General features: G+C 45.5%; 1 long non-coding RNA gene across 1 annotated transcript; it reads left to right on the top strand.

The window, feature by feature from the left end:
• The first annotated feature begins 20766 nt into the window (after positions 1-20766).
• Positions 20767-62852, top strand: LOC116795552. The gene is made up of 4 exons (XR_004360075.1): positions 20767-20880; positions 28740-28822; positions 29327-29430; positions 62807-62852. It is a non-coding gene; the product is annotated as an uncharacterized LOC116795552 (long non-coding RNA).
• Positions 62853-71513: the final 8661 nt, after the last annotated feature.

The raw sequence follows: 71513 nt of genomic DNA, 5'->3' as shown, positions 1-71513 counted from the left end.
TATCAGTGTGCTTTTTTTCTTTCTTTTTAAATGGACTGAGATTATTGTGGCTGTTGTGGGAGTGTATTTTACTTTCCATCTAGTACCACCTTCATTAGACACCAGGACAAATGTCTCTACATGGGCATCAAGGAGAATTAATCATCCTGTTCACAGAGGTAGTGTTTTCAGGAGTCACTAATAGTGGTGAGCGTGGTGATTCTTCACCAGACTTTTTTTCCTTGAAAAATAATAAAAGCTGATCAAGAATAATAAAAAAATAAGATAAAGAACATTCTTCTGACCTGTAGTGCATGGTGCACATCTTGCTGGGCAGGCAGGCAGCTGGGGGCAGGGAGGAGGAGTTCAGGTTGGCTTCACCTGCCCACTCTGAGTGGGGCATTTTCACAGAATCACAGAATATCCTGAGTTGGGACCCCCAAGGCAAAGTCCAGCTCCTGCCCTGCACAGGACATCCCAGAAATCCCACCCTGTCCCTGAGAGCATTGCCTTGAGGATTCTTTGAGCTCTGGCAGCCTTGGGGCCGTGATCCCTGCCCTGGGGAGCCTGTTCAGTGCCAACCACCCTTGGGGGAAGGACCTTTTTCTAAACCTAAACCTCCACCTCCTCTGGAAATTTTCATACCCTTCCCCCTGGTCCTGTCTGGTCCCCAAAGAGAAGAGATCAGTGCCTGCCCTTCCACATCCCCTCATGGGGGAAGTGTTTTACCTGGTGTCACCCTCCTTGTCTGTCTGCCTGACCTTTTCTCAGAACCTCAGTGCTGGAGTTTGTTGTGCTTTCCAGGCAGCCAGTTCTGGTGCTTTGCTCACCTCAAATTCCACGGTTTGTTCTGATGCTGGCCCTCAATGTGCATTGCTGCAATTCAAACATCTTTATCCTTGCTTTACCCATGGCATATGTCGAGGATGATCTGCCTGTCTCCCTCTGAGGCTGCAATGCTCTAACACAAGGATATATCTTAATTTACCCTACAGCTTCTCTTCTTTAATCTAAATCCCAGCTCCTTTGTCTTTCCTCACAGTTTCCCTTTCTTAGGCTGGCATCTTTCCCAGGTGGCAGTGTCCCAGCAGGCAGGCTCTATGTGCCCCAAAGCCTTGCCCCACCCTGAGTTCCTCACTGTTGGCTCCACTTTGGTCCACAAGGGATGGCCACATGCTGGCTCTTTCCTATCTGATTGTGACTCTACACAGTTCCTCGTTGACCACAGCCTGCTTCTCCTGTGGAGCATTTCCCTCATTCACCTGGTCCAAGTGCTCCTTGTCTCCTGTTGGTGTCATCTCTGCTCCAGCTGATGTTGTCTCCAGACAGTTTTGCCCAGGTCAGGATGTGATCATAGTGGCCCAGGGCAAATCCTCACCCAGTGCATACAGATATGTTCTTCCACTGTGATGACACCACTGAAAGCTGCTTTCTGACTGTCTTCCACCTTGTGCACCTTAACAACGTCATCTAATCATAATTCTGTGTCTTGCTTAAAGCAATGTTATGTAAAATGATGCCAAAGGCCTTGCTCTGGTCATTGTATAGAACAGGGACCCTCTCTCCCTGCTACCTTGTCATAGAAAAAATATGAGATTGGCTTGATATTTGTTCCTGACAAATCCATGCTTCCTGTTCCTCACTGCCTTGTTATCTTTTCAGTGCTTAGAAAGTGTTTGTTTGATGATTTGTTGCAATATTTTTTCTGGGAATTGAAGTTAAGCTGACTGGCCTGTAATTCCCTGCTATGTTTGCTGTTCTCTGCTCTTGTGGGACTCATCACAGCTCCTGAGTTTTCACAGATAAGTGCTAACAGCCCTCAGATTGCCTCCACCACTTGGAAGTACCTGGCAGTGAATCTCAGCAGACCCAGCTGATTTGAAAACATGTCATTTATATAAATATCTTCCGGACTATTGCTTTCCCCTTGTAGTCTGAATTCTTCCCTTTTTGCTACAAGGAACAATTGAAATATCTATACAAATGAATCCATCATTTTTATTGGGAAGCATTACCCTCTGCAATGAGAGCTGGTAACAGCTCTGCTGAATGATGGAGGAGTTCTTCTCCTGGTCATGAACTTATTAATTTGACTTAATTTGAGGGGTTTTGGTGTTATTATTTAGATTCTTTAGAAGCTTCACAACAGCATGTAACTTGATATATTTTTTATTTTTTAATTCCTAGGTGCATTCCCTACTCATTTACACACTCCTTAGACTTTTGAATCAGTTTCTATGACTTGTATTGTTCTGACCTGCCTGTGGTCCAGCATCAGTAGATGCTTTTCTATAGTTTACTCAGTATATTAAATTTTTTAGGATTCAAAGGCAGGTCAGGGGGTGAGAGGACTTTATGCTGGAGTTGGTAGAAATTCCCTGTGCCTCAACATCTCTGCTGTGACCCAGGAGGCTCCAGCAACTGGATTGGGCATCCTGAGTTATCCCACCAGCCACAATGCCTGGTGGACAGGACCAGGGCAGCAAAGGTACTGCTGTTCCCAAATACCTTAACTTTCCATATCTTTAAAACAGACCAGAAGAATTTTCACGTTGGGATGACAAACCCTTTAAATTTACTTTTATCTTTGTGTTGTTTCACCGTCATTTTGTGACACCGAGTTAATGGGGAAGAACAGATTTAACTGATAATGGTGTACTATGACAACCTGTTAAGAAAATCACACTGATGTTTTTCTTCCCTGCATTGAGGATGGCTGGGATCTGGCTTCCTGAATGAAACATCAGGTCTTTCCCTGTGTTTCAAAGTGCTTCCCATCTAGTTTGCAATGAAATGGTTTGACAGTTTTCAAGTAGGCAACACTTTGATCTATGTGTCAAACTTCATTGGAACAAACAGATGTTTTGTTCTAGAGAACAGGTATTTGGTATCTGTTATCCCTGATATTTTTTACATAAAAAGCCAGAAGTGTTTTGATTCATACATTTCATCATGGTAAAACTTGTCAGTCACAGCAGAGTGTTACGAGTCACAATGGATTTGTCATAAACTGGGGAAAAAAACCCACCAAAGATGCACAACAGAATTGAAACTCAAATTTCTCAGTTCTGAAGTTAAATTCTTAATGGAAAAATTGACTGAAGATCACGTCATTCCATAATTTCTTACTGGTGATTGACAGAAAGGAACACTTTTCAAATAACTTCAGTTTCAAAGAAACTAAATTGTTTTAATGGAAGGAGATTTGGAAACAAAATCGAAACAAATAAAATGTTCTTGTCCCCGCTGTGAGATGCACAGGTGAACCCTACACTGGTGCTAAACGTTGGATTGTGTGGGAAAATCTCTTCCATTGAATCATTCAGTCTTCTTGCAGGAAGAGCTCCTTTTCCATATGTAGGAGCTTTGCTGGTGCTCTGAGCAACCTGGTCTACTGGAAGGTGGCCTGTCCATGGCAGGGGGGTGGAATGGGGTGTTGGAAGCCCCTTCCAACCCAAACCATTCTATGATAAAGGATGATAATCCAGTGGCTAATTAGTCCCATATCTGTGCATTCCTACAAGCCTGACTAAAAAGATGATCACCACAGACTAGTTCTTTACATTATTTTCAGTTCTCATCCTTTGCAGAAACCCCCTGGGCCCTAAAATGTCCCTGTCCCAGCCTGGCCCCCTGTGCCACGTGGTGTGTCTGGACCTTATCTGGGTGTTCCTTTCCAAAATATTTCAGTTGGAAAATGGTTGCTTGAAGATATTGTATGTTCCTGCATGTGCAGCACGCAGAGCTGATATTGATTTGACAGTTTAACTTTGCAGGGAAAAAAAGGCAGCATTTTGGGAATTGACGGGATTCGAATGACAGGTTTCGATATTTTTAGTTTGAAATAACATTTTAATTCAAAAGGCAGAAGAGGCAGAGGGAGGGGAAATCAGGATCCAAAACTGAAGAGAAATGTAGCAGTTGATGAGATTATTTTTCTTCCTTTTGGAAAGACATTGAATAATTTAACAAAGGAAAATAATAATTAAAAAAAGACTCTGTGGCCAATCTTACATAAAGTGCCTACCAAGAGTGAAAGAGCTGCAGCTGGGAAGAAAAGGCTTATTTCTGCAGTGTAAAACATTCCATCCCTTCCCTTTTCATCCAGCCTCAACCCAATCATAGGGAGTGTTTATTCTGAAAAATCCTCAAGGCAGAGTCAGAGCCCTGGTGACCTGGTGGCTGTAACTGAGCCCTGGAACAGCCACCTTCAGTCTGGACCTGACAGAGCTGCTGTGCTGCTGCTGGGATTGCAACCAGTGCAAAAGCCCTCAGCTTTGAAGGCTCAGCACGTAGTGAGGTGTTGTGGGTCTTGCATGGAAACAGAGATAGAGTGATGAGTGTGTGCACTGAGGGTTTGTCTCTCAAATCACTGCTAAAACCAGCACCAAGCTGCTGGACCTGTGCCCTGTTTTAAGTTATGCAGGGTTTGAAGGGTTTGGATCTTAGAACCAGCCCTGGTAGGTCTCTGCAGAGCCCACTTTAAGCTTGCAGGTTGGCTGGTTCTGTAAGCAAAGTAATAATGAATATAATTACATGTAGTTTCCAGCTCATTCACAGTCAGAAGCCAACTGGAATAATTAAAGAATCCTAATTTCCTTGGCATGACACTGTCCTGTTCAGGACTGGGCAAATAGCACAGAGCTTTCCATTCATATTCCAGTCAGCATCTTAACAGAATTCCTGTCCTGCTCTCTGCTCTCACCTTTGATGGACAGACCCCTCCTGTTAATACTGATGACCTTGGTGCCACGAGGCTTCCTCAGAGTGGGGCTGCTTTGTGCTCAACAGGGCAAAGGGAGCACATGGCAGCACCTCTCCTGTGTCACACATGACACCCTGGAGAGATGCCACCCTCAGTCACCAGAGGGATCTCCTGTTAGTGTGACCCTTCAGCCCAGGCTCTGCCTGCAATCTGCCCACAAGGAAGTGCCAACCCCCCAGCACACTGCTGATTTTGGGATGGGGGTGTTGGCTCAGGAATAGAGGGGTAGTGATGGCATCTAGGGGCAAATCCAGGGCAATTCCTGGGATCAGGGAGGAGAGGGGCTCATCTGGATCCTGTGTGGCAGCAGCACCAGGGTTTGAATCTGTGTGCTCTTTTTTGTACAGCAGGAGAAGTGTCTCCTCCTGGCTGGGGAGAGGAGAAGCCCCTGCAGCAGCACCAGGGCAGTCAGGGCACCTCCAGCCAGAGGCTGCAAGGGCAGAACTGCAGTTTGCTGAACACGCAGTGCTTGGGCATGTTTGATGTGTAGCTGGGGGACAGTGAAATGCTGGGAGGCAGATTTGCAGTTTATACCCTTTTTCACTGCCCTGCCTGTGTGTGTGATGAAGTTAAAATCCTCTTGGTCTTGAGAATATTACTGCAGGATTTTTGGTGACTGCTTGCCACCAGAAGAGCATCGTGTATCTAAATGGGGCTTTTTTTTTTTTTAGTGTCTCTGAATCTCTGAAGATGTTTAAGATCCCTGACTCTTACCTTTGAAAGTCTACTGTAAAGCCCCAAAACACGAAATAGATACACACATAAAGAGCTTGGCACTCAGGAGGACTCACCTCCAGCTCAGAAGCCTTACTCACGTTTGCAGCACTCATCCCAAAAAACTCGCTGTGTTGAGACTTAAAACCCAGGGAAGGGGAAGGCTTTGCTGGGGTTGCCTCTGCTGGGAGGTGGAGGGCACAGGGGGCTGCAGCAGGGCACGGGGTGATGTGAGCTGAGATTCCCAGGGCAGGTCCCATCCCGATGCCTTTGACTTGATGAAAGGAACTCGACTGACTTACAGTGGTGAGAGAGGAGTGGATACCCACAAAGAATAAAAAATACCTATCTCATCTATTTTGAGTTATAGTTTCACTGCTGCCACTACTTTTTAAAAAATTTATTATTATTTCTAAACTCAAAAAAAAATATAAAAAAGAGGAAAAATAAAGTCTGAAATCCATTAAAAGCTCTTTAATCTGTGGACATTTAAAATATCTCCTCATCTTGACGATGTTTGAATTCTCAGTGGTGAAGCTGAATTCTAATTTTGCTCCAGTAGCTTTGCTAGCCAGCTAGATCTTCCTGGCTCATATCACATGGAACCTTAAGAAAAAATAACTCAAATTTCACTTTAAACAATTTATCCTTTTTCAGATACCTAATTGCACAGCCTCCTTTAGATAGCCACGCAATGTGTATGTGTGTGAGTGTTACATCTCTGATCACAAACGGCACATCTGATCCCTGTGGAATGATCCATTGGGGAATGAGGGTAATTAGTCTCTAACAAATACAAATTTGGAACCGTCTGTGTAGATTTAAGCTTAGGGAGCAGGGCTGGGGAGGAGGTTTCAGCAACAGGAAGAGAGTGAGAAAGCAGAACTCAAGATACCAGGCTAATATTGCAATTAAATTAGTCAGCTTGAGGAAATTAAATCAAGGGAAATTGGAATGTGTCATATTTTTCAATCTGGATTTCTGGCTGTTATGAGATTTTGAAGAGAGACAGTGAAGAAAATAGAAGCTAATAACCTTTTTTTTTTTCCTGGTGACTCAGAGAAGAGGTAGATGAAGCCCTTTCTGATTTTGTGATAATTAATGTGACTCCCATGCTAAAGTGAAATGTAGTGATTAGTTATAAGTCATCTGAACTCTCGCAGCATTTCTCATTGTTTCAGCCTTTTTTTTCTCCTTAACCTTTTACTCTTGCAGGGGCCCATTCTGTCTAGAGGATCAATCTTTGCTGAAGAAACCTGATTGCAAACTTTTCTGGGCAGTCAGTGATTTTATGCTGGTTTTTCCTCTCATAGGCAGGTGAGGACTGGCACTGGCTATGGAGCAGGTCTGGGAGCTGCAGAAGTAGAGGCATCTGGACCTTCTGCTGTGTGTTATGAGAATGTTACCCTCTGGCAGGGCAGCAGGATCCCAGATCCCTGGATTTTGTGTTTCTGGGGACAGGTCAGAGAGCAGGTTGTTGTGTTTGAAAGGGGAGAGCCTGCCCTGTGCTCCCTGCCACCTCTGCCCACACCAACTCCAGGACCCCTTGAATGCCTCCAGCAGCCAATTCAGATCATTAATACAGTGCAAAAGCCTAGTTTGGGGCAGGACAGGTGAGTTAGATCAGCTGGTGGAGGGGGTAGGACTGCACAGGCACCCTGAGACAGAGGGTGGAGCAGAGCTGAGGTGTAAGTCCTTCCTGGAAGCTGTGAATGGTTTGACTGGGAACAATGGGACTGCAGCATGGACTGCAGCTTTTGTTTCTGGTTTTGAAGAGTTCAAGGCCAGGCTCTGGATGGGGCTCTGAGCAACCTGGGCTAATGGAAGGTGTCCCTGCTCATGGAAGGGGGACTGGAATGATATGAGCTTTAGGGTCCCTCCCAACCCAAACCATTCTAGGATTCTATGATTTACTGGAGAACAGTTTCAGAAATCTCCTACCTTCCTACATGTTCAAAAGATGGTTTTATTTCTCAGACATAAAGGAAAGAAAGAACTTCCCTGACTTTTAGGGGGTTTTGATCACCTTCCTTTGCTTGTGTTTCACCATTATTAATTTGGTTGTCCTCCAAGGTCTGCATTGGGAAAAGTAGCTAAACATGTGGTTAATTTAAAGTGCACAGTTGTGTATCGATAGTTATGAATAGGTACCTAAATGCACTCATGAACAATGACACTCTGAGTGCAGATTTAGCTAGTCCTGTAAAAAACCCCATGTAAGATGCTATGAGTGCATTTATAGCAGTGCCCACTAGGAGATGAATAGGGCACATGGTCCGAGTTGATGGAAAACAGACCCAGGAACCTTTCTTAGAGACTTCTGCTCTCAATTTCTAATTGAACTGAAGCTTATGCCAGCTTGTAATTAATTTGGGTACAGTTTTGGTATCCTGTCACAAGCCAGGAGGATCACAGCTACCCTAAGCTGGGCTCTGGAGTGCCAGGGAGTGGAGCACTCCATGAGCAGTGTCATTCCTCTCCCTGGGGCTGTGCTGGCCCCACGTCCCCAGCAGATTGAAATTCAGCAGCAAGAGCAAGTGAGGCCAAAGGCCTTTGCACCCAGGCAGATGAGTTACTGCTTCATTTTTCATGATTACTCAGGTAGACAGCACTGTGCTGAGGGTTAATATAGAAAATGGGACGTGTCCTCCTCCAGGGAGATTGAGGGAAGGTAAGTTTGTAGGGATAGACACAAACTCTGGAAAGCAAAAGGCAGGGAAAGCAGCAGACCTTCCTGTGGAACTTTTCTTTTGGAAAATACAGGCAGGAAGAAACTGGAATTATTATTTTTCAAACCTGCCAACTCGATCTCTTAGACTCTTTCACAGAAAAAGGCTGGTGTTCCAAAAATCTGTGCAAAATCTTTCCAAAACAAGCCATTATTTCTGCTTGCAGAAGAAGAAAATAAATGTTTGTGAGGTCTCTATGGTGGAAAGGAAGGGGCTTAGTTTGTATCCATGCTGGCCTAACAATTCTATGTTAATATATGCCATAAAGTTCCTTCTTTTTTTTTCTTTTCCTCCCTTCTATTTGCACTTTATTGCACCTCAAGCATTTATTTCAGGTTCCTGACAGACTCTGAGAGGTACCTCTGGTTATTTTGAACAAATAAATCATGTCTTGTCTGCAGGATCACCCCAGGGTGAGGAGCAAGCAGGGCACTATTTCCAAGTGGTGTGAGTCCCCAGGTGGAGCATGGCAGGGGGATGATGGATTCCTGCAGCCCTGGGGGGAGAGCACAGACCCCACACCACCAGCCAGGGCAAATGACCTGTCAAACCTGCTGCAGTCACCTGCTGGGAATGCAAACCACAGGGATGTGCAGAGGGAAGGCTGGGATGGTGGAGCTGGGATGGACAAATTTGGGTTTGGACGTTTTCTTCGGGTTCTAGGTAACATGTGGGAAGTTTTTGCTGCAATTTCTGAACTTGTGCAAGTTAATCTTGTTAATCTGGTCTTGTTTCTGCTGTTTTTTTAGTCTCTGATAACCAAATGTGGAGTTCAATTTAAATTTGGGAGCCCAGCAGGAATGATGCAGCACATGCCCCATCTCCCCACTTACAATCTAATTTCTTTGTGCGTGTTTGCAAGTAAAAATAGAAAAGTAAATAGATGTTGAAGCGAATCCTAGATATGATCTCTAATTAGATTAGGACCCAGAGTTATGGAATAATAAATTATCTAACTACCATGGTACAGCTTCTCAGTGCTTTTAAGACTGATTTTTGCCTAAGGCCCTGGGAAAGTGACTTCAACAAAACTTAAACAGATTAAGCCTGATTATTAAGCAAAGATAGTTCTTTTTGATGCCCCTTCCGGACACAAGAGCAACTCTTAATGGCCCTTTAAAAAAAAAAAATAAAAATGAGGGCCCATGTAACTTTGGCAGCTGAGTGGAGGGTGGTTCGTTTACCAGTGCCCAGAGCTGAAGCTAATAAGTCAAATGCTGACCTGGAGATGTGACAGTGAGATGATTTTTTACTTTCAGTCCTTCTAAATTAAAACACATGCCCTGGTGTTTCTAGTCCGAGGACTCCATTAATTCCTGTCGTTGTGTTGCGTTTTCAGCTCAGAAATGATTCTCAGCATCATCCATCTCCAGCCCGCTGATTTTATCAAGCTGAGCCAGGCAGGGTCCATCACTAACAGAGAAACTTTGTTTCCTCTCACCCATTTGTTGTGATAATCCGCAGCGCTTTTGCCTCCAACTGGTTGATCCCACAGTGCTCCCAGTGCTGCAGCCCTTTCCCCAGGCACAGGAAACAGCAGTGCCAGGGAAGGGCTCCTGGTTTGAAGTTGGACAGTTCAAACCCCCCAAAAATCACTCTGTGCATCACTTGCCCAGCTGGAGAATGCTGGCTGTGCTTCTGGTCACCCAGGCTGTGCTTGGAGGGGTTGGATGCTGCACATGAGAAAGGTTAAGTGCCTACCTGGATTTTTGGCTGAGTTTTGACCTAACTTCTAACAAACTCTTAGCTGCTGTTTTTTTAATTTATTTTCTTCCTTGGCTTTGGGTAATAAAAGTATGTGCCTGGCTCACAGGACTGTTAATAAGGACTAATTAGACAGTGCTTTTATGTAGTTTTGAGAGCTGGGGGGCTGTTATTTCTCACCTGCAGTGTAGTTAACAATCCATATACTTTTTACTCTTTGCTTCACAGCACACTGTGAGCAGTATATGGGAAAGAGTTGCTATCTGTCACACAGGAGCATTTGGAACCACTCTTATCAAATTAATCCAGATGGCTTGACAGTGCCACCGTGTAGGGCACCAGCCTCTTACCTCTGGACATGCAAGAACACTCTGTCTCATAAAAGCACGCGTTGCTCACCATCCATCTTCACTATGGAGCTCTTGCCTTTGCACTGTCCAAGGAAATCCTGCCTTGGAAGAGCCAAGGGATTCGCTATGTGCCAAGGCTGTGGAGAATCAGTTCCACAGAGGAATTTTTAGCAAAGCTCCAGCTGATGTGTCTGGAAGGCAGTGCCTTGCAGGGCCCTGCCCCGGGCACTGGGCTGCGGGCGGTGCTTGGCAGCTCCACGCAGCTCATCAACCACGTTTGCCATCAGCCATTAAAAGAGGGGAGCAATGAGCTAAGCTTGGAATAGCTTCTTCGTGGAAAATCAGGCTTCAGATAGGGCTTTAAATATGCAGCAGGTTGCTGGGTGCTGCAAATGGCTGTAAAGGCTGAGAGGCTGTTTCTGTTCTGCTGCCGATGCCCCCTGCAGAATCGGGCTGGTGCCTATGGCTGGAGTGGCACACAGACTGTAGCACCCGTGCAGCAGAGGGTACAGAGGGGAGGGGACTTTTCTGGTGAACAGGAGGATGTTTTCCAACCTGTAATATTTAAAGCAGAGCCCAGGAGAGAGTGTAACCTGTGGAAAATGCTCCTCTTGGTATCCATTATTTTATATTGGCAAAAGTGCGTTTTACCCACCTTAGCTTTGAAACTCTTTGGCCTTCTCTAGTGTCTCAGCAATTCTGTGTCACCTGGGGATTTGGCCCCCCTGGTGTTACACTCAGGGGGACCCTTGGTGTCTCAGCAGTGTGTTGTCCCCTGTGTTATGGTCACCACTGCTGGTCCCATCCACACACTGTACTCTGTCCTTTCCTGAGGGGTGCCAGGGCTGTGCCCTCACCCCATGTCCATTTGATCCCCCTAATGTTTTCTTTTAAAGGCTTTGATGAGGGTTTTGGAAAAGACCAAGTGTTTTACTTGGCCTGCTTTTGGTCATTATTTTATTGATGTTTTGCAGAAAACTAATTAGAGACTTAGCTGCTACTGATGGGAACTTTGCTGTTCTCTCCTGTCACATCATGTTCACTGTGGTGCTTCATCCCTAACTAGGTCCCAATCTAAGCCAGAGGGAATGTCCTTAAGTGCTTTATGTTCTGTATAAACAGCAGTTGTCCTCTCAGCCTGGTCAGTCTCCATGTCACGAGCATTTAATTTGGAGTAAGGTTTGGTGTTGAGGGGAGAGGTGCTGGTGGAGAGGAGCCATGGGGCTGCCCCAGGGGAAGGAGGGTGCTGGGTGGGCCATCAGGCCCTTCTCCCTTAGGAAATTGGGTTCACCCCTGGGCTCTGCTCACCATGGATGTCTATGAAACGTGGGGGATTTGGGTTTTATCCTGGTGGAGAAAAAAGGCAAGACTATTCCCTGACCCCACGGTGTGACCTGACCCGCTCCTGCCAGGATTTACAAGCTGGACTTTTCCCTGCCTCTCAGGAGCCCCTGTGGAAGGGTGATACTCTGTTGTGCTGGGTTTGGCTGGGGTAAAGTTAATTTTCTTCACAGTAGCTGGTATGGGCCATGTTTTGGGTTTGTACTGGAAACAACGTTGATTTTTTAGCTAATGCTGAGCAGAGTTCATACAAAACCAAGGCCTTTTCTGCTCCTCACTCCAAGCCACCACTGAGGAGGGTGCACAAGGAATTAGAGCAGGGACTCTGCTGCAATATCTGACCCCAGTTGGCCCAAGGGATATCCCAGATGATATGACATCAGGCGCAGTTTATAGAGCTGGGGAAGAAGAAGAGGGAAAGGGGGAACATTTGGAGTGATGGTGTTTTTCTTCCCAAGTCACTGTGACACGTGATGGGGCCCTGCAGTCCTGGGGATGGCTGAACACCCACCTGCCCATGGGAAGTGGAGAATGAATTCCTTGCTCTTGTGCACAGCTTTTGCTTTCCCTATTAAACTGTCTTTATCTCAACTTTTCCCCTTTTACCCTCCCAATTCTCTCCCCATCCCACTGGCAGAGCAGCAAGTGAGCTGCTGCTGGGCCTGGGGTTAAACCACAACAGCTGTTGAGTAATGATTTGCAGTGCCCCAAATGCTTGAAATGGAGAAAAATAAATGAACTTCACTGGGCAAATAATTCCCAAAGGCATTGGCATGGGCTGTAACAGGCAAAGACAATATGGAAGAGCAGGCTCCTGCTTTCTCATGGAGAAATCCAACATGGAAGAGCAGGGCAGTGCTCTCTCACTTGGTCTGTGGAGCAGCCTGGTCCAGGACCCCCTGCCCCTCTACTGCTGCTGCATGCACAGGGGAGGAAGAATTGCTTTTTCCATGAGCATTAAATGCTTTATTTTGTGACCTTCCTCTAATCAGATACTTTATCTCGACCATATATTAAAAGCAGAGCAATAAAAAAAGGATTTTAATAAACTTAACCTCTCTAAATTGTGTAATTGTCACTTTCCCAGGACATTAGGGAAGCTGTAAGAGGGGCGAAAAATATGTACAGAGCAGTTTTTGGTGCACTGATAATTTATTATCTAATAATCTCTTTTCTTCCAAGCTATTCCCAGTCTTCTCATTACTTGTGTGCAGCACAAAGCCTGGTTGCTAACAGCAGGTTGCTGTGCTACTGCAGAACCAGATCTGCTCCATGTCAGTGGTGAACACACTGGTGGCAGGAGGAGCAGGGACTTGGCTGGATCTGGACACAGCCAAGACCCGAGGCTGTTAAAGTTGTTAAATGAGTTGATTTTTCTCCTGATGCCTGAGCAATGCTGGTTTCAGCAGAGGGATGGCTGATGTTCCTGCCCAGACAAGCTGTGGCCCATGTTTCTCAGAGGTGCAAAGCTGTGGCAGGAGGTTCAGCACACGTCAAAGAAAGCTACCCTTGGGAAACCATAGGATCCCAGATTGGTTAGGGTTGGAAGGGTCCTTAAAGATCATCTTTTTCTAAACCCCTTGCCATGGGCAGGGACACCTTCCACTATCTCAGGTTGTTCCAAGTCCTGTCCAGCCTGGCCTTGGATATTTCCAGGATGAGACAGCCACAACTTCCCTGTACCAGAGCATCTCCACCCTCACAGGGAAGAAATTCTTCATTATATCCAACTAAATCTACTCTCAGGAGCCCAGGGGACATAGGCTGGTCACCCCTACTCTTGTGTTGGGATTCTCCTGTGTCCATATGTGCTGAGGCCTGGCCAGTGTGTGCTGGGATGGGCCCAGGCACAACTTCCTTCTTGTGCCTGTTCCTCACAGGATGGGTTTGGGGATCATGTGCAGCCTTGGAAGGAGAGGGAGACATTCACATACAGATCAGACAGTTTGATTTGCACCTCTTGTCAAAGAGGGCTTGTCAAAGCCTTGCAGGGTCACTGGAAAGGCAAAGCACAGCAGCAGCTCCCTGGGCTGGGTCCTGGTGTCCCAGGGCTGTGTCTGATGAGAGGTGGCACTGCCTGAACCTCTTTCAGTGTCATTCAGGCTGTATAACACACACAGTGTGGGTGTGACTGTCCTGCACAGAGGGCAAAGATCTGTGTAAGTCTGGTGTGTGTCTTTTAATTTATTCTGTTCCTTTCCTCAGCACTCCTAGCTGGGCATAACTAGGGTAGAATAACACAACAGAGCAGCTCCAGGTGCAGCTTAGTTTCTGTTCCTATCAGGGGGCAGAACCATCCTTGGCTGTGGTGGGCACACATATCCTTAGGCATGTGCTGAATAAAGGTGATTTCCATGAAGTTGAGATTTTGATACGAATCAGACCCTCTGCATCCCCTGTGTCTCCCAGGGAACCATCCCAGATGAGACCTCTGGTTTGACTCATCTGAACAATACTGATAGTTTGTCTTCACTGCCTTGAACATTGAGAGCACCAAGTACCTCCTTGGAAAGAGCACAGCCCTGCCAGCACGGGCTGTAAGCTCCTGTTTAGGTCAGACCAGAAGATCTGAGGCACTGCAGGATCTTGGAGGAGACAAAGCAGAAGTTTTCTTAACCCCTAGCTGGCATCTGGAGAGGGCTGGGATAAAAATGACCTTGGCCTTGGTTTTTACAGGGATGTGGATCTACCAAGTTGCCTGTCAAAATGTGGTTCTATTGAAAGGTTTGTGCTTCAGGAGTGACAAGGTGTGCTCTGGGAATCAGGGGTGTAGTTGGAAGCAGAGTTTCTCCTCTTGCCAGTTCCCCATATTTAACAGTGGAGAATTGCCTCCTTTTACAGTTTACCTTTGTGTGAGAATTTATGTGCGAGCTTTACCTGCCACGGGAGAGCTTCTCCCAGAGATAAATTCATACAGAAAGTCATCTCTGAATGAGGAGGTTATCAAACGAGTGATCATGAGTCAGATAACTGATGCCTGCTGCAATTTGCAATTACAGACCACGTTTAGGAGCACATGAGAGTATTCCCATTGTTGTGCTTTGGGCTGGGCAGATTGATGGATGTGATTGAAATGGTGTAGAGGATGATTACAATAAGGAGGTAGGAAATTAAATGAAAATGCTACTGGTTAGGAACCAAATGCAAATTTGCTTCTCTTCTCTAAAGCTCTGTGTGTGTTGATTTGCATCTGCATTGCCCAGGAAGGGCACAGTGCATGGGAAACACAAAAATCAACATGCTGAAGGCAGATAAATGTGATGTGACTGTGACTTATCGAGCAGAACCTCAGCTTTGGCTGCTGGGCAGGCAGGTATTACCTTAAGAGGGCAGAGCCAGATAGTCTTGCTTATCAAGGAGAAAAATAGGACAAACATAAAAAATAGCCAGAGCATGGGCTGGTGGTCGTGAACGAGGAGAGCTGAGCTCTCATCTCAGCCCTGCACGTGTTTGCTGAGTGCCTGCACCCCCTGGGATGGGGTCAGTCAGTCAGTGGTGCTGCTGGCAGTCTGGGAGTGCAAACTGCTGGGGTTTGTAAGCATTTTTTAGATAGAGTTATGACTTTAAATTCAGGGAAAGCCCTGCAAATTCACAATCAGGAACTTGGTGCGCGACAGCCAAGGAAAGGATTTGAACAGGGGGTTGCATTGTGGTCTGAAGGCAAAACTGGGTACTTGGAGGGGGTGGTGGGAGAGAAGGAGAGTTGTTATCAGAATGAGACTTCTGTCTATCAGCAGTGAAGTTCAAATCCAGATTGAAATTCAGCTGCAAGGGGAAAGGGCTTGGACCTTACTGCTGCCCCATCTGGCCACGGGAATTGCTGCCTCTGCCCCTGCACTGCCCTGCTCTCCATTATTGGGATTTTTAAATTATGATCAGTCTCACTATTCATGAAAGTGTGGTGTTTCTTCCCACCAACAAAAGAGATTCTGATAAAAGAAGTCAATAAGGCTAATGTTGTTTTCAGTCACTAAATCTGACTTAAAGCTGGCCTAGGAAAAAGAGAATTCATCTCTGAATACATTAGTAGATGACTGACAGGAAAGTATTGCAAATGATGTAGCTGGTGTATATTTTCAGTCACCTGTAAAGCTGGCTGAATATTTGAAAAAAGGTTTTTTGCAAGTGTATCCCAGTAATTGGCAGAAAAGAAAGAAATTAATATTATGCAACCATTTCCCCACAAATTGCTCCATTATGTACCTACAGCAGCAAGGGCTTCCTAAAGCAGGAGTGGATTCGACATTAAAATCTCCATCTCGGGCTCCCCAGGAGCTCTGCAAGGCATTTAAGCACAGGGCACTAGGGGCAGGTGGGCTGGAAGAGCCTCCCCATAGTTCCTTCCATGATGACAAGACCAGGGGGACGTCACCTGTGTGCACAGCAAGTCCCCGTGCCCCAGGAATTGGTCACTCACTGGGACCAACAGCTCTGTGGTCAGGGAAACTTGCCCTGACAAACCCAATTCCTACGTGCTGACAGCGAGGCTGGAACAGGGAGAGAAGTCTGGAAAAATCAATGAGAATGACAGTTAGAAAAGATAATAGATAATATTGGCAGATGGGAGAGCAATGGAGTAGGAAGAGGAGGAATAATCGATGAGGGAGTTCATAATGGAGTTGGTTGGTCTCCTGAGGGTGCCCAGTGCATCCCCAGCCTCTGTGCTGCATCAGCTCCTTGCCAGATGGACCCTTGCTGAGTTTAACATAGGCAAAAAATAAAGATTTCAAAGACCAGTGGCCCAGTAGGATTCAGAACACACTTAGAGTCTTTAGGTCAGATTTCCTTTGGCTCTAGACAGGATTTGACGTGCTGACTCAGTTTTCTGAATGAATGATGTTTCTCCCTCCCTTCAGCCCTCCTGCTTCGTGTGCACCTCCTTGGGCTTTTAAAAGCTTTGAGATTTCTTGAGGGGCCCAAAAGGAGCTGAGGGAAATAGGGCAGACTTTGTGTCCTGTCCTATGGAATAGGGCACACACAAACTCCAATTCCCACACACGTTTATTGTTGTTGGTTTCTCCTCTGAGCTGTGTCCCCTGGATCTGAAATGAAACTGGTGTAATTGGATGCATCACCATAGTGGCCAATGACAAACAGCATTTTTCTGAAAGCATTTTTCCCCCTGTTGCTGAGAGATTACATCTGATGTTATAAACCAGCATCGCTCCCAGTTGGTACCACCACTAATTTACCCTTCTGGAAAAGCTTCTTGTTATTGCAGTTTGTTCACTGCAGCCATCGAGGTGAAATTATTTCTTTCAAGCTAGGAAAAAAAAAAAACAGACAGAATTTTTGTCTTGTGTTGTCCAATATCTGAAAACCCTTGGAGAAAAATGAGAGATAGATCCAGACCATGAGGGCAAGAAAATTCATTATCATTTTTAAGATAAGAGAGAAGCAAGGGAAGCAGGATGTTGGTGGGGAACTGAGGGGTGTAGGCAGCCCAGGGCATGTTGACCATGTTCAGAATGGGTTTATGTCAGGAAACCTTGAATTATATAGTGCAAAGTGGCATTTGTGTAGGAATTTCCCTGACCATAGTGGAGATTTCAGAGGAAAGAAACCAAAGTTCATCAAAAATATCTCAGCGAGTTGGTGAATCTGCATTGGGATATTTTAGGAGAGGGCAGGTGTGATGTAACTGCATTTGACTGTCCTTAGTGTCACCTTCCTTTATCCAAAGAAAAGCTTTTCTCTCTCCCTACACACTCATGCTTATTTGCACTGCTCTTTTCCTCCCCTGGATACCTGGAATCAATATCAGGTGTTTGTAGGAATTATCCAGCCATGGCTACATATTGCTCAGAAATCTGTTCCTCCCCTAGGCACTGTTTTGGGGGTAACTACCCCAAACCAGTGAGGGTTGTCCTCTGCTACACACAGACCAAAGCTTGTGTCTGGTTTAAATCTTGGAGTCCTCCTGCAGGACAGGGGCAACAGGAGACCACCAACTATCTGAAAGTCAGATTAGGATCCAAACTGGAAAGCTACTTCTCTGGTTTAGCACTGCTGCCATCTCAAAGCCCTGTCTGCCTCCTGTGCCTCCCTCCAATTTGAGATACAGCCCTGTGGGGACTGATTTTCAATCTCAGCCTCCACCTGGACCTTTCCCCATGGCCCAGGGCATCCCACCCTGGCTTGGGGGCTAATAATTCCTCATGGTCCAGGGCATCCCATCCTGGCTTGGGGGCTAATAATCCCAGAGGCACCATCCTCATCAGGCTGGGTGGGAGGAGGAAGTTATATTTATTGGGGTTTTTATGCTTCTTTACAGGGAATGTGGGAATACCAAATGCCTGTGAGCCCTCCTGTCAGACTAGTCTTGTTAAAGTTTGAAGAATTGGCCAATTTCAATGTAATTTGACAGACTTCAAAAGGTAATAGATTTCTGAAAAGCTCTGCAAAAATAGCTGGGCAGGTGAAGGAGGCTGAGGGAAAACTTACAGCATGAATTTGCATCTTGGGGGTTGTAAAAATATCTGCTTGGGTGCTTTCCATAGGAAAGTAGGACCTGGTAATTCTCCTGGTTAGAAGGGAACTGAAGTGTGTGAGACTGTTTTTCAGCTCAAAGAAAGGGGGGAGCTGGGGGTTTGGATGTTCATGGTGTCCCATCCTTGAGGGCCTAGGGGACAATTGGAGGTAACCTAAATTAAAGTGGATATTTATAGGAAGAAGAATCAAGAAGGAACAAGACCATGTTCATTAGGACTTGAAGGAAATAATGGGAGTATCCAGTTCTAGAAGAAAATTAATAATCCACAGTTCTATAAAACTTTGTGTCCAAGGGCACAGTGATACCTTCATAGAAAGTTGGTGGATACCTCTATCACCTTCTTTTACAAGTGCAGAAGTGGAGACACAAGGGCAGGGGAAATCTGTGCCAGGACCAGACATGATCTCTGATTCTTCTGATTCACATTTCTGAGCCTCTCCTGGCACATTTCATTTTCTCGTGGTCAAGGAGAAGCCAGGGGAGAAGCAAATGAGAAAGATGTTGGTAGCTGTCATTTCTCATGAGAAACCCGAGTGGTATTGTCTATTTTTATAATAGGTGTTTTAGAAAGTCTGCCAGGATCGATTTCCAAACTGTAGAATCGGGGAATCCCTGCCATCTCTAGGTCAGGTGTTCCAAAGGTTAATAATTTCTATTAAAAACAACCCTTTGCTTCTTACAGAGTGTTTTGGGGTGGGGAACGGAGCCACAGCTCGGCTTTCCTTGGTTCTCTTTGCCTTGCTGACTGCTAAAGCCAAAATTTCTTCCAGAGCCTCTGCATACTGACAGCGTGGCTGCTATATTTAATATTGCTCCCAAACGTCCAGGCAGGCAGGTGCTGACCTTCACACCTGGCTAAATTAGTCTGCTCTGCACTCCCTGCTCCATCAGGAGGCCACGTGCAGAAGCCACACGGTGGGGCTGGCAGGAGCCTGCCCTCCCGGGGGAGTGTTTTGCAAGCTAAAAAAGAAAGTTTAAAACCATCGAGATGCCTCTCTGTCTGAGGAAGAAAATCTATCAGAGATTATGCTGAGCCTTGTTCCCAATCAGCCCGAGGCGACGGGGGAATTGTGCGCTCCTGTGATTTAATCAAGGCGGGCTCAGCGCGGTCCTGCCGCTGCTCGGGGGCCGGGATGCTGCTCCCTGTGCCGGGTACGGCAGCGGGAGCAGGGCCAGCGCATCCCCGAAGGCAGCAACGCGGGGCCTGGGTAGATAAACTGTCTGAAAAATGGTTACAGTCCGTACCCTGCTTAGCCTCTCCATCCACGGAGCGGCTGGCTAATAACAGACAGATCCTCGAATCGCTACTGAAGGTGGTGTGAGGGAGCTGCTGCACTCTGCTGACTTTCAATAATTGGTGAAGCACTGGCAATAGAGTTTGTGCGCTGCCGTGGAAGAGATCTATTAAGAGTCCCTTCCAAGCCTGTGCTGCTGGGAAGAACAGTTAATTGAAACTACAGTGCTTGTTTTAATTGTGTCTGTCTGTAAGTTTTTGCCGGAATTGCTCTGTCAGGGCTGCTTCCCCCTCTGCCAGCTCTGCTCCTCAGCTGGGTGATGCCACAGTGTCGGGGCTTTTTACAACAGGCGTGGATTTATTTTTGTGCAGTGCAGCAGGACTTCAGAGCTGCACAAAAAATAACCCCTCAGCCTCTTTGCTGCAGAGAGACAGGGATCTATCCCTGGAAGTGTTCAAGGCCGGGTTGGATCAGGTTTTGAGAATCCTGGTCTAATGGAAGTTGCCCCTGCCCATGGCAGGGGTGTGGAATGTGGTGATCTTTAAGGTCCCCTCCAGCCCAAACCACTCTGTGATTCCATGTTTGGCACTTCTGGCCTGGAGCTTTGTCTCCAGCCTGCAGAGCAAGTACCCTCTGAGCCAGCTTTTTTGTTGCCCTGGAGGAGAACAGCACCTTGGCATGGGTTTGGTGCTCAGTAATGCAGACCTGGGGCCCAGCTGAGGCCGTTCATCTCTGCAGCACTGAGATGCACCAGCACAGAGCCAGATGGAGGGTTGGGCACGGAGTGTCTTGTGTGGCAGGTTTGGATTTAGTTCGTGGCAATGGGGTGTGTGTGTGAGGGGGGAGAACTGCCACGATGGAGAAGGGCAGTGGTGGCAGCTCCAGTACTCCCACCAAGTGCTGGAAGCACTGTCAGTGCTGACACTGGAGCAGAAGAGACAGGGAAAGATGGGATAGTAGTGATTAAAGTGATCCCAGCACACTGGTGTGATAAGGAGCAGTGTTAGAAGAGATGCCCAAGCCAGAAGCCGGATTAGTGCGTGGCAAACCCGGGGGCAGCTGCAGCAATGCTGGAGCTGGGGAAGGGATAATCCTGCACAGGAACAGGCTGGTGGGAGGGAGCCAGGGCTCATCACCACAGGCTTTAGCCCAGTGCTGTGCCAGAGCTGTGCTGTTTGCCAGGCTGCTGTAGAATAAAAGAAAGCCCAAAAGAGCAGTTTCTGTTGAGAAATGCAGTTTGTGTCAGGGAGGTCGGACACCAGGCAGCTCTGTGGGCCCCATCAGTGGGGGCTGCTGCTCCAGGGCTGATCTGTGTGGGAGAGCTGAATGCTGAAATTTAATAACTGCAGAGGCAAAGTTAATGAGTGAAGTTTATCTGTGCTCTGTGTTAGTCTGAATCTCGTTGTTTGGCCATTTCTTCCTTCAACTAAATAGTTGGTTTGCCTTTCAGGAGGGTCTGGCTGCTGTTGTGCTCTGATAGTCACATCACCCACTCCTGGTACGAGGTGAATGTGGAGGTACCACGAGGGCTTTGAGAGAGAAAATTCACCATTTCATTGCTGAGAGGGAGGTGGGTTAAGCCGAGGGAGGTGCCAGCCTGGAGGGGTCAGGCAGTCACCTCCCCTTGGGAAACCACCCCAGGCTTTGCTCCTCATTTTTGGACTCATCCCTCCCCTCAGAGGAATGAAATGAGCATTCAGCACACTGAGTCCAGGCCAGCCCAGGGTGTGTTGGTGCTGTGCTGGCATGTGAAGGGGACTCAGCGTAAATTAAATTGGGTGTAAATTATCCTCATTTCAAAACCACTTTGCAGTGCCAAGAAAGCATAAACTGGTTTTAAGGCTACATGGGAACCAAGCTAGTTATTTTAAAAATCTGATCACCTTGAGCTTGGCACCCCTGGGAGGTTTCAAAAGTCTCCAGCAGAGTCTTGCTTTGTTTGCATGGATTATAAATGTAAATATATTTAGGCTATGAATGCAGAATGGGAAGAAAAGAAAAGATTAAAAGATATTATGCATTTCTGATTTTTAGATTCATGTTCTTCCTCATGAAAGTGTGAATGACATTTATTTGGCTGGCTGCATAATCCATGTTAACAAGACAATTAGTATGTGCTGAAAGTTATTATTTTCCTCGGCACGTCAAAGTCATGACTGTGCTGGATTTGGAATGGAGCCTTAATCCACTTCTTCTTTGTGGCAAAAGATAATATTGAATTTTTCTCTGAAGATCTTGGCAGCATGTAATTAATATTTTTTTCCCTGCCTTAAATAAAATGGAGCAAAACACAACAACCTAACAGAGGAAAAATTTAGTCAAAAACGAACCTTTCTTCTTTGGTCCTGGGCTGAGTGAATTCCGTGCTCCTGGGAGGCAGCAGTCAGACAGCCAGGGGTGGCTGCAGCTCTCTCCTTGTTCACAGAGCAGGGACAGGAGTAGCAGAGGCTCTGTGGATTTTTCAGGCACTGTAGGGGGAACTTCACTGGACTTTCTCACCTCTGTTGGCACTGACTCAAAAGCATTCAGGTGGCAGAATCTGGAGTTCAACGAAACTCACAATTCTGCTTTAAGTGGCTGTGTGTGACTTAAATTAGAGCACAAATCCTGTGGGCACTGCTCAGTTCTGTTCAGGCTAAGCCAGGTCTCCTGTCAGGTGCTGCAGGTTTCTTCTGCAGCAAGACTCCAGGTAGTTTACCAAGGCTGGTGTCTGTGTATAATTGAGAGGCTTATAAAAGAACATTTTAGAGCAGTTTATATCACTTTTCTTTTAACTTTTTCCGCCTTTCTCCCCCTTCCACAGGCTGTGGCTCTGTGAGCCACACACTGCTGAGCAGGGGTTCTGCTTCTCTGGCCCCAGCAGCTCGTGCTTGGCTTCAGAAAGTTTTGCAGCTGCAGCTGAATTTTGAGGCTTTTACATCAGAAAGACATGAAATGTTGAATTTCAGAGGTCCTTTGGTATCTGCATTCAGCCAACCTTGGAGGAACACAGCCCCTCTCTCCCGTGGCTGGGTGAGGTCTGAGCTGGAGGCAGGGGGAGAGGGCAGGGCTCAATGTCTGGGGTTCAAGATAGGGCTGGGGGCAATTATTTTAGAGGTGCTGTGAGCAGGAAGATGTGGGGTTGCTGAAGAGCATGTGGATGACTCCATCTTTCAAATTTCCTGTTCCTTTTTAGTATAGGACTTTGGGTCCTTGGTGGAAATGAAGCTTGTCTTGGCTGAGGAGTGGAGGCAGCTGAGGCTGGGAGGAGGCAAACTCAGGAAATGCAGAAATGCTCCATTTTAGCTTGTAGTCCATTATCTGTAGTCACTGACTCTGTGCTCTTCCTTCCCATGACACTGCCCAGAGTAAGAACAGGGTGGTGCCATGGAAGGAATCAAGACTGAGAAGTGAAGGAATTGCTTTATGAGCAATTGGGAGACACAATCAAAAGGGAGACAGAGCAAACAAAAACAGGGCAAGTGGTGCTAGGTCCATCTCTGGTGGAGCTGTGGGCCCCTCTCACATGCTGAGGGGGTATTTGGTACCCAAAGTGATGCTCATCCCTCTGGGAAATGAGGCTGCCAGTGGTGGGGCACAGCCAGGGAGGTGGGGACCATCCTCGTGGACTTGATTTCCAGCTCTGCAGTTGGTCTCCTCTGGGCATCACAGGTGTCCCTCTGCCCTGACTTCTCCACATGCAGCAAGGGCAAGAGCAATTTTCTGCAGAGAGAGACTGATTAGCATCTGTGAGGCAGAATGATGAACGCCCCTGGAAAGACGAGGAATAATCAAGCATGAGGGCTGGAGGGGTGCAGTAAATAAGGCAGAGGTTCCCTATAGAATGAGGATGAATTAAAGCTCTGAATAACTCTCTGGTTCCCCAAGCAGTGTCTGTCTTGAGCTGCAAAAGAGACAGGGGTCCTGTGGATAAAAAAGTGTGATTAAATCCCAAAAAATCCTTCATCCAGGCAAGGGGGAGGAGAGCACAGCAATTAGTGAGGAGGAAGCCCAGCAGGAGGAGGGGAGAGGGCAGGTCTGCACATCCAGAGCTGATCCCACCAGCCCAGGTGCTCCTGCAGCCCCCAGGAGTGTGATGGGTGAGCTGGGGCCAACTGGCTTTGACAAACAGCAAAACTGGCAGGAGAATTGATGTAAAACTTCAGAGAGGTGAAAAGATTTAGGGTTAAGTATGGAAAATGTAAGTGTTCTTGGCAGCACAACAATCTTCCCAGCCATATTTCAATTTCCTGAGTGAGAGTGTTTTATTTAGAAAGGTCACAGGTTTTCCTGGCCGGCCACCACGGATATGTGGCCAGGTTTGCCCCTCTTGAAACATGGAAGCATGAACAGAATTGCAGCATGTGTTTTCTTCTTATTCAAAACCAACTCCTTTATTGGTCTTTCCCCATCTCCCTGCAAATTGTTTGTTGATGAGGGGCTTTAATTGCTCCAGAGCTGGTCCTGTGGGTACAGTTTAATTCCTGTGATCTGACACCCCTGTGTCTCTGAGCTGGGCTCACTCCAGGCTGCAGTGAACTCATTTAAGGCATTAACTGTGGTGGCAGCAGGCATGAGCCTTGTGAGAAATGCTGGTGGGTGACATGTGCACATCAGCCCCAAAGAAAGGTTAATTTCATTCATCAGGAGATGCAATTAAACCCCTGTAGCTGGGAGCAGTTCTTCTGGGCTATACCACCTATTATGAGCATTTCAGGAGCCGTGATTTCTGTGTTTCTTCTTGCTGTTCAAACACTAGAATAAATTAAGCTCCAACAACCCTGAACGTAAATAATTTCTATAACATTGTTTTTTTGGTCATATCTTGGCCAATCATTGTTATTATTTTCGTAATTATGCCATTCTCCATCTGCTTGATGGAGTTAATGTCTCACTTTGTCAGTCACTGGCCCATCTTCCTTTAGCATCTCAGTAATAGACAGCCAGAGTACACAGAAATTAGGCTATTTTCCAGGCATTTAAATGACAGCTTTAGTGCATGTGTGTTCAATTTTGTGTGCATTCATTGACTGGCTCCTCAATTCTGCCTCATCAGGGAAGATGCAGGAGGGGCTGAATCCTGCATCTCACCACACTTGGTGGTGCATTTGAGCAGAGCTGCAGAGCTGTGATGCAGCAGAGTGGGTCTGGTCCTTCTGGCTCATCTTCTCCCCCCAAAATATGATACCCCTCCCCAAAAAGCAAAATCAAGGAAAGCCCTTTTGAGGCATGGCTACAGGCAGACAGGAGGGTGCACGAGAGAGAAGCAGCTCTGTGTGCTGCCACACGAGCTGTACTTTGCAGAAGCCAAGCCCCTGTTTTCTCATTTAGGTGATAATATTGAGAATTATCAATTATCATCGATAATAGCCTGTGGCTATTGGTAATTGCCCCCACCCCAGCAAGAAGTGGGGTTGGGGTAAAGTGCTGTCATGTGTTTGAGTGCTCCCAGAAAGGACCAGCTCTTACTGCCCCACATTTTTTAGGTAGAGAACAGCCCACTGTGCTTTTCTTCTCCTACATTTTCTGTGATCCAGCCTTGTCATTCAGGAGTGAGACAAAAGAGAGGGCAGTCCCCTATCAGGGACTGCAGGCTGGGTGGGGGAGCAGTATTAAAGTGCACTGCTAGTCACAGAGCAGCTCAGCATTGTCTGGAAAACCCACTGGAAATCTGGGCAAGAACCCACCAGAGCAGCCCACCCTGACCTGGCACCCTCCTGCACCCCGTCAGTGGGGCAGGGCAGGCAGGAGATGCTCCTCCCCTCCTCAGTAGCACATTAGAGGGGACATTACCAGCACCTCTGAGCTTACTGTGTGGGTCCTGAGCACAGGCAGGTTCAGATGGACTCAAATTAGCTTAGATATTAGGGAAAATTTCCTCACTGAACGGGTGGTCAGGCACTGGAACAGGCTGCCCAGGGAAGTGGTGGATTCACCCTCCCTGGAAGTGTTCAAAAGAATACGTGGATGTGACACTTGGGGACATGGTTTAACTGGGTTAATGGTTGGACCTGGTGATATTACAGGGCTTTTCCAACCTAAGTGATCCTATGACTTTATGAATAAACCCAAGGGAAACTGCAGTGTGGTTCAGCCTGGTCATTCCAGCACAGCTCAAAGTGGGGCTGTACAAATCCTGCCAGATGTGATGTCTCCCCAAAGCTCCATTTGGTGGCTGAAGCACAGAACCAGCACAGCACCCAAGCTGGCTCAGTTAAAGCTGGTTTGAGTAGTTCTGCCCAGACATTCCCTAAGGGAGGAGCAGTTAATTATCTGTTCTGCACAGCAGTTTGGATACCTGTAAACAGCCGTGCATCCTGCTCAGTGCATCCGTGGTAATGAGCTGAGGCCGTCGCCTAATTAATATTCCAAATATTCCCAAGTTAGATTGATATACTGTAAATGAACAGTGTCAGATGACAACAGAAATCAGATAAGGAGCAGCTGGAAGTGATCTGCTTGTATTTAAGATCTAGCACTGCTAGAAAAGTGCTCGTGTTACCAGCAACTTGAAAAAAAGTTCAGGGATTTTCAGAGCTGCTATTGATGATGGGTGAGAAGGGGGGGCTCATCTTCTTGCTCCCCAGTAGCCACTGTGAGGAGCAGATTCTTCATTAGCACAAGCCATGATCACTGTGCAGTGTGGTGCCAACCACGTTCATTAGCTGACTGTAATTGGCCTGTGGTTTGGAAATTGCAGGCAGGGTTAGGGGGCAATGCCTGAAATTCATAATGCAGTGAGGAGCTGGGTAGCTGAGCACAAAGGTTTGAATTTCAAGTGAGGATGCTCCAGCTTAATGAAAGGTAGGATTTCTCCAGTGATTACCAAGGGTTAAAATTTGTAGGTTTCCTGAGCAAACCCAAAAATCACAAACTGCACCACCTGCACCCTGGTGACAGATTTGCCTATTTCTCTTAGTTATTATCTGTCTTGGCACAGGGGTTACAGTTCATTTTTGTCATGTTATTTGTAGAGTGTGGATTTGGTTCCAGATCTCTGATCACTAAAAGATTATTCAGTTCAATACTGTGGTTTGTGCTGTGTGTGTTATACTTGCCTTGAACCACAGTCACGTTATTTACTTCACAAGGAGGTGCTGTGTCCCCTTCACACTGAGTGGTTAACAAAAGTTTGAAAGCTGGCTGATTTGTTTCTGTCAGGATGAGAAAGCAGTGATATGTAGCAGCTACGTTTTCTGTGTAGCCTTTTTTTAATCATTCACACGCACACCAAAAGGAAAACACACATCTGTATTGTTTCCTTATGCATGATGGAGATAATTCAAGCAGATTCTCCAGCCAGAAATCAACATGTCTGCTACACCAGTGAGTGCTGTGACCTGAAAACTAAACCTCTCAGGTCCCAATATATGTGATTTCTCTCTGCTTTCTGCCCCTGGCCCACGCAGCACTGAGCAGGAGGGCAGAGCTCTGCCCTTTCCTGCCTCCTGCCCGCACCTCCTGCAGTCTCCCAGACTGCAGCATCCCCCCCTGATGAAGGTCCTGACTGGCAGAAGGGCTCCCTGACAGGCTGGCCAGGCAGTCCAGATTGCCTGGCAGAGACCAAGTATAAATCTGAGTGTCTTAGAAAGTCTTCAGGATGCTTTTGTACCAGATCTTGGAAAAGGCAGCTGGAACAGGCTGTTGTCCCATATGGCCCCGTTTAGAACACAGGATTTCTTGTCTCTCCACAACATGACCAGCCCTGAAATATACTGGTTTAGCATCATTATAGGCTACTGAGGACTGCTTGTCTTCTGATAAAATATATTCTGTTCAATAATGAATATATATCTACTCTGCTCAGTATGTGTTTGACACTCGTGGGTTTCAGGGGTCTGTGACTGTTCCTGGGTCCAAAATATATCTAGTAGCAGCTATAGGCCACCTGGATTGCAGGTCCTGTTGGGAAACAAAACAACTCTTCAGTCATTTACAAGGCATGGCATCAAAAAGAGAAAATATATTTTTGGTTTGGATGAAGAACCATTGCGGAAGGGAAACCTCTATGAGAGTAAAACTCATTGCAAAACAGGAAGAGGAAAATATTCCTTTTATGAAATGAAAACTCCCTGCTGTGGAAAACTATTGAGGCAAGTAGATGAGTAAGATTATGAAAAGGATTAGATATGGATTATCCAGGATTAAGGCAATGAACTCTCTTGGATAAAATTCACAAGTGGTTTTCATCCTGGTGTCTTTGGGGTCCAAGATAAAACTGTTATTTCTATGTAGAAAAAACCCTCCCCTCTCCTGCATTTCCTGCACTGCAGGGACCAACCGATTGTTCGTGTTTTCTCCTTTTCATTCTTAAAAAAAACCCAAAAAAACCAATTCCCAAAGTGAACAAGGGCTAAGTGTAAAGACCTCATAAATGTGAGAGGTGAAACAGCACCTGATGAGATGTGATGGAGTTGAATATAAGTTATGCACATGGGAGGAAAGAAACCACAGTGTTACCTGTATGTGTACACATACATATAAATATACATACATATATGTATGTATATACACTCTGATGGTTCTTGACCTCACTAGACACCTGAGGAATGTTGGATTTATGGCAGAGAGTCCCTGTGGGAGTGTAAGTTTGGTGAATCAAACAGGTGAATCCTGTGTGAGGAATTACCAAGGGATAAACAGAGAACAAACCAGAAGATCTTGTTACAGCACTGAGCAAACCATCACCTGGCTCCCTGCTGCAGGGGGTCCTGCAAGGCTGGGCAAGAGCCAGGAGTAGCTTTTCCCCAGGGACAAACAACAAAGAAGCTAAGGAGTCCAACCTGGAAAAGAAAAGGTGGAGGGGAGGTTATGACAGAGCTTGAGAAAATCAGGAGTGGCTTGAGTTGGGAAAGAGGTTCGTTGCCTCTTCTAAACACTGCAGATCCAGAGCTTTAATCCACAGCATCATCTTTAACAGGGGTTTGGTCTTAAAGGAAGTTTGGAGCTGCAACAGTCCAGGCTATCAGCTCCACCCCTGTTTCTAATAAAAGAGCTGTGGCTTGGTTGTAGGCAGCAAAAAAGAGTTTTCAGATGTTGCTGCTACTCTCAGCGGGGTGTAATAGAAACTCATTATCATTCACAAGTCTAACTTAATTACATTTTTTCTTGAAGGATTTTATGCCGTCTCAGTGGGAAGGGGGGCTCATCTACATACATTCAGGGGCTGTCTTCTCAAACCTTAGTAATATCTATGGTAAATGCCTAAGGAAGGTGGGGAATTACTTTAGGACCTTCATTTGATCAATGCAGGCTGCAGCATGGATCCACCAGACCCACAGGAAACATTATCATGCCCAGTATCTGCACTGATAGACAATGAGATGTTACCTTGCTCCTTCTGTGTTCGTTGCTTTCAGCAGACAGTCACAAAAATCTGAAAATCAGTGATTTCCTCACTGGTCAAATCTTGAAGGATTTTCTGGGTTTATTCTTAAATTTCCTTTGCAGAAGGAAAATTTCCTCCACAGAAGGCTCGAGGTGCTAGTGAAAATTGAAAGAGCAGAAGAAAAGACGCTGAAATTCAACCCAAGGTGATCAAAGCACTCCTTGGTTAGCCATGGGTGATGTCTGAGGGTAAGCTGGCACTGTGTGTGTGGGGTGGGGGTCCTTATCTCTGTGTGGTTAACCAAGGGGTGCAGCAGACAGGTCTGGGGAGCCTTTCTCCGAGGCCAGCTCCTCCAAAGGCTGCCTTCTGCATCCGTGCCCTTGCTCCAGGCACGCTGTGATCCACGGGGCACATCAGAGAGCTGGAAATACCTGAACACAAAACGCCTTTGAGCATTTTATTCACGGGTCAGCTGTCGGGAGGGTCAGCACCAGCTTCCCAGGGCTGCTCTCTGGGTCAGCCTGGGAGGGCTCTGCAGCCTGACCCCCGCCCAGCAATTAGAGCTGCCCTGGCGGGGTGCTCGTAACCTGCACTGCGATGGGTCAGGGAGGGGGAACTTCACGGGCAGGCTCCGAGGTGGGAACAAAAAGGGAGGTGAAAGGAGGTGAACTCAGCCACATAATTAGCTGTGTAATTAAACTTTCTCCAGGGCAAGGAGCTCCGGGCCAGTTCTGCCTCCTGTGAATCGCGGCAACGCCTCCCACAGCTCTGACTGGAGAGAAATAAAAGCAGTGCCCTGAAGTGCTTCCACAGGTAAGGAAGCAGTTGTGGTTGCAGGTTTAGCAAATGACTTTGGGGTTAAACTGGGAGGATTTAATCTTTTAGGGGGTTGCCTAGTAATGCACGTGGCCCCAGTGGGGGACAGAAAGGCTGAAACAAAGCAAAAGTAATTAAACAGAAGCAAAGCAGGCAGCACTTCTCTGCTGATAATCTATGCAAACGACAAGGCTTCTTGTTTGGACAATCAATAAACCAGCCCATTTCATTTTAGTTTTGTGTGGTTGCATGTACTGGCTGTATTGTGATAGAAACATTGCGAAGCATCGATTCACAGATAGAAATATATCTGAGCTGCTTGTGGTTTATTAAGAAGATCAAGATAAGTGCTGCATTATTGATCAGACCCCAGAGGGACACTTCCTTTTTTTTCTGCTTGTCAATGAAATCCCACTGTAATTATTTTTTCCCTTTTCTCATTCTTCCTTTCCTCTCACCCCTCCCTCATTCTCTGGGGATGCAGTAATGAAGTAAGCACAAAAGATGTCAGTCAGGACTGGCAATGGGCAGGAGAAGGGTCACAAGCAGAGACCCTGCAAGGAAAGTGCATTTCCCAGTGTGTACAGGAGTGCTAATGCTCTTCATCGAGGCTTAACAGGGCCAGAGGCTTAACAGGAGCTGAAGTAGCCTTTTTTGTTTGCATTTTAGAAATCTTTCACTGTGGATATAAATCTTTATTTACAGCATAATCAGGCCTGCCTACTGGGTCTTGTGCAGAGCTGGATTTACCAAGCACAGGGATTTGCTGAGGGAAAGGGAAGAGAAGAACTGGTGGTCTAGCAGGAAGAAAAAGGGAATATTTTCCCGTGGTCCTGCAAATAGACTGCTTGAAGTGTGTATATCGGTTATGACCATGGTGCAACAGTTTTTGGGACAAGCACAGAAAAGACATTTCTTGGCTCTTGGCTGGACAGAGAATCTTTGAAACAAGAGCAGCATTTACTTAGGCAGGGCTTGATTAGAGTCCCAGATGAAGCTTTGATCTCCTGTGTCCCTCATTTTGCTCCCTGAGTGAATCTCCCACATCAGGACTCAGGTCATACAGAACTGGGCAGGTTCCAAGGACACCTTGTCCTCTCTGCCCTCTCATGGCTTTGCTCCTGCTGTGAGCTGAAGGTCTTGTCAGCGCTTCAGAGCAGGCAGACACTGCAGTTTTCTATCCCTAATTTTTGCATGTAGCCGTGAGTACCTTGGTGGTGCTCTCCTGGTACACCTGCAGGATGGTCTCCAGCTCAATGATCAAGCTGGAAAATTCCAGCTGTATGGATCTATGGTAAAGAAAAACATTAGACTTTGGGAGGATAGGCCAGTTGTCCTGTCCTTCACTGCAGTGTCAGCCTGAAGTGTCCCAAGGGTTCCTTAGAGCAAACCACTTAGAAGTTCAAGGGCCACCAAAACTTTGGGTTGATTTTCCTTCTCTTTCTGCCTTTGCTTCCCATTGCCTTCCTCTCCCAAAGACAGAAAGGAGCTCACAATTCAGGCCATTTATCACAAACCAGGGACAGCACCAGCTGTTGCTCTGCAACCTCTGGCCACATCAGTGCTGCTCTCTCAGCCCTCATGCCAAGGCCTGGAGCCTGGGGCACCACAGCACATCTGTGCCACGCTGCTGGGGCCACACAGGCAGCCAGTGACAGGTCCCAGCTGGCCAAGAGTCCTCACGTCTCCTGCTCCAGCCTCAGGGACAGTAGGATGGGAAGAAGCTTCTCTTAGTGCAGGGTTTGCTCATTCATAGCAAGTTTGCACATTGGTTATTAACATATTGGATTTAAAGTTGCTTCTGGGAGAGCAGGCTGTCCTCCCAAAGCTCCTTTGATGACATGCTTGTACTTCTCCTCGTGGTTATTGCCTCCACTGACACGTTTCTGTCAGCCTGTCTTTGCCCTGAGAGCTAATGCTGGCCTGGAGGGGGAGGAGTGTGGATGCCATGTGCATTGCTGCTGGAAAGGTGATGCTCCAGCTTGTTGAAAACCTCCATTCCCATTCCCATGGACCTGCTTAAACACAATTCAAATGGCTTGTCCACTCAAAGGGTCGGGGACATGTTCCTGTCCTTTATATTTTTCTATTTCTAACGACTGGATGATCTTAAAGGTCTTTTCCAACCTAAACAATTCTATGATTCTATATTCAATATTCAGTATCTTGTGCTCTCAGCACATTATTTCCTTCTTACACCCCATGGCTGCTGAGGTTGCAGCCCTGGGCTTGGTGAGCCCTCAGAGCTCCCACATGTGGCACTGCCAAGGGCTGCCTCTGCCCTGCAACTGCTGCTGCTCCTCCCACTACCTCTATTTGTTGCTCAATTTGTACAGGCTGAGTTTTCCCACTACATACATCCCACAGCCCCATAAAATTTGAAAGACTTGCCTGGGTGTAATTGGGTTGTGTTTTGTTTGTATAACCACAAGAACAACACAGTCGAGGGAGTAGGAGAGCAAAAAGTTGAGCATAACAGAGTTAGGAAGAGGCCAGAATTAAACTGGTTTGTACTTTCCTTGTGCACATACCTGTTATGACCATCTTTAATTACAGGGCTTTATAGCAGGGTTCAAAAGCTCCCTGTTAGCATTTCATATCCTCACCTGGAAGATGAGATGCTCTTACACTCCCAGTCAAAGCGTAGCTGGCTGGTTTGGTTTTCTTTTTGCCATAGGAATGATTTTGTTTGTTTTCTGTTGTTTTCTGAAACACCCAGCTCATTTGGGCTACTTCAAACCCCTTTAGCCTGATGTAGGCACTCCAGATATAAAATTCTGACCTTGCAGAAAATTTGTCATTATAATCCAAACCAGGTCTGCTAAGGGTCACTTACTGGACAATGCTTCTGGTCCTGATGGTGATCCATGTGGCTGACAAATACAGTTTATTTACTTACAGAAGAAAAATACAGGCAAATATTGGAAATCTGGAGTTCCCCTCCTATTTGAGAAGTGACAGACAAGTGCTGGAGTAAACCAAAGGTCAGGAGCTCATAACATGACAAAGACCAATGGTGCTGCCCATCAGCCTTCTCGGATTTGGTACTGAAGTTTAAAAGGGTTCTGAGAGATTTGAGACTCAGTGGTCACTTTAGGTTTGTCCAATTGTCAAGGAAGAATGAGGCAAGACCCAAAAGCAATTCAGGCTTTCTGTGGTTCACAACTACATTCCTGGTTTAGGTGGATGTGACAGGCAGGTAAACTTGCTCTTGCCTAGGTAAAATAACAACATTTCCTGCAGCAGCACCAGCTTTAGTTGCAGAGGTGGGAGAGGACATGAATCAGAGAAGATAAATTTTATATTCAAAGGTAGTCTGGCAAGTTCTTATGGCACTTAATAGCTGGCATACTCCCACTGCAAGGGAAGGAGAAAGCAAATTCAATCATTTATGTTACAAAAGTCCCACTGCTCTTTATTATGTGCACAGATGGTGTCTCGGGAGCTTTGCTGGCTGGCAGTGCTCTGCATGCCTAATGCCAGGCAGGGAGCAGAGCTTTTCCAGCCCAGGTGACAGTGGGAAAGCTCTTTTTTTTCATCTGCTAGAACCACGTGGATTTCCAACCTCTCCCGTTTTTACATTTCATTTAAACCAACCTTCAAGCAAAAAGCCAAAATATTCCTGCAGACCACGTTTAGCAGAGGTACAAATGAGAACAGATTATGCACCACGGAGGTGAAAATCTGTTGCAAACAGAACAACAAATAGAGAGGTATTGCAGGACATCTGATGGGCTGGGAAATGGAGTTGCTCTGTCTTAAATCCTTTCACACATACGGACACTTTTAAAAGGTAAAGCGGAGAATCAGCTAAATTCGTGGAAATACATCAGCTCTGGGAATGGAATGATCTCACCCAATGCCTTCTTGTTTTTTATGAAGGCTTTTCTTTTTTTTTTTTTTTTTTTTTTGAACAGCAACACCTTCTGTAAGAGCTGCATTTCTGCAGCTATTTATAAACAGCCCTAGACTGGCCTTCTCTAACCAGTGCCATCTTTCTTGAGCTGACCACTCTTTGCTGCAGCAGTATATCCATCACCTTGCTTTACTTCCCGCTGCCTGGCTTTGGGATAGTGTTCTTAGTAAAAGTTACAGGAGCGTAGAAAGGTCAGATCTGTTCAGCCTCTCTTTACAAGGGCTGCACTAAGACTACCATTTACTTTAAGCAATAAAACACTCTGTAGGTTTATGCTTTCCCCCTCCAGCCTAAAGCTCTTCCAGCACTTAACAGCTATTGTGGTGTGATATACAGCACCACTAGGACACAGCAAAGCACTACCCCAGGTTCTCAGGTAGGGGAAAAATAAAGACCACACAGGTCCCGCCTGGCTATTGAAAATCACAGATCTTATCTCAAGAAATGCTTTGGGACAGTAGAATTTAACTCCAGGGTCCTCCAGCTGACAGAATTTGGCATGGATCCATCTGATTTCATGCTGATAGAAGAATTAGTGTCAGCTGAGACATTTGGAAGCTGTTGGTTTTTTGTTTGTTTGGTTGGTTTGTTTTCTTTTAAGAAAAATCCATAGAAGATAAATACCATTGTGCTGTAACTGAGGGGCTTTGTCCTTGGCCTTACTTGTGTAGGTTGTGTGGTTTTGAGTGAGAATGTGCTTCAAAGGAGAAGCCAAAAAGGAGAAGCCCAAGGTAGGTGGAATAAGAGCAGATATTTCACTTTCAGTGCAGATACCTGGAGTGCCTGTATATTGACTGTGTTGGAGGTTTAATGTGTGTGACATCTATCAGGGTATGGGCCAGTTGAGATGCTGACTGCAAAGGATTTCAGGTAGAATGGCTCCTGTTGCACAACAGTCTAACTGAAAACCAAATGATTTCACCAAACCACAGTGCCTCTGAGCTGCCTTCATCTCCTGCAGCTGGGCCAAGGTAAAAGTGAGTTCCACGGGAGCACAGCTCAGGGGTTCTTGATTCACCAGGGTTTGTGCCTCTACTTCCACTGGGCTTCAGCAAGTTTAAGCCTTCAGGTTGCTCTGCCTCAAAGCTGAATGGGTGTTTTTCCATTTGTGGGCACAAATGGAGACAGAACTTATTGAGAGTTTTGCCCTGGATTTTTTAATTTTCCCACTCGCTTTGCTACAAAACTTTCCAGGTTTCTCTGATGATCTTAATTAATTAGACAGTTGCAGAGCACTTTATGGGCCTGTCCTCTTTGTATATTTAGGCATTGCTTTTGTAACCAGTGCTTTATTTTTCTCTTGGTCTTCCTCCCCTCTGCCCTGCTGTTTGTGAATTAAAAGGCCAAGGCAAAGAGCAACACAGGTTGGCCATGCTCAGATCACCCTGATGCCCGGGATAACTAGAGGGCATGCTCAGGGAATTTGAGGGGTGGTCATTTTTCTCAGCACATAACTCTGCTGACTTCTGAAAGAAATTTAACATTTCCAGCCTTTCACCTTCACCAGTGCTCACAGAGCTGACCTGAGGTTGGCCCAAAGGGAGCTCATAAGATAACTGGCACCGTGGAGCTGGAGGAGTCGATAACAATGAATATTTAAGTGGTGAAATTTTCCACTGCCACCACTGAACTTTTTTTCCTACTAATTACTGCCATTAATAAAGTCCTGCCAACACCTGACTAATGAGGACTTGGCACCAACTTTACTTAAACTGTGGCCTTTTGTTTTCCTGGTTGTGTGACAATTGCCAGGCTGCTGAGCAGGAGGGTTTTTAGAGAGGCTAATAGAATATGGAAGCAGTATTACAAGAAGTCCGTGGTGATGTAAATAGAAATTATTATTGAAAACAAGTTGAAAAAGTTCAGGTAAATGCTAGTTCTGCTTGTTTCCTATCAAGTGTTCAGAGAGGTGACTGGTGGTGGCTTCTGCTTTTTAGGACAGGGCTCTGAACAACCAGACCCAATTGAAGATGTCCCTGCTCATTGCAACCAGGGGGTTGGACTAGATGGGCTTTAAAAGGTCCCTTACAGCCCAAACTATTCTATGTTTTGTTTTCTGCTGCTGGAAACCAGGATACTCTGAATTCTCTGGTTTCAGTTTGACTAATCATACGCACCACTTTATGAAATAAGGTGCTCACAGGAAGGAAAAAAAAAAAAAATCACCATTTTCTTCATTCAGAGTTCTTTGTTGAGGCTCCTAACTCATCTCCACCTGGATGATTCCTTTTACAGTGTTTAGATAGAGGTGAAATTCCCATAGTGTGTGCAAAAACTTAACCAGCCCCTAAAAGCACCTTGCCACAAAGTGTGCTTTATTGCTTAAAATTAGCTTTGTTGAATACATCTTTTAGAAGAGGAAGCTCATAGCTAATTTTTAACTCTTTTTCTCGTTTACATGTTACACTGAGTCAAGAGTACTTGACCCTGGTGGGGACAACGTTGTTTCATCTTGATTTCTGGTGTGGGGATGTGGTGGCAATGCCTCCCATCTGAGTTTTGTAGGGTCTAGGGGAGTCTGTGCAGAACAATCTGAGATGTGGAAGTCAAATCTCTCACTCAGGAGCAAATCTGAATCCCCTGAGAGTGTGGAATTGCTGTTGCTGTTGGGAAAAGTTGGGAATGTAATTGCAGGACCAAAAAGTCAGCCTAGCTCTGGGAGATGAGCTTTGAGGCTGTGGGTTTCACTTGACACCAAGCTCTGGCTTCTATCATTTTAGAGTCATTTCATGTTTAAACTGTGTTAATTGCCATTGAACACAAGTTCTCTGAGCTTAAATAAAAATAGCACCACATTAACCTAACGAGTTTTTATGGACAGGATTGATAACATTTATTAAAGAGTTTATCTAATGTGTTTTTCTGCAATAGAAGATGGATAGGACTCAACGACCTGAGAGGTCTTCCTGATCCCAGGGCTTCTGTTACAGGCAAACCACCCATGGGAGAACAACAGAGGCTCTTGTGCCACTAGTGGGGCTGCAAAAGGTGTGTAACTAGAAAGTTACACAATCACTGTGAGGGCTGACAGTGCTGGAGTAATTCATGGCCCTTCCTGCCACTTCTCAGCAGGACCAGCTCACCAGTGATGGCTCCTAAAGCAGGAGGACTAATGAGTGTGTGGCCATGAAGCCTCTGTGATGGATTGAGGTGTGCTTTTACTTGCAACTCCCTTTCAACTTCTTTTTTGTTTTAATTGAAATGAGCCTGGTGATGGTGGGGAATTTCCCTGCACAAGGTGGAGTGTGCAGGGTGGTTGTGGCCAGAGCCTCTGGTGCTGCCTGCCCACAACATGATGGAAGTCAAGCCAGGATCACCTAAATAGATGCATTCATATTTTTTGTATCTCTGGAGTCCTCTGGGATGATAGTTAAAACTACCCTCTCCAACCTCTGGTACTAGAAACTGAGATTTCATCGAATCACAGAATTTGCTGAGTTGGAAGAAACCCATCAGAATCACTGAGTCCAATTCCTGCACAGGTCACCCCAAGAATCCCACCATGTGCCTGAGGGTGCTGTCCAAACACTCCTTGACCTTGAATTTCTATAACTCCTGGATTCAGCTCTTCAGATCAGCCTCCATGTAGCTTTTGGGCTTTTCCCCTGGACTCAGGGGCCCAGAAGAGAAGGAACAGAGACATCCCTTAGGCTGAGCTCAGCTTTGGGCTGCATGCATGCAGTTCCCCGTCAACAAGGAATGCCTTAGAAGGTGCTGGTGCAGATTTGCAGCAGAGTTGTGAATGGCAGCAACCCCCTTAACCATTGCTTCTTCCAAAGAGTGTGTTTAACTGTTGGCATTTATTTTGTTTTGGTTTATTTCCTGAATTAAACCCGAAGTTTTCCTCTAAACAAATGAACAAAAAATGGTAGAGTAGGAGGTGAAAAGGCTGATGCTAAATGGCAGATTTGATACAGGAGATTCTGGGGAGAAAACTGTAGAAAACCCAGGGAAATAGAAGAGCAGAAAAGGGGAAGGAAGGGGAGAGGTGGGGACTGCTGCTCAGAAGAGGGAGAAAAAGTAACTGGGAAAAGAGATGCTGGAAAGTTTGACTCACCTGACAGACGGTTTTCCGTCCTTGGTGGTCCAATCATGAGAAAAGAGATCTGTAAATATTTGACATGGAGGGTTTTGAGGGGAAATTTCCTGCAGCCTGTTTGTCTGGGGCAGGGTTTGACCTGCCTTCCAACGAGGCAGGAATGCAGACAGCACCCTGTCAATCAGAGAGCCACGGGCCGGCAGGGAAAGGACGTGACAGGGATTATAACTGGGAGAGCTAAAGATGAAAAACTACTCCTTCCACAGGCTTGGAAATAAAAGCTTCATATGGCATTTTTTATTTCCTTGTGCTGCGCCTCTGTGTTTAAAAGGAGGGAGAAGAACAAGGTTATTTGTGGAGGCGTTTCTTCTCATTTTGGTTTGGTGGTTGGTTTTGGGTTTTTTTTTTTTTTGATCCTAGATGCATCACTCTCCAACATCTTCATAGGCTGAGGAATAAAACATGACATAACTAAGATGTACAGTGTGCTTTTTGGCTAAATGGTGGGACTGCTGAAACATTACAATCATTTTTCTGGCTTTTATTTGAAATCATGAAGAGTTAAGTGCATCAGTTTGCAGGGGTTATTTTTTCTTCCCTTCTGTGGATAAGAAAAACAAGGGAAGAATGTGGCAGTTAATTTAATAGTTTGTTGGGAGAATATACTGACTATGACACCATTAATTGAAATGAAAGGCAAAGAACATCCTGAGCTGCAGGAAAAAAATATAAGGGAATGTTTTGCAAATGACATAAGATAAAATACGAGATATCAGGGCTCAAATTTACTACTAATACAGCTTCCAGTTACCACTCAGTGGTGAATGTTAAGGAGCAGGGAGTAGAACAACAGGATGGGCTTTGGGAGAGAATTTGGTGTTGAGGTTTTTTCCCAGAATATCTCAAATTAATAGACATTTTTCAATGTATATTCACTGAATTCCTGCAAATTAGCCAGCTTTCAGCTTCTCTGTTTTAAGGATTACACAGTAATTGTGGAACAGGTTTCCAAATGGAAGCAATTACAAAGGTAGGCGCTAAATCCATATGTAGATACCTAATATTTATTTTCAGTACTTTCCTGTCAAAGAATGACAGAAAATAAATAATAAAAGGTGTCTCTGAGTGCCTGGGATGATTATTTAGGCACATTTGTAAATATCTCAGAGGATCTTAGATATAGGAAAGACTGATCATGAGGGGATAATTTATTATAACTAACACCAATAGTCCTGTAAACCCAAAGTGCTGCTGTTAATGCTTCTTCATCTCCAATTGTTTTGATTATTCTTCATATTTCTATAGGATGAAATGGTTATAAGGGATAAAGAGAGTCCTGTGATTTCATAGTACATGAAACCCCAGAACTGCTCCTCTTTTACTGAGGAATATTAGTGTTCCAGGCCAGGTTGGAGCAACCTGGGCTAGTGGAAGGTGTCCCTGCCTGTGGCAGGGGGTTGGAACTGGATGGTCCTTCAGGTCCCTTCCAACCCAAACCCTTCTGTGATTCTGTGAGGTAACATTTGCCATGAATACTTGATGCCATTTTTCTGGATGTGATATCTGAACTTAGAGGAAGAAGGAGGAAGATTGTTCATGGTGTGAAGCCATGAAGGTGGAACGTCCCCCCGTGGGCCAGCAGCCCTTGATCATCAGCTTTGGCACTGCTGCCTGCGAGAGAAATGTTGTGAACAGAGGAGCTGGTTGGAGAACCAGGTTCCTGTGCTTGTGTTTGACTTTTCTGATGTTTTTAGGGCTTTTTTGTCCCATTTCAGTGGTTTCTGGAGATGCTGGACACCTTGGTGCTTGAGCAGGTCTTGAGGACGACAGTCCTTCCCTGAAAAACAAATTGATTTGTAAATACTGGCAGGGACAAAACAGGAAATCTGTAGTGGTTAAAAAGCATTGTTTTGATCAGGGCAGTGCCTTAGACTTCAGCAGCTGCTCTTGTCTGAAGGGACATGTACCCAGGGAATGTGTAGGATGGGCTTTCATGGGCTGTCTCTGCTCCCAGTGGGCAGGGTAAGTGTCCCAGATGGAGGCAGAAAATCTAGGGATCCTAATTGTACACCTGTGCATCTATTTCAGAAGATGGTCTGCTTTGAAGTTTGAAACTTTAGGGGTGGGATGTTAACACAGAAATTAATTTTTAGACATCAGTGCTATCTGGTTGGAGTAATTGCTTATTATCTGCTTCCCTGGGGTTTTAAGCTCCTGGAAACGACTATTTGCATCTCAATGCGTGCCTAAAGACAAGAGAAAATTGCACTCTATCATATCAAGGCTCTGTTCTGGCTCTCTGATGTGCCAGGAGGAAAACAGAAGGTAGAGGAAACTTTCTCCTGACCTGTCTGTTCCGGGGAGTACCTGGGTTGGACACACTGGTTTGAGTTCTGGGGTTGGTAGGTAGTGCATGATGAGATTTGCCATTATACTTGGCCTATCTTGGCTAAGCCCTGCCAACATCCCAAAATGATCCTCATAAGCTCTTCTAGTGCATTAAAAAGGAGCTCTTTTTGTTGTGTTGGTAGTTTTTGGTTTGGTTTTTTTGTTTGTTTGGTTTGGTTTTGGTTTTGTGTCTGTGTTTTTTTTATTTGTTTTTCAACAAATGCACATTAAATCACCATGTAGGTACTGTGTACACTCATCTCATCAAAAACCCAAACTAGGGAGAGAAATCTAAATTAGGAGCCAACTTAAGGCTTCCATATAGGAAGAGGATGGACTAGAGGAACTCAAATTTACAGTGGGTTGTTGGAGGGGAATATTAGGTCATGTTTGGGTACATGCCAGACTGAGTGTCAGCCAGGCTTGCAAGACATCCCTACTCCCAGGAGGTGGATAGTTTCTGGTGACTACATGACAAAAATAGGATAGTTTGGACTGCCATCACCAAGATATCTCAGTTTAAGAAAGGAAGGTAGGAGTTAGTCATTAGAATTTTTTACCTGGAGTGTTGTAAAAAATCTGATAGAACCCAGAGCTGTGGTCAGGGTTGGAAGCACCCAGTGCTCTGCAGCTGGCACCCCAAAGAGACCATCCAAATGGACAAGTCAGAGGGGAAAATATCAGCATGGCTGGAGAACTGGAGCACACAGAGAGGGAGAAACTGGTCCCAGGTTGGACATGGGGGCTGGGATGTGAGGAAGGATCCACAGGTGCAAACAAAGTCCTACTCTCACCAAATGTACTGCAGTGTAGCTCTTGGGAATTGGGTTGAGCATGATGTGGGATAGAAACCCAGTCATTGTCTTCTCCCAGCACTGTTCTGTGCTGTCCAGATTGGGATCTGGGATCACAGAATTGTAGAGTGGCTTGGGTTGGAAGGGACCTCAAAGCTCATCTCATCCCACCCCCTGCCATGGGCAGGGACACCTTCCACTGGACCAGGTTGCTCCAAGCCCCATCCAACCTGGCCTTGGACACTTCCAGGGATGGGGCAGCCACAGCTTCTCTGGGCAACCTGTGCCAGGGCCTCCCCACCCTGACAGTAAAGAACTTCCTCTTAATATCCAATCTAAACCTACTCTCTGTCAGTGTGAAGCCATTCCCCTTGACCTGTCACTCCAGGCCCTTATAAATAGTCTCTCTCCATCTTTCTTGTCAGCTGCCTTCAGGTACTGGAAGGAACCATAAATGGTCTCTGATTTTTAATGTTATTTAAGTGGTGAGTAACCTCAGTGCTGGTGAGTGGGTTAGAAGCCACACTGGGGTGTGGGGAACAGTGAAGTTTTAGTCTTTGTCTTTTTATTTGTTTATTTGTTTGTTCTGAAGTCTACAGGAAACACTGCTATAAACAATACTGATGTAAAACAACTGCAAATTGAGGCATTATTTCATGTTATTTGTACCACAATTTTATTGCATTCACAGTTATTTACAGTATGTAAATAAGCTTCATAGTGTAGAAAAATGTTCTGCTATAACTCAGTAGTTGAGCATTAAAAAGAGGGGGGAGGGAATCAACCAGACCCCATAGACACATGCAGCAAGGAAAGATTAGGGATAATATTATAGACTTTTTTTTTTTTGTTATAGGATTAACTCTGTTTGAAAATAGCACCCATTTCCTGAAATGCTGAAATCTGTGTACTTCAGCTACCTGCATTGTGTTATAAATCCATAATGACTGTTTTCCATCAAATATCGTGTTACAATTTGAATTATTAAATGCTAAATGGCTGTGTATGGTTTGTAAAGCAATGAGAATTTCCTGCCAGCTGAGAGGGAGAGCCAGTGTGGGTAAGAATACAGCCTTTGACAAGCATTGCAGCATCTGTAGACATAAGCAATTATATGCAGATGGAGCACAGGCAGCACAAAGATAAATGGAAGGTCCTTTTAAATCCTACTTGCAGTATTCCCTCCATGAATATGGACTGCAGTGTGACTGCCTTTCTTAGGGTTTAATTTTCATCCCAGTGAATGTAAAGGTAAAAACACCTATTAATTTCAGCAGCAGCAGGGCAGGGTGTTTTGGGACTGGATTAAAGGAGGCTGAACAATTTTGGAGAGAGAGGCAGTGAACTACTTTGGCATAAAAATATTGCTTGGGTGCATGTAGCTTGAAGAGACTGTTCAGATGGGGAAGAAGCTTCTGTGTTTGCCCTCATGCTTTGTCTTGGCAAGTTGGGTGTCTTCCCAGAGCTGTGATGGAGGTTGGTGTTACCTTTTTGGTTTTTTCTGGAGAGGTCAAAATATTTGAAAAATTTAGCATGAAAACAAACCATTATAATCAAATCAGCAGAAATGAAAGATTCACTCTGGTAGCCCTGGCTGAAGAAGGAGGTTTTTGAGAGCTAAGTGAAGCTTGTGTTTGATGGATCCAGTGTGTGCACTGCCAATTAGAAGACAAGGTGCCTCCAGGTGATCTGTCCTACGTGGGCAGAAGAGCAGGTGGCATATCTGGGCAGGCATGAATGGACACTTTTAGCTCCACACATGTTTTGAGATGGAGGCAGGATGAAATAGGTGCTGTATAGGATTCACAGAGTGTGTCTAAGGAAAGGAAAGGAAAGTAGCACATGGAGCTGTCATAGGTGATGTTTGGTGTTCTGGTGGATCATCCAGTCACTGCATGTCCCGTAGCTACAAACAGGACATGATTTGCTGCTGAATGTGAGCACACAGCTCTTCATCCTGCTTGGAATTCACCTCCTGGTTCACAGACATGAACTCTCAGCTTCCCTGCAAAATATTTAGCAAACTAGACAAATCCCTTCTGTCAACTCTAATTATTAACTGTGGTGTGGAGATGGCTCTTTCCACCACTGCTGCCTTCTCTTTAGGACAGGCAGTGCCTTACTTGCAGCCTGCAGAGCTGGCCCTGCCTGCTGAGAGTGTGCTGGAAGCTGTGCTGGCCTGGAGGGGCATTGTCCCCGGGGTGATAAATCTACCTTTTGGGCAGCAGGTTTTCCCACTGCTTTTCCCAGCAGCTGGATGAATGTACCTGCATGCAGTGTGCTATCACAGTCAGGTCTAGCTGGGAGCTTGGCACCTGAAGGCCATTCCCTTGGAAACAGAAGATCTTGAGGGCCTAGAAGATAGCAAAAGCTAAAATCCAGCAGTGAGAGCTGCTGGCTTATGTTGGAGCTCAGAGGGTCTGTCCTGCCATGCCTGGTTTAGTATTCACTTCTGCATTAGCTTCTGCTTTAAAGCCCTTTGCAAAGTGCCTGGGAAGATGTTTCTGTGTTTTTACAAGCCCTAGGACAGAGCAGTAAGTGCTACACCTTGTTCAGTGCTGGACTAGTCTTCCAGTGTGTGGAGTGGGTGATCAGTGATGTGTTCAATTGGATGTTTTGAAAGCACATCAGCCTTAGTTCTTCACAAAGTTCCTTTGGATAACAGCTCTGGAAACCACATTCCTAGCCCCTTGTTAGGCCTGATGGCACTGCAGCAGTACAGAGAGAATTCGGAGTGGTTTGGAGGCAGCCTTTGAAGAGCAGAAGGAAGCACAGCTATTCCTTCATTATTATTTCTTCACGCAGCACACAGGTGGCTTCTCAGCCTTTATTGGGATTGACATTGTCAGGTACGAGCCCACATTTCCTTTCACTCCCAGTTGCATCTCCCAAACACTTTTATCTTTTGCTTCCTTTCCCCTGTTCCTAGGAGTCAGGGAAGGCATCTCTCTCCCAGGCTTAGTGTGCTGGGCTTTAATTGGTATCAGAAAAAAACCCCAACCAACAGAGCAGGACGAGCTGTGTCCAGGGCTTTTCTCTTTGTGTGTTCAGTGGCTGTCATGATCAGACCCCCAGTTATGTGCTGCAATGAATCAGCACCTTGCAGACATGAAGTAAATTAGTCTTGTGAAAAGAACTTTACCATAGAAGCATCATAAACTTTGCTGTATTACCCTAAGGTGCCCAGTAATTGCTGTTGATGGGAAGGGAAAAGCCATCCAGAGGAGAAATGCAATTTGTTGCTGTGGCTACTGGCTCTCAGATTTATTATCTCCCTCTTTCTTCCCAAGTGTTGTAAAATACACCACATATTCAGCTTGCTTTCTTTTTTTGTTGTTGCTGTTTTTGTTTTGTGGGTGGTTTTTTATTTATTTTAGAGTAAATCCTGTCTGCAGGTTTATAGTTCTGGCGGGTGCAGTGTCACAGTGGACTCGCACTGTAACTGCTCAGTGCCTGGTGTGAGTTATTTGGGATCTGCTCAGAGGCTGCCATTTAAACATAAAACACCTTTCCCAGAAGTTCCTGCAGTGTCTCATCCTGGGCAGTGCCTGAGGTGGAGTCCTGGTGCTGACATGCAACAAAGTCGTGTGTGAAGTGGAAAGCGAAGGAAGCATCTGGGGCATGAGGGGGCCATGGCATGAGAGAGTTTTCACAGTTTCAGGGAAATGTGATTCTGACTTTATACACAGTGCATAAAAAGTGAAGGTATTAATTTCAGAGATAAATTTCATGTGCTATGCTTTATGCTTATAAAAGTGGGATGGCAGCATGAGGCAGAGAGAACTTTAACAGTGTGAGAGAGCAGCATGGAGAAAGGGAAGGTGTTTCCCTACAGGAAGAGCCAAGGTTGATTCTCCAGTTCTTCTCTAGGATTTCTAGGTGAGCCTGGAAAAGTCCTTTCAGCCCCTGGATGCAGCAGCACTGCTCATTCTTGGTGCTGTGACCTGGTCAGGTATTGCTGTGAGTGAGTTAGAGCTGGCTTAGACTATTTAGGGATGCTGCTGCTTCTCCTCAGACTGATAAAACTGGTGTGAGCATTTCTCCTCTGCTTTCATTTGCATCTGCCCTTCACTGATAGGCTTTTGCTTTTAATGGGTTGACTCCCAAATTCCACTAACACATCTCAGAGGTATGGCCCACAGAATGAAGTCATATGGAAAACAGGGCACAAGAAATTGTTATATCAGAAATGAAAGCTAATGCATTGAGGGAGCACCCTGTCTTCTTCAGAGGCTGATTTTAGCACAGTGAATGGTGAGGAGATGTAGGCTCTTACATGGTCTGGGAGTTAAGAAGCCTTAGTGATATCTCCTTGCCAGGGAAACTGGCTCTTGATATGGGAGTCTCTTGGGCCAGCTGTGGCTTTCTGAGCTCTCCTAATTTCCTGTGAAAAGATGTTCATAGCTTTATTTGTACTGCCAAATTAATCTTTTGATTAAACATTCTGATTTACTATTTTAAAAAGAGAAAAAGAAGCACTTTTTTTCCCCCTCACTGTAGAAGAGGGTTATTTACTTACATTGGCTTCAGAAGAGAAATTCAAGAGGGTACAGAAGACGTGTAGCAACCCCTGTGTTCTCCTGGGTAACACACCTAACTTTTCCCTTCATCTTGTGATCTGACAACTGGGATCTCATCTAAACATCCTTCATCTATGCCAGACAGAGGCTAAAATCCACCTCCTTATCACTGCCTCTTGTACTGCTTGCCCATTTTTTCTTTATAGTTTACTATTGTTTGCTGCCCTGTGGGTCCCATACACAGGGTACACCTCTGTTTTCAACCAAGTCATGTTTTTTGTATCCTGCCAGCCACTTTGGGACTTTATCTCCCAGCCTAATGCTTTTGTCAGACCTTTCACTTAGTGCAGCTCCTCGCTGGGTCAGGATGTGCCACTTCAAGCTCTGCAGACAATGGAGCTTTTGTCCTTTTGCAGCCCCTCTGTGCTGTGGAGTGAGGGCTGGTTCTGGAGAGCTGGAGTTTGTTATCTCACTAAATACAGGGATGGATTTTCCAAATAACTCAGATTTTGAACTGGTGAGGCAGTAAAAGAAATCCAGGTTTTTGAACATGTCTCACCCATTAGCTCCCCAGGTTTTCAAACATAGGAAACACGGGGCAAGCTTACATGAGTAGATATTTTTAAACAAAATGTGATGATTTGCTCTGATATCTTCATGGCAGCCTGAGCTTTTCTGCAAAAAAAAAAAAAAAAAATTGCAGCTACAGAGTGGGGTGCACTTGCAGAAATATGGGTGTTGACACGAGGCAGAGAATGACTGTGCAACCCAAAGACAACATGACCCATGAGCTCATACATAAGATGTCCAAGAGAGCCAGCAAACTCATCAACACCACAGTTCACTAATTACCTCAATTATTTTGACAGCTTCGTGATCCAGTGCCAGCCTTTTAGCCTGTTCCTTGATCCCTGTTTAATGACAGAGTGCTCCCGTAGTTAATTTTTATATTTATGGCCCCTGCCATCATATTCCTTGGGTCTGTTAAATTTTATGCTCTGTAAAACTGTTGAGGATTTGTGGTGACCCTGGTGCTACCCCAGCCTCTGTACAGAGTGCAGATCTGAGTGCCAGCACCAGAGCCATCCCAGGCTCCCAAAAGCTTACAGAAAAAGAACATGAAACTTCAAAATTCTGGTGTCAGAACTTCGAAGTGGGCAAATATGAAAAGTGTTCTCAGAATTCTTCAGCTTCTAGAACTGGTGTCTAGTTTTGTGTTAGGAAACTGCTCTCAATTTTTTTTTTTTTCTACTTAAAATAGGCATTATTTTTCACGGGAGTTCATCGTAAAAAATATATGCATTGTCTCAGGAATTTGGGAGATTTGATTCTTTTTTTTTTTGCTCATATTCTTTATCAGATATTAAGTGTGGATTTTTAAAACAGTTATATAGCATTCCATAATTTAGTTACAGTTGCAATTAAGTATTATTTAAGCTTCAGTGGTTGTATATTCTTACTTAATGTGTATAAAAACTAATAACTTTGTCTTGGATTTCAGTACATTCATAGGCTGAATTGCTGCTATAATTAAAATGAAGTATTTTTGGGGTTTTTTTTTCCATATTCCAAATGGAGTTATTAGTTCAGCCACAGGCTTTTAGGAGAAGCAGAGAGATTAATGTTATAACCCAGGCTAACTTCTTGTATAACACAAGTCACAGGATTTCCCTCACATATGTATCCATCCCAATAACTTCTGGTTGACCTGGAATGAAAATGTGTGTATGTGTATATAAAACTCCATCTTTTTTGAAAGATATGAAGTGATGGAAAAACTAGTGCATCCCTTGGCAATCTGTTCCAATTTGTTAGAATAAGTTCTCCTAACTCTTCTTCAGACCTTCTTTCAGATAAGGTTGAGGTCATTTAAACTGCCTGTCTCATCACTCCTTTACCTGAAAATGTTTTCTGTTGCCAGTGCTTCCAGCTGCTGGTCAGGTCACTCTCACACTTAATTTCAGGAGTTCCTTGGAACATCTCATTCTCTGTACAGCCTCTGGGGTTTTGCTGGTTTTGAAAAATCAGCAGCATTTGATTGGATTCCTCAGCAAAATGCGCCCAAGAAAACCTCACACAAGGAAACAGAGGACACCTCAGCAGCTGTCTGATTGTAGGAAGGCGTCAGCTAACCCTAAAAACTGCTCTGTGGGTAAATAGTGGAAATGTTGCTTGTGGTTTTGGCTTTTCATCTGTAAATAACAGACACTTCTGGAGGCCACTAGTGATTTAATCCCACAATCTCAAATTTCCATCTGTGCTGAGCAGACTCCAGAGTCTGCATTTCCATGAGGGATGTCTCCTTTGGGAGCACCTGGTCCAGCCTGGGTTCTCAGTGTGGCCTGGCTGCTCCTTGTGGTGAGGTTTTCCCTGGAGTCAGCAAGTGAAACTGTTGGGATTTATTGGGGGAGTTACTGAAGTTGCACTGCACTGATCTTACAGAGTCACAGAATCATTTAGGTTGGAAAAGACCTCCAAAACTGAGTCCAGCCTTTGACCAATCACTACCTTTTCACCCAGCCCAGAGCTCCGAGTGCCACATCCAGTCATTCCTTGAACACCTCCAGGGATGGTGATTCCCCACCTCCCTGGGAGCCCCTTCCAAGGCCTGACCACCCTTTCCCTGGAGAACGTTGAAGGCACATGTCCAAGGGTGGTGGTGCTATGTTAAAACAAACCCTGGGTTTGACCCCCTGCCATCAGATCCATGGTTTCCATGGGTGCCATGGACCCCCTGCCATCAGATCCATGGTTTCCATGGGTGCCATGGACCCCCTGCCATCAGATCCATGGTTTCCATGGGTGCCATGGGCCCCCTGCCATCAGGTCCATGGTTTCCATGGGCAGTGGTGCCACCCTGGCTGTTGAGCTGTGGAAAGCACAGCTGGGTCATTCTGTTTGATTGCTCTGAACATTCTGCTTTGCACATTTCACTTCCTTCTGATTCTCTCTGCTTTTCTTCCTGGCTTTGCTCCCAGGCCATCCCCCCTGAAGCCCTGCATGACCCTTCCACTTGGCCTCATGCTCGTGCTCTCTGTCCTCTCCCTTATTTCCCTCCCAGTTCAGTGTTCCCTTGTAAATCTGCCTCAGCTGCTCCGTCCCTGCCCTGTGCCTCCAGGCACTTCTGCCAGCACAGTTTCTGAAGGTTGTGTCAGTGCTTCCATCTGGTTACCCGGTGGATCTGCTCACTACATGAATTCCCTGTGTCTTTTTAACTGGTCACATCTCTGAGCATGAAGGGAAAAGAAAGAACTGCTGCAGGGCACAGGGGTCAGTGTGTGTGGTTGGTCATCTTCCACCCAGCTTTGACAACCTGAGTGTTGGCCACTGACCATGGTAACAACTGTCTGTTCCCAAAGCTGGGTATGCTGTGGGAAAACATGGAAATCTGCATGTTCTGTTTAATGCTAGATTTAAAAAGCTAGGGGGTTTTTTTTGTTCTGATGAATCAATGTATTTTTTCCCTGAGCAGTGTCGTTCTAGAACCACAATAACACATGAATAAAACAAATATTTAAACCTGTAAAAAAGTGACCAGAATTGGTAGCCACTGCTCTTCCTTCCACATGAATTGCAGAGCAGGGATACTCGTGTCAGAAGAGGCAAGACCTGCCCAGCACCACATCTGCCAAATCACTGGCTGAGCAGTGCTTAATTAGCAACCTGGAGCTGCCAAGGGATGCTCTGGTGGTGTGTGCAGGCATCACAGGGGCTCTGCATCCCTAGACCTGCCACAGGGGCTGTGCAGCCCTCAGCTGATGGTTCCTGGAGGAAGGGCTGCCTGCACCTGCAGTGTGCTGATGTTGGAGTGATCCATGTGGTTGCAGCCTAGAGGCAGTTCTGGACAGGAGCCTGATGCTGGTTTCCAGTCTCTACCATTGAAGCTGATGGCATCCCTTGAGTTTCAGTGGGTAAATGGCTGCTTAAATATTTTATCATACTTCTGTGCATCTTTCCGTAAAATAGACCTGAGGCTGTCAGAAGATTCCAGCCTTTGGCTATATCCTGGAGCTCTCTCCTGTTGATGGAAGTCAACAGCAGTAATGTTGGGGAATTCAGGGGAATGCAGTTACTGTAAAAGAGAGGGGAAAGTGAGTGTGGGATAAAGACTCAGGGAGAATTTGCTCATTTCAAAACAAGTGATAGACTGCTGCATCCCTGGGATTGTGCAGTCCCAGGGTACAGTGCAGGCTAATGCTGCAGGAGTACCCATGGTGGATGATAATGAATGCTTCTTTGCATAAGATTTTCATGTTCTGGAGAGAAACATTTATTAGTGGTGAGTGGTGGTGTGGTCTTTGATTCTTTTTTATCTGCTGTTTCCTAATCCGCTGATAAATCTTAACTATTCACATTCTAGCTGTTCTTAATTATCTAAATCACCCTTTTCAGAGCTGACTGACATTTTTGGACAAGCTGGGCAGCTGGAAGTCTGGTCCAAGTTGAAAAGCAAAAGAAAAAAAGAGGGAGAGGCAAGGCTGGTACAACCTACCAGGACAGAATATACCAGTTTCAGGGTGACTTGGAGAGTTGCTTCCTTTGGATCTTGACACAAATCCCTTCCCTGCCTTTCTTGTCCCAGGGCTGCTGGGGTTAAAGCAGCTTGTTTGGGATGACCTTGAGTCCCACAGGATGCAAGGTGAAGCCAGGGCAGATTCTTGGATGTTTGAGGGAGGGAACTTGGCCCTGGCCTTTGTCTAAAGTCAGTCTTTTCCAAAGGGGTTTTGGTTGCTGCCAGTTCAGGAAATGAAGTGGGGGGAAAAGAAAAGAAACCAACCCTCCCCACAACCCACTGAATCACACTCTTTAGATCGTGAGATTTGGAAAACAAACACAATGTCATTAGGAAGTTTTGTTCTGTTTTTTGATTTTTAATCTTCTTAATCTCACGTGTGATATTGTTCTTCATTCGAAATTCCCCTTCACCTCGTGCTCCTCTGATGGAGGCTGAGATAATCCTTTCTGAGGAGTTACCATGCATTAATTGCTTGTCTTGACTCTTTTCCTTCCTTTTTTCCCCACTTCACCCTACCTTTTTGTTATGCAGCTCCTGCACTGGAAATACAAGACGTGTCTGGAAGAAATTATAGAAAAAAATTAATATGACTACTTCTCACATATTATATTTTCTGATTATTTTTTAATAAAAACTTATATTGGTTGTGAAGAAGTTATACATAAGAGTGTAATTACATCATCAACTGCTTTCTAATTGCTAGAAAAAATTATTAGCCTAAACAGAGCTTAAGGTTAGTGTAATAATTAGATTTAGAATCTTTCAATGTATCTTACAAAGCACTTCTCACACATTCCAAGCACTTTGAAGAAATGAAAATCCTTTAAAATTATTTTTACAATTCCTGTCAGCTGCACGGTGATATAAATTATTCAGCAATTACAGTAAATATAAGCTTAATATATATCATTGTAATTACTTGTCCAAATGACTAGTAGTAATATCTTTTTCTCTTAATTCTGTTTTGATTTCATGGCTTCAAGAGTTGTTCTTTGCTTGAGTCCCTACACCTCTCTCACAGGAGACAGCACATGATGTTTAGGTGTTTAGATGCTTAGATGTTTAGAGGTTTAGAACTTTAGATGTTTAGTTGTTTAGATGTTTAGTTGTTTAGATGTTTAGTTGTTTAGATGTTTAGTTGTTTAGATGTTTAGTTGTTTAGATGTTTAGTTGTTTAGATGTTTAGTTGTTTAGATGTTTAGTTGTTTAGATGTTTAGAAGTTTAGGATTACTGTTGTGAGGGGTTTCTGTTCTGGCTGTAAAAGGAGCCTGACTTCGAGTGCACAGTCAGCCAGTTTTGCTTGGCCTGTTCTGATACCTCAGTGCTACAGCCCTTAAATCAGGTGTTTTCCCCCCAAATGTGGCTCACAGAGCCTGGAGCACCTCCCCACCACTGGTGATGTGGCAGCTGAGAGCTGGGTCCTCTCGATGCAGTTTGCTGGGAGCAGCATCTCCCTGCAGGACACAACCTCCACGGAGCTGCCACTGATCTTGGTGGGAGTGTCAGCAGGGGACAACCTCCAAAAAAGGTTTGCAAAGGCAAACACAAAGGTGAAATGACCTGTGCTGGGTACCACAACACGGTGCTGATGTTGTGCTTCAGCTGAAAGATGAAGTTTGTGGGCACCTGGGCTTTGTCCAAACACAAGAGTAGAGAGGGTGATGGTGTTTTTCTCCTGTGAGAGGAGAAAGCAGATCCCTTCTGACCAGGGTCGGGAGATGTGGCTGGGTTGAGGCTGCCCAGAGTTCCCATAGATGGAAAAACCCCTTAACAAAGGGTCTGAGATGGTTCTGGACCACAAAAAAACCCTTAACAAAGGGTCTGAGATGGTTCTGGACCACAAAAAAACCCTTAAAAAAAGGGTCTGAGATGGTTCTGGACCACAAAAAAACCCTTAACAAAGGGTCTGAGATGGTTCTGGACCACAAAAAACCCCTTAACAACGGGTCTGAGATGGTTCTGGACCACAAAAAAACCCTTGACAAAGGGTCTGAGATGGTTCTGGACCACAAAAAACCCCTTAACAACGGGTCTGAGATGGTTCTGGACCACAAAAAACCCCTTAACAACGGGTCTGAGATGGTTCTGGACCACAAAAAAACCCTTAACAAAGGGTCTGAGATGGTTCTGGACCACAAAAAAAAACCCTTAACAAAGGGTCTGAGATGGTTCTGGACCACAAAAAAACCCCTTAACAAAGGGTCTGAGATGGTTCTGGACCACAAAAAACTCCTTAACAAAGGGTCTGAGATGTTTCTGGACCACAAAAAAACCCCTTAAAAAAAGGGTTTGAGATGGTTCTGGAGCACTGTACCTGTGCTGGGATGGTGGGTCCATGTTGCCTTTGTGCCCACTGTGAATGGGAGCAGTTGGAGAGCTTGGTGGTGAAGAACAGCATGAGATGCCACCTGCAGAGCAACCCAAACAAGAGGTATGACAGAAATGCCCACCAGGAAAAGGGAATTGCCAGCCCTCCACCTGTCTGGGCAGCATTCCCCAGCTCCAACCTGTCTGTCTGAGACAGCCCATATCAGCATAAACCTGTGTTTAACAGAAAAAAAAATCGAGGTCATCAAACACCCCTTGGGCACACTGGTAATTAACTCTCATTCCTTGGTCTGTGTCAGATGGTCTCAGTTTTTATTTTGCAATGGGAAAAAAAAATCACATGCATAGAGCTTGGGATTTCTATCTACCCTGCAAAGGGTGTATTCCTGTCTCTCCCTTCCAGTGTCTCCCTGTGGCTCTGTAAGGAAGCAGGATGGTAGTATGGTCTTTGCTTACCCTTTAAACTTCCCCTTTAATTGGAAGGAAGAGCATTTGGATGGTGATGGGACCACCCCCTTGGTTCTGGGAAAGTATTTCCTGAATTTTGCTGCCCGACAATACCAGCTGTCCTCTGCTTGAACAAAGCAGACCTTGGGAGCTTTGTGGTGTCCTGGAATGGCTCATGTGGGGTGCATGTGATGTCTGTGGTGTCCACACTGGAGAACTCAAGGCTGGCTGTGAGCTGACAGTGGGGTCCTGCCTGGGAGCCCCAAAACACAAACCAGGATGGGAGGAATTTGCAGCCAGAGCACAGAGGGGAGATGCTGGTGGGGCAGCACAAGTCCTGGGAGCACTGCAGAGTAGTGAAGATGTATAAGGAAAACAATAATAATGGTAAATCCATCACAGGCTGCCAAGGTTTTGTTGGGTTTTTTTTAAATTTGGTGGAAGAGGGAGGGAGAGGGGGCTTCTGATACTTTTATTCAACTGACTAAAGAGCTCATGTTAACATTCCCTTTTTAAAATACAGCGTCGGCCTGTGTGTAAAATGAGCTTTGAAGTGCAGAGCTGACAAAGCCAGGGGAAAACATGTCTTTTATTAACAACTGCTGGTACACTGCAAGAACCACATTGGAATGTTTAGTGAAAACCTTTTCTGTGTGAGCAAGAGGAATCACTGGGCTGGGACATCCACTGGCCATGGCAGGAGGTTTTGGTGACCATTTGCCACCCTTCTCCTCCTCTGTACAGTGCCTGGAACCCACAAGTGGGGTGGGAGAACCAGCCTGTGATGACAATCACTTCTGAGGCCCCATGAATGAGTCACTGTGCATTGGAGCTCTTTGTCTTTTTAGACAAGTGACAAGGAAGTTGGTTTGGGGTTTTTGTGTTTTGGTTTGTGGCTTTTTTTTTTTTTAATTTTATTTTTATTTTTAGTTGTTTGGGGTTTTGGGCTTTTTTTGGGTGTTGTCGTTTTGGGGTTTGGTTTTCTTTTTAGTGCTGAGGTGTCTTAGGGCCAAAGGATGCCCTTGGGTTTCAGTGGCAACCTGGGCTAGTGGAAGGTGTCCCTGCCCATGGCAGGGGGTGGAATGAGATGGTCTTTAAGGTCCCTTCCAACCCAAACCATTCCATGATTCCCTTAGGGACATTCTTGTCTCAAAACCAGGTCCAGACTTGTCCAGGGCCAGAGGAAGAGGTTGGTATCAGTGCTGCTTTTAGACATTTGCAGTTCTTGGCTTTGGGATTTGAGGATCTGAGACTGGCTGATACAGAATGAAATACGAGCATCCTGAATTTTTTATGTTGCAGTTCAAGTATATTTGGGCTGGATTCATCAAAGGAATAACCGGGAGAGATATTTTTCATTTGTAGAATCTTAATGAATACATGACACTGCTATTCATTATTTATCTGCTTTCGTATTTTAATTAATAGTTCTACTGGCCATTTCTGATTTATTTCCCCCCCATATTTATAGAAAGCCATCACTTAAAAAATATTGAATCGTGCTGCTGTTTGTTACCTTCCATAACTTTGCTGCACTATTAGGACAGAGTGAATTTTGCTATAACTTTTAAGTACATAAATGGAGGAGAAGAATGTCATTTATCTTCTGTTCCTTTGAGTCCTGTCAAAAGTTTGTGGGTTTCCTTCCCCCAAATGCTTTCACAATGCAGCTGAGATGATTTAGCTGGGGAAGGTGGTGTTTCTGGTGCAGGAAGGAGCCACTAGAGGACACCACCAGACGGCACATGAAGCGAACAGGCACAGCTGTAAACAGAGAAACTGGGGGAAAAAATTAGTAGGGATAGGGAAATACTGATTCCTAATGTTCCCTGGGGATGGATGGAGCTCATACAGCACCTGCTTTGTGCCAGCCAGCAGACACGGGCTGGGAGTGCACAAATCCTTGCAGCACCTCTTCATTCTTGGTGTGCTCCCGTGCAGGGCCAGGAGTTGGACTTTGATGATCCTTGTGGGTCCCTTTCAGCTCAGGATAATTTATGATTTTATTCTGTGAGCTTTATATCTCATGGTTCTAGAGTAGATCTGTCTGGAGGAGCCTCTCCCAGAAGCTCTGCAGAGCTGCTCTCACTGAGCTGGAGAAATTCCAGGACGCTACAGCAGGGCAGGGATGTGGGTGAGGTGACATTTCTCACCATGACAGCCCTTCAGTGCTGAACTTCAGTGATTTCTGCAGGGACATGATGCACAGAGAATTTACCAGGGCAGGAAGGAGGAGAAACCTCTTGATGTGCTGAAGCTGATGGGAAAGATGATGGAACACAAAACAGACCCCTCTTTTGAGGGTTCCCCTTGAAAGAAGTGGCTTCAAGCACAATGAAAGGCTTAGAAAATTTTCAAATGACAGATTTAATGACAGGATGATGATGTCAGCAAAGCAACTAGGGCTGGGAGGTGACACAAATGTGAACATTTTCTCTGATCAGTAACAGTACCCAAGCCTGGTAGAAGGATTATTTCCACCTGTGAAAAAAACAATGCCCAAACCTCCCCATTGTAAGCACTTTTAAATATTCAAGGAAAATTATCTGTGAAGCATTTGCAGAGGAATCAGATCACAAAGTCTAGCTCTTGGGCTGTTGGTTGTAAACCAAAAGCTTTTAGGGCAGAGAGGGAAACGTCGCTTCACGAGACTCTGCAATCCTAAATGCAAAATCCCCCTGAAACCCAGCAGAAAAAGTTACCTGTTTTCCATGTGCCTCTCACATCTGTGCAGTGCTGTGGATGTCAGAGGAGCAGTGAGTGCTGAGGATTTCTTACAGGTCTTTTAATCCCACAAAAGCAACGTAACTCCTGTGAAATCTCAGCTCTGATGAAGGTGGTGGTGGGGCTCCAGTGACTGCTGGAGTTGTGACAGTGTTTTCGAGTTTGGCCTCTGACTTCCCTGCTTTATTCCCTCTATTGATACAGCTAAACCCTCAAATGCCAGGGATTTCAGGGAATGCAAAGGCGTCTATGAAAATTCTCCAGTTATTTCTCCACTTATCTCTAAAGTGCTTTTTAAAATGGCTTTGAGTTTGCTTGTGGAGAACAAAATCACATCCACACAAATGTAGCTGCCCACGAAGGCTGCTCTTAATCTGAGAGGCTTTGCCTATGAATGGCAGGGTTGTGCCAAGCCTGAGGGCCCTTTTCCAGATAATTTTAACCAAATCCACCCATATTTTCCAGATGATTTTAACCAAATCCACCATTTCTTAACCAAACATTGAGAAATCAACATTTCTCTCAAGATAAAGCTCATCCTGCAGGTGAGGAGCAGCAGTAAGTTCCCTTCAAGGCTGGTGAGTCTGCAGGTACAAACCTTCATGGGTACAGTTTGTCCCTGGAGGAGCAGAGCATCACCTGCTTCCTGTGGGGATTTTCAGCCTGGGAGCAGCATCATTGTTTATGGTCCCCTGGGAAATGGGCAAACCCAGACTCAGAATGGCCCCTGCCCAAGGAGGCTACATGGCACTGAGCTACTTTTTAAAATATTTTGCACTGAGTTCTCTTCTCTTTTTCTCTTCTCTCTTCTCTTCTCTTCTCTTCTCTTCTCTTCTCTTCTCTTCTCTTCTCTTCTCTTCTCTTCTCTTCTCTTCTCTTCTCTTCTCTTCTCTTCTCTTCTCTTCTCTTCTCTTCTCTTCTCTTCTCTCCTCTCTTCTCTTCTCTTCTCTTCTCTTCTCTTCTCTTCTCTCCCCTTCCCCTTCCCCTTCCCCTCCCCCTCCCCCTTTCCCCCCTCCCCTCCCCCCTCCCCCCCTCCCCCTCCCCCTTCCCCTTCCCCTTCCCCCTTCCCCTTCCCCTTCCCCTTCCCCTTCCCCTTCCCCCTTCCCCTCCTTTCCCCTTCCCCTTTCCCCCTTCCCCTTCCCTCCCCTTTCCCTTTCCCCTTCCCTTTTTTGCTTTTCCCATTTCTGTTTTCCCTTTTTCCTTTTCCCTTTTTCCTTTACTCTTTTTTCCTTTTTTCCTTTTTCCATTTTTTCCTTTTGTTTCCTTTTTTCCTTTTTTTTTCCCTTTTTTCTCCTTTTGTTTCCTTTCTTCCTTTTGTTTCCTTTCTTCCTTTTGTTTCCTTTTTCCTTTTGCTTCCTTTCCCCCCTTTTTTCCTTTTTTCTTTTTTTTTCCTTTTTTTTCCTTTTTTTTTTTTTTCCTTTCTCTCCTCTTTCTCTTTTCTCTCCTCTTTTCCTCTCCTTTTTATTTTCCCTTCTCCGTGCCGTGGCCACGTCTCTCTCCTCCCTCGCCAGCCCAGCCCATCCCGGGCGGTGGCAGCCCCAGGTCCCCTCGGAGCCACCCCGGGCGGCTCCGCTCTGTCCTTCCGTGAGCCGGTCACCAGAGGGGGACAGAGCCCCACGCACGGCACCTTAGGAGGGAACACTCCTTCCCCCACCCAAAAACTCCTGCCAGGAGCGTGCCAGGCTGGGAGACGGGTTTTGGGGTGGTAGGTCCCCGACTGCACCCCTGGGTGCCCCAAGCACAGCGCCAGGGGTGATGCTGCCTGGGGTCCCTGTGGCATCACATGGCACCACCGTCCCTTTAGCCTGGAAAAGATGTGTGTGCTTAAAAATAAACCCCCCCCCCCCAGCCCTTAAAAGAGCTGTACGTTTGCTGGGGGTTAAGTAGGAGGTAGAGCTGTGTTGTAAACTCGGGACTGCTGTTTTTTTCCTGTCCGTCGTTGTAACAAAAACGCTGTTTACAAATTACTGTGTTTAAAGATACCTGTTGCCCCCCCAGTTCTGATCTGATTCACTGAAAACTGGAAAACACAGCTGATGCCCAAGTATTTTAGTTGGCACCACCCCTCCAGGAGAAGAATTTGCAAGCGGTGGCACTGAAATGAGAGGAGAGGGGAATTTGATGAGTATTTGGCTTTTTCGATAGCTGGTTATGCCTGATTGGAACCCGTGGGGAAAACAAACACAATTATTTGCGTGAGATTGAATTTCATCTCCAGCAGAAAACGCCAGATCTGTCACCTGCACTCTTGCTGTGACTGGCTGTGGGCTGGAAGATGCTCCAGCAGCGGTGCCGCTGGGTACCAGCAGTAGCAGCCAGCCCTGAGCCAAGGCTCAGGTGTCTGTGCCCTCCTGTCCCACTGCCCTGTGTGACACCTGAAATGTGGGTCACCCACGTGGCAAGGCTCAGATCCCTCCCAAAAATCATGCAGAAGGCAAAGCATGTCCCCGGTATTGAGGACCAGGAGTATTTCCTTCAGGCTTCAGGCCTGGCTTTGGTTGCTTGGCCAGCCAAGCTTGGCAGAGGAGAATGTGTGAGACCTAAAGACATATAAATAATATTTGGCTTGAGTCCATTTCCTCAGCACAGACAGCTTGCTGCTGAAGGCATGTTTCCTCCTCCAGATCCTCAGTGTCAGACCCTCGCCCGAATCCAGCTGTCCCTGGTAATTAAATTTTAATGCCTCAGGCTGGGAGTTTGTGTTGGTGTTTGAAGTGAAGCGTGTTAGTGACCCCAGCGTGGTCACCCCCAGGCTTTGAAGCTCCCTGTCTGCCACCAAGGAGGGTGGGGGATGCTCCTGTCTCACTGTGCTTGGTCCCAGCTGAACCTACACACCAGTTGTCCGCTGATTTAGGGAATCAAGGAGCCTTCTCTTGTGCAGATGGGAGAGACTGGAAAGCTAATGAGAGTTTGTTCTGGTGGATCTGAAGAACTCACTAGATATTCTTGAGGCAGCCACAAAGGGCTCTTTGGGCAGCTGATGGCAGCTTTGCAGCCTGTGGGGTGGCACCTGCAGATGTGGCCCTGGTGTCAGTGGTGGGGTGTGAGGCATTGAGCTCCCCACAGCCCATCCTGGGCACTGACATCCCACAGACCTGGAGCCAGGTCCCTGTGGTCACAACCAGGGGAAGTCACGAGCCCAAATGTCTCCTTTGCTGCAGAGGGAAGAGGAATTGAAGATGGAAGCAGTGACTAGAAAACCAGCCATGATGGTTTCTGAGACTTTCTTCCTCCCCCTTAAACTGTTTCATTGTAATTACTGTGCAAACAGAAGGCCTGGGTAATTATTACATGGAGTGATGGGTGTAAATTTAACATGTCGTTCCCATGCAGCCACACTGTGAAGGAAGATTTTTCCTTGGATTTTTCCTCCTTAACTCCCTGCTTTCTGTTTTTCCCTGGACTCAGCATAGCCAGTCAATGGTCACCTGATGGGAAATAGCTCTGAACCCTGATCAGCAGCAGGGACTGGCACTGCCATCAGGCAAACCTGGCTTACAGGAGGATACAGCAAATCTGGTGATGCAGATTCTGCCCAAGCCCAAAACCCAGGGAAAGGGATGCAAAGTGCAGTTGGTAGGTGTCACAAGGCTTCTGAGAGCCCCTTTGTCCCCACCCAAACCTTGGTAGAGGGTATAGCATGAAGCTGTGCCAGGGCAGGGTCAGGTTGGATCTCAGGAAAAGGTTCTTCCCCCAGAGGGTGGTTGGCACTGACCAGGCTCCCCAGGGTTTGGGCAAAGCCCTAAGACTGCCAGAGCTCCAGGAGTATCTGGATAATGCTCTCAGGGACAGGGTGGGATTGTTGGGGTGTCTGTGCAGGTCCAGAGTTGATCTGGATGATCCTTGTGGGTCCCTTCCAGCCCAGGTTGTTCTATGGTTCTCTGGTGATTAATGAGTTCCAACAGGACACTCAAGCTAACAAATCCCATGTTTAAGTGCTGGGATTTATTTAAGGATGTTGGGAAATGGCAGCATTGTGTTTCACTTCTCCAGAGCTCTGGTGGCCAGAGCTTGTTGAGCTGAAGCACCAGTCTCTCTCTCTCTCAAGTCAGCACAGGACAAAGGTACAGGTGTATCTCAGGGATGGTCTTTTGCATTTTTAGTTCTGACTTTGCCATATTGCACAAAAAGCCATGAATCTCAGCTCATGTTATTATTTATTGTAAGAGAAGTTTCCATGGGATTAGAGCAGTTTCCCCTTTCAGCTGGTCATAACAAAGTGAATTTTGTCACCATCTACATTCAGCTCTAAGCACAAAACAAATCAGCACAAATATGGCTTGTTGGAACATTCCCATAGCCCAGGATGAAAGAGGTGGCTGCAAACAACTGGGAATGTACGTGTGCTTTTGTGTCTGGGTGTGATATAGTCAGACAAACCTGCACTGCTGTCTGAGCTGCAGAACAGATGACTGGGAAAAGATTCTCGAGTAAGTTATAAATTGTTTCCTGTCACCCCTGCTGCTGTCTCAGTCTGCTGCTCCACACCTTCCTATTACATTTGTTTCCTTCCTCCTTCCCTTTCCCTGTATAAAAACAAAGCAGAAAGTGCTTCTGCTGAAGGCACCCACGCTTGTGCCCTGCTCAGAGGATTTTTGGAAGAATCCCCTGGGTTTGGGTTGCCCAGCTCTCACAAATAAGCTACTTAATGAAGCCCATTGCTGAGCAGTTGGTTTTCTGCTGGTTGGATAAAGATGCTGTTGGAAGCAGTTTCATCTTTTCAGTTTATCTTTTATTTCCCACACATGCATTCTGTAGCATGACATGTCCTGCTGGGAGCTAAACCTGTCTGTGCTTTTGGACTCACCTCCACTGTTTTGTTCCAAGTCCCACAACACCCAAAATCTGTTGGGCTTGTCCTTCCTGTGCACAACCCCTCCATGGTCCATGTGGAAACTGGGGGTCTGTATTTGTGCCCACAAAGACCCAGGTGTCCTCCAGAGTGTCCAAGGGGCCCTGGTCTGCTCTTGGTGTGTGTGTGTAAGCACCATGGGAATAATGAGGTTGAGTAGGTTTGGGAACAACAAAGGTGAAAGGGGTTATACTTTCCTTCCTCCTGTTTTCCTTCTTGAAGAGCACTGGATCCATTTTGCCTCCAGACTGTAAAGGAGACAAGTGGAAAATTAAGATATAGGAGAGGAAGACCCAAGCCTTCATGTGTCCAACAGGGAAAGCACTTTATTGTGCTGAAGTTTCCCATAGAACCCCCACAGGTCTTGGGGGTGCTCTGTGTACTTTGTCATTGCAACACTCCTTCAGCTGGTGGGGCTTTGGCCACAGGGGAGGGGTGGTTTTAAGATGTGATGGATTCATGCCCAAACCTTGCCTTGTGGCAACAAGACCATGGTGATTTCCTACTTTATGTAGGTACTTTAAGTCATTCCAGGCTACTTTTTTAAGTATAAAGGGCTTCTTGCTCACAGCTGAGAGAAGCACAGGGATCCTCTCCTACAGAAAACACAGATCAGGAAGAGCATCCTGAGGATTTGCTCTGCTGTCCACTTGTCACTCCCCTGGTGTGAGTGGAAAGGGAACATGTCAATTAATTTTGTTTACTTAAACAGAATTAATGTTTTCCTGCATTTTTAAAAAGGTACTTCATCTAACTTTTGAGCATTTTTTTATTTGAACTGTAAAAATAATTTTCTGACCTTTTTTTTTTTTATCAAAAGCAAGAGAACATATGAAAGGGAATCTTTCTTCTGATCAGCTTCCACTTAATAGATGTGTATTTTTCAAAGGGACGTTTGCATCAAACTTTTCTAATGAGCTCCATGGACTGGACATGGCCAAGAAAAATATCTGGCTTAAGGTGGTGCTTGTTTTGACTTCTCCCATCTGTGGAATAAGTGGAGAAGCAATTTTGTAGGTCACAGGATGGGATGGTGAAGAGAACAGATGAGATAGAAGTCCCTTATACCTGAATATTTTTTGACAAAGATCTAAATAAAGCTCTTGGTCTTGTACAACAGGGTTACACCCTGCCAGTGTGACCAGTCCTGGGTTTTGACCTGGCCTGATAAGTCTGGAAAATTACTTTGTAATGTTTAGATACTGCCATTATTTCTGCAGTTCTGGAGTTTCATTCTGGGTTTGCACTTCCCCAAGGTTGTCAGGAGTCTGGGCTGGGCTAATTCCCTGTGAAGGAAGCTGAAGGGCTCTGTTGTTTCTGTTTCTTTTAAATATAAATTCAGAGCTCTCTTGTTCAGTGCCTTGGAAAGTAACTGATGACAAAAGAGATTTGGAGTTTGGATAAGATAAGAATCAAATTGAATATTTATCCTGAACCAGCAATGCACTCTATCTATTCAGGAGATGCCATGAGTTGCACTTGTTTTAAAATAGTTCTTCTGTTTTCTTCATCTCCTAAAATTCTCTGTGCTGGTGTTGGACTCAGCACTAAATCTGTCAACAGTCACAAACACCACAGGGCAACGGTAAATTTGTCTCTTGAATTTGGTGATAGTGAACTTCCCCATCCCTTTTTTGTCATGGTAAAGTACCATAGGAGTTAAAAATACCTGGAGATGCTTTTATAATTTGTCAAGAAAGGGAGAACTCCCCAGAGCTGCTGATTTCAGAGATGGACCTGAGCTCACGTGTCTGTATTGTCCCAGCTGCTAAAATCGCTGCAGCTCAGCTTTAACATCTGCTTCCCTTCCCCAGATTGGGCAGGACACTTAAAGTCAGGATAATTAACCATGTGCAAGAGCACCCCCGAGCAGGAATTCCACGCTCCAGCCCCCAGGCTGAAATCTCTGAGCCTTCCTGCTTTGGTGATTTGCAGTTTATTCCTCTTGGACCAAGGCCTGGTGCCTCCCTCCTTGGAGACCATTCCCATAATTCCTGTGTAATTAGATTAGCTCTAACTAGACCTACCTACAACAGACAGAATAAATTTTTCTGGCCTCCCCAGATCCTGTTGAAAATCATGCCTGTGGTCCCTCCCAGTGGGAACTTGTGCTGAACAGAGACACAGTGAGGGAAAACAGCCTTTTAAAAGTGAAGATTTATCCAGCACTAATAGCAGGACTAATGAAGTTTAAGAAGTGTTAAGTGCTGTTTCTGGTTTTGCTTTTATTATCTGAATCCAGTAAACTGGAGTCCAGGACCCAGGTGATATATCAGGAGGTTGATGTAGGCATTGAGATGGCTGGTTCTTCACTGCCTCTTGATATTTATTTAGAAGGCACTAGAAAAAACATTGCATTTTCTGACAAACCTGCCAATAAATTTACTCGGTAGGCACAAATAATGAGCAGCATGGGGACATAGCTGGCAGATGATAGTCTTGACATGTTTGTAAGCAACTCAAAATCCATTACCATGTGATCAAAATTGCACAAGAGTCTAAGGCAACACTGAATCAGGGTCTAAAATCTAATATATCAATTGTGATATGCTACCTAGTAATCAGCTACAAGAAAACTTATCTTGCTCAGGTTGTATTTCTAGCTAGCATAGAGACTGAAAATTAAAGAATTAGCATATTTGTGGCAAATAAAATATTATGCTTCCAAGCAAGTGACTGTCCTTATTTAATGCCCTGCTTTGTATTTAGAGTAGCTGCAGAGGCACATCCTATATGTGCTCAGTACAGCCAGCTGAATTATGTGTTTGGAATAATTCAGCAGAGAAATTCATGTCCATGAATAATCTGCATTCAGATCATGACCTTTACCAAGCTGTGCTTTTTCCAGGGCTCGGGGCTTTCAGCTGACACTGGGAAGAGACAAGAACACAGAGGAAGTTTTCTCCCATCTCCTCCCCTCTGGCAGGATTCCTCATTTTGGGAGTGGGGCAGGAAAGCCTCAGCCCAGGGGATGTTTCATAGTGGGAAGAAGGATTTTCGGAGCTGTTGCTGGAGCTGGGGAAGCAGTGGTGTTTTAAGGACACACAAGGGGCTGGGACCTCAGGAGCTGAGGGAGCAGAGCCGTGAGGGCCGTGTGTGGCAGCAGCAAGTGCACCTTTGCTGTCACTAACCATGGACTGAGAGCAGAAGTGCAGTCCCCAGAGCTGAGCTGATGTGTAGCACCTTCCCAAGCCACAGTCACTGACTCCTCTGAGCCCTGGAGGGGTCAGATGGGTGGGAGCAGCTCCCAGAGCCTGCCCCGAGCTCCGGGTGCTGCCGGTGGCTCTCATCCCTCAGCCAGGGCTGCAGAGGGAATCCATGCAGGCAGTGAGCAGTGCTGGAGCGTGGTAACTTGTCTCACTATTGTTGGACTCTGGGAAATGAGGCAGGGCAGTCTGTCCAGGTGATATGTTTATTCACTGAAACAGCTGGATGCTCATCCCAGCACTAACCTGATGGGAAAACACTAATGAAGCAGCTCTCACTGTGTGAGCTGAGCTCACTCTGCACACCTTAGAACGTTAGAGAGAAGAGAACAAAATTAAAACAGCGTCAGCACCATGGACAGGCACTTAGAGAAGTGCAGGTTACAGCTACAAATGCTTGTAAGCCTTGGTAGGTTTTACTCATCGTGCCAAAAACTAATAGGAAATAAGATAGCCAGAAAGCAACAGGGCAGTAAAGTGTCAGGAGTGAAAACTGAGCCAGAGATTTCCACTTAGCAAATATTATGTCTTGATATTAGGTGATTCTGACTAGTGATTTTAGGAGTGAACTTTAGCATTTTTATTATGAAACATTTACATTCTCCCTCATTTGCTTTCAGCAGCTTCACAGAGCTTTGTGCTGCCCTCACACAGAAATGTCTCATGAATTCTGTGATGTTCTTTATTTGCTTCTTGCGCTTGAGAGGGTGAGTAAAGTTCTGTATAACCTGCTGCTGTGGGAGTGAGGCTCCCCTTTGGCATGTTCCTCACATCCTCTGGATTACCTGGGTGAAGGAAAACATTACAGGCTACAAGTCCTGGTGTTGCTGTGGCAGGGGCACCGTGTTCAGCTCAGCAGACTTTGGTGGTTCAATACACCAGGTCACCCAAGGAGCTGATTCTCCTGCAAAATGAGCAGGAAAACTTGGGGTTGGACCAGGTAGGCTGTCGTCCTGACTTTGCTGTTTCTCCCATGGATAAAAGCAGTGCCTCTTTTTCCCTGCCTGTAACATGGGGGACTGGTAATGTTGTCTCACTGTAAGGGTTTGGAGAGTGGCTGAGAAGCTCAAAGCAGATGATGCTGTTCCCTAGAAAATGTGCATGAAGCAAGATTGAAAGGGTTTGAGCATTCAGCACTCTGAAGTTTATTTGCTGTTTCAGCTTGTTTGTTGTTTCATCAGGCCATTGAACAATAGCTAATGAAAGGGGATGACATGATATTTTTTTTTTACAGGATATTACTGTTCCTGTGTCTTTGAACCAATTAACAAGCAGCAGCTTTGTGTGTGGAATGCAGCAGCGTTGGGTTCTCCCTGTCAGGGCTTTGATGACTGCTGCAAAAGCAAAAACGTGACTGGATGGGGCTTTCATTATTTCATTATTCTCTAAATTTATCTTAGGCTGCTAAAGAATTAACGTGAATAATTTTCCCATTTCACCATCTGCTTTAGACTCCATCTCAAAGGGTTCCCAATGAGCATGGCATGCAAAACCCTTTAAAAATGATCCTCTCCATATTTCCTGCACTCAGCAGTCTGCTAATGTGGCCAATAGATCTGGGTGAAGGGCCTGCATGATTTAGAGAGGATCATTAGGGTTATGATGAGCTATGCAACTGTCTTGTTTATTCACAGTTAGCAATTTCAGAGCAGTGCCTTTTGTCTCAGAAAAATTTTTGCATTCAAGCTTTTATAGAGAGAGAGTAGTGCCAGAAACACTTAGCCACAGACATCCACCTTGGGCTCAGGAGCACAAGCTGCTCCACTGCTTTCCATCTTATTTTCCTCATGGGTTGGGCTGGAAACACTGAGGAGCTCTGGTGAGCTCTCCATAATTGACATGAGGGTAAGTGCTGGTCTTCCACTGGCATTCAAAGGGTTATTCACAAAGAGTTTACATTTCTTGACTGTTTAGTCTCTGTCTCTGTGCATTTCCCACTCCCATCTCTCGAATCCAGGGTTTTATTCAGTCTTTGCCTACCAGGGTTGAACTGCACTGGAGCCTCTATTAAACATCCTCGCTGTGATGCCTCTCAGGGCAGCCCACAATGCCCTCCTTCCTTGCAAGGAGGAGGAGGAGGATTAGGAAGCTAAAGCATTTAACCTGCCTGTCAAACAAAATTGTTCACGGCAGGTGAGCAGCCGAGCAACATTTTGCAAGGTTCCTGTGAATAATACATGAGATGGCCAGTCCTGGCACGGGAGTGTTGCTCCAACTTTGGAATAATTCACACGCCTGAAAGGAAAAAGGTGCACATGCCAGTGTTTTTCATTTTCTGTGATAGGAGTGGTGGGGCTGCAGCTCTGCCCTGTGGGGCTGTGGGTGTGCTGGGAGTGTGGGGCAGGGCAGAGGAGCACAGACACTCCTCTGTGGGGGTGTGCTGGGCTGGCTCTGAGGGCTCTGACTCATGCCAGAGCCCCGGCTGTGCCCGCACGTCACCCTGTGACTGTGACTGTGCCCGCGGGACAGGGTGACAAGAGATTTATCACTGTGGGTAAAGCTGGATCATAACGAGGTTACACAGCTCTGGGACTGCACCTAACTCATCTCCTGCCATCCTTGGGCCAGGGGGAGATAGATGTGCAGCCGCCCTCATCTCTCTCCACTAGGTTTTGGTTGCAGTTCACAGCCACTCACACAAATACACTCAGACTTCTCCCCAAAGTATGATGTCATTCTGGGTTTTTGTATTCAGTTTAAAATATTATAATGGCACTATTTCCTTCTTTCAAGTAAAAAAAAATCGTAGAGCAGATCCCCTATTCTTATGAAAAGCCTCTGAGTCCATTACTTTGCTGGGAATTGGATTTTTCTTTTATTCTTGAAAGGAGCTGCTCTCCTCACCTAAAAAAATATTATACTTTGGCTGAAAAAAAAATTTTACCATGTTTTGTAATAGAATGCGTAAAGGAGTCTGAATATTTTAATTTTTGATTATATACAGAAAATCTTAACTTTCTATTTTGAAGTACTGGCATCATATAAATTAAACCAAACAAACAATAAAACCTCCAAGTTGTTTTTTTTTATAAACTTTTATTTTCTCTTACTCTTTCATCAGTTAACCTGTCTTGGCTTTTTATTCACCCTGTCAATGCACGTCATAATAAAAGGGAATACAAATGTGCTGGAAAACTGTGTTGTCCAGCACTTCACAAACACACACACACATCCCTCTCGATTTGAAAACTGTATTTTGATTACTGATTTGCCAGTGCCAACATAAACAAGTCAAAAAAATCTTGGTACAAACTCTGTAGGTCAAAGAGAGTCTGTGACTTACTGACTTGGGCTCGAGCATTTGATGTACAGACACAAAAGAGATGGGGAGACGTGGCTGACCTGCAGAGATCCCATTTCCAGGAGCCATCCCTGGGAGGTATCAGGAAGCTGTGGTGGACAGGGAGGTAAATAGAGTGGGTGTTACAGATTTAACATATGGCTGCAAGGGCACTGGAGTGAGGCCTTTAATTTCACATTGGGATTCTTCTCCTATTTGTTAGATAGAACAATATTAACCTTTTGAATTTATTTAGAAACTCATTAGTGCTTTTTTTTCTATAGTCCATTCTTTTCCTGATTAGCTCTCCTCATTACAATTCAAATTTCTTTCTGCTACATTTACCACATTGTCCTGCTTTCTCTCATCTCTATTGTTGCTCAGCTTAATTTATGAAAGCAGTGAAAAGGGAAGGGGGGGATCGGGTGACACAGCAGCCTCCTGAGCCTTTGGTGCTCAGGGAGGGAGGGAGAAGAAGGGAGACACCCCTGAGTTTGCCTTTTCCCCCAGGAGAAGGGGTGGGAGGACGTGGCAGCAGTTTCTGTAGGAGCGTGGGATGCCAGCAGGGCTCAGAGTGGCAGCAGCAGGAGATAAAAGACCTTCTGGATCTGCCTTAGCCCGTGCCCAAAGCTGCCAGCCAGGCACTGAGGTGCCAGGTGAAGGCAGCTGCCTTCACACATTCCCACAGTGACCCTCCCCTGCTGTGCTGCTGCAGCCTTGGCTTTCCTGCTTTCTCGTTTCAGCTGTTGCTCAGTCCCACAGTTTTTAAATGGAATTCACTCTGAAAGCTCAGTGTCCTCATCACGTCCTGGAAACAGATGTGACTCATGGCCCTGACTCTTCTGGCATCCTCTTTGTGAGGTTGTTTTTAAAACTCTGTGTGTGCCTTTAGTAGCAGTTCTTTTGTGCACTTTTCCTTGATATCCAGATGGAAGTCTGGGAGCTGCTGTAATTGCTCTTGACTTCACACATCTCCAGTGGAATATGACTTGATGCTTTGATAAGGCTTCTTTTAGTAAGAGCCTGTCCCTGTTTTGGGGAAACTGGAATGGGGAGATGCTAAGCTTCATTTATACAATTGCTGCCCTGATCTGCAAAATATTTTTTGTTGGGAACATGGAATTTTGGGCTTTTTTTTGTTTTATTTTATTTCAGTACAGTGCTTATTTCTCAGCAGTAATGCTGCTGTATCCCGTGTGCTTGTGATTAAAGATGCACACACTTCTGACAAGAGATGATTAAATACAGCCAGATGATTTTAACCATCCCAGTCATTGTGGTTGTCTGATTATTGGTGTGTTTGAACATCTCACAAATGTGAATGAATGTGTTTATGCAGCAGCTATCATAAAACAGGGAAGTGCCAGAGTATTTTATTTGAGGCACAGAGGGATTAACTCAGCAAAGGTTACAGAGAGAGGTTTTGGCAGGGCCACAAAAAGAATCTAAATTTTGGAGCTTCTACTCCAGTGCCTTAATCATAAAATCATCTTTTCTCTGAATTCTTTTCTGTCTGTGGTAATTATAGTTTTGGCTGGGTTTATGTCCTTTATAAAAACCTGTCTTTCACACATCTTGTGAAACCGAAAGAAAAAAAAGAAAGAAGAAGAGGATAAAACAATCATAATTTTCCAAGTGTGTAATTCTGGACTCCAACAGAGGCCCAAAACAAGTAAGGTAATTATTCCACTCAGTTCAGCACCATTTGGAGAATTAGGCTATTTCGTGAATTGTAGTTTTAGAATAAGACACACGAACTGGAAAAAGTTCAGTGAGCAACATGTAAAATAAAACAAATGCTTGCAAATATCAGCTGAAAGAAAAGGAGCTGGCTGCAAGCCTGGGGTGTGAAGGTGGTTGGAGTAAGATGGGAAAGGTCAGTGATGTTGAGGGAAGGTTAAAAACAAAACAAACAAAAATAAAGATTTTCTTTAAGTTATGGGGAAAATGCCAGGGCATACTACATTAATTCCTGGTGCAAACTAAGGGAAAAAAGGCTTTCCCCAAGGATTAATTTGGCCCATGGCCAATTATAGGTCAGTCAGGGGGAGCTGCCAAGGGGAGGTGGAGCCATCTAGTTAAAGTCTAGATCTGCATTTGTTAGTGCTGGTTAATTAACTTGTTCCTGGCAATCAGCCACCAGGGCAGGAGGTGGACTTGATTTGCAAGTTCTGATTGCCAAGAAAGTCACCCATAATTGCCTGTGATCTCGCAGCTTTCTGATTTTCACCTTGGTCATGTGTTCCCCTGGTTTTATGAGTTTTTTTCATTTGTTAGTTTTGTTTTTTTTAATTCTCCCTCCACAGGTTCTTACCTTCCTGTAACACCATTTTCATAGTTATTGCTACTGATGTGATTGAACCTTTGCCATGCTCTGATTTTGGGTGCAGTATCCATGGGATCTGGAGAACATCAGCCACTCACATGGGTAAGAGGAGCAAAGTTCCCTGTGGCTGCAGAGGGGATTTGGGATCATTACCTGTGGCTGAGGAGAGCACCGTGTACTTTAATGGGGGCTGTAAGACACCCTTAAAGTATTTATTTCTAATTCTAAGTAGCTTCTGGGTGCTAATAGCCCCACAGGACAGGTTTCTACCTCCTTTCCTCAGGCAAACCTTCATCCAGTTGCAGTTCCAGTTCATATTCTGTAATATCTGAACGTGTCTTGTTGTACAGTAACCAACATTCCTGAGAGGCTACTTGGTTGTCTGGGAATGACACAGGGGCTGCCAAACAGGACCAGTGTTGCTGAAGGGTCATAAAATTGCTCAGAAAATCCTCTTGCCCTTGGTGGGGTTTAAACTGCAGATGGGACAGAGGCTCAGAGTCCCCACATGGAAGGAACCAGCCAAGGGCTGAAATTATCTTCTGTTTAATGAGTGCATGTAAAAGAATGCAGGCTGGCTGCACAATATATGTGTAATGCAGAGCCAGAAGCTGAAGAACAGGAGGAAAGAAGGTTTGGGCTTGTTCCTTTGTGCTCCTGGAGGGGGGAAGGCCATGGAAGTTGCCACGCTGCAAGTTTCCAGTTGACCAACCTTGGACTGTTTCTTACTTTTAAATGGAAGAAATGAGGAAGAAGGGGAAGTGCTAGAGTCTTAATTGACTTTCTTACTGTATCCTGTGGCCAGAAGTGAAAGACAAGGCTGAGAAAGCACAAATGCCTTCTAGAAGCAGATTTACTGCTGGTAGGAAAGCAATTATATGAACAGGACCTTGGTTTATGGTCCAGCCTGTGGCACAGGCATGGGGAAGTCCTGGGGAGCTTAATACAGGGGGGACTTTCAGGTAGGGAGGTCGCTGGGTCCACAGTGAAGTTGTTGGGTCTGGGGCATTTTGGTGGGTGATGGTCTGCTGTCTAAAGAGAGAGTGGTACCAAATATGTGGGACAGGAGGGGTTGCACATGCACAAAGAGACTGAGGGGAGTGGGTTGTTGCTGAAGGGGAGGGGAATAAAAGCAAGAGAACAATATTAACATTTGATTTCCGGCAATTGATGCAGCACATAATAACTTCAATTTCAAAGGTTCTCATTTCCCTCTCTTTGTGCCTTATTAAGACTCCAACCTATATTTAATGGTGGGAATATCACTTTTTGCTTCCTTAATTATCTGCCTGCAATTGATCTACATAACCTGCTAAACCTCCACTTGGATCTCTGAAGCATGTGAGGTTTCTTGTATCCTGAGAGACACAAAATTAGACTGGAAGCCTTTTCTTACAGCGTGTGTGTTATTGTGGTGTTTTGCCTCCTTGTGATATAAGCAGAATAAGAGTGAAAAATGGTGTTTTCAAATATCTGTGCCATGTTTCTAGGGGTGTTCCCAGAATGTCAGGCAGGTTTCTGCTCAAACCTCTCCATTTCTTTTCCTTAAATGGGATGTTCTGGGTCCAGACCTAAGGCCACCTTGCTGCAGGGGCTCAGGAGCTGGAGCACCCTGGCAGCCCAGCTGAGCAGACAGCTTTCACAGTGACTCCCTGGGGTTTTGGAGACTCTAGGACTACCCCCTGTGTCATTCCCAGACAACCAAGTAGCCTCTCAGGAATGTTGGTTACTGTACAACAAGGCACGTTCAGATATTACAGAATATGAACTGGAACTGCAACTGGATGAAGGTTTGCCTGAGGAAAGGAGGTAGAAACCTGTCCTGTGGGGCTATTAGCACCCAGAAGCTACTTAGAACTAGAAAGAAATACTTTAAGGGTGTCTTACAGTCCCCATTAAAGTACATTGTGCTCTCCTCAGCCACAGGTAAGGATCCCAAATCCCCTCTGTTAGAACCCTAGTTCTAACTCCAGGTTGGCAAGACCTTCCCACTGGTTAGTATCTTTTGAGCTCATAGGTTGTGTTAGGACAGTGCCTAGTCCTAACACAGCCCAGTTGGTCCAGCTATGTGTATAACCACCTCGAGGAGTTATGCTCCTGATGAGCTTAATTCTCTGTGGATTTCAATTTAAACAGAAAAACAAAAAAGTATATATTTTATGTTTTAAAAAGGTGTATATCCAATCGAATGTTTTATGAAACAATTTTTCATAAATATTGGATTTGGGGAAATGCCTCTTTGGCAAATTTTCTTTGAATCTATGGATTACTCACATTTCACATAGTCTGGACTTCATGCATTGTTTAGCTGCAATTTCTCCTTTCATTTTCCCTTCTGGAATTGTGCTGTAGACCTTTTCCAGAATATTTCATTTCGATGTGACTCATCCAGCTTCCTAAGACAAAGTGCAGCTTATTCAAACTATTCTAAATCTATTTATCCAGGCAAATATTTGGACATGTAAAACAGTAGTAAAGTGCTACGACGTCTATCAGGGCAGCAGAGCACACAAAATCTATGCTATTGGAAGTCACTCCCTGGTGTGCTTTATCTGGAGGTATTAATTGGCAAAAAGCAGTGCAGGAATTTGATTCATACCCAGACCCAGGCAGTGAGTGAAAGCTTTGCGTGTGTTTGAGCTCCATTTTCTCAGCACTAAATTTAGTTTGCTCAGTCTCACTGCTTTATCAGAGATGCCTCAGCTCCAAGGGGCTCTGAGGTTTGGGGGCTGTGTGGAGATCT

This window comes from Chiroxiphia lanceolata, chromosome 17 (assembly GCF_009829145.1).
Source record: "Chiroxiphia lanceolata isolate bChiLan1 chromosome 17, bChiLan1.pri, whole genome shotgun sequence".
Lineage (NCBI taxonomy): Eukaryota > Metazoa > Chordata > Aves > Passeriformes > Pipridae > Chiroxiphia > Chiroxiphia lanceolata.
Note: the sequence above shows the minus strand (reverse complement) of the source record. Positions and strands in the feature narration are given on the sequence as shown.